Raw genomic sequence first — 70,975 nt, forward strand, 5'->3', positions numbered from 1 at the left:
AAAACGTTTCTTAGTATTCCTGGCCAGCTGAGCATCAAAGGACATCCAGCTGAGCCTGACTTGGGCCCACCCTCCATATTGTTTCCTCTGCACACTTAGGAACTGACCCAGAGCTGGGGCCGAGCAACTATGTCCAAACTGGACACTACCCATCATGTTCCCATCCCACAGGGCTCAGTTCATTACTAGAAAACTGACATCCCAATCCATGCCAACATGCTAAGGACAAATCAAGTCGTATTTCAGTTCCCAGATTAAGTTCTAGTTTTGAAAAGTACTTTCTTGAGTTCTGTCCCATTAGAAAAGTTTTACACATGCTCACCAGGGGAAATTTCAAAATGGCCAACAGAGAGCCAAAGAAAAGGTACCCGTGTTCCTCTTACTCAGGGGTAATTGGTGGTGATATTTTGATGCATTTCCTTTTGTCCTGTTTCCAAACACATTGTGTATTGCTTGGTTTGTTTTTATAAGTTGGATATCATTCTGAGTTTATAATTCTGCGTTTGGCCTTTCTTGCTAAAAGTTAAAACATTAGCCTTCTCCCCCATGACTCCCAACTCTTTGGAAACATCTCATCTGGGAGTTCTGTGGGGTCCCATTCAGTGACACCTGTTTACTACGTGTTACCTGGTGGTGGGAGGTGTTTGATTTTTATATGGGGGTACATTGTGTGTCATGAACATCTCTGGGAATTTATTAGCTTTGTCTCTGCCTATCCAAGATCATGGATCAGACCTAGAGGCCCTCAAGATCAGACTTAGAAGTGGATTCCAGACTCAAAGAGTGTAAACAGAACCTCAAAAGCACAGTTCCTCATGGGGACTCTTTCTGCAGGACTATCACCAGACACTAATTCTGGTTTCCGGTCTAGTCACTTATTGAATCCTCACAACCCTCCCAGGAGTTTCTATTATTTGCCTCACTTCACAGATCTAGAACTCAAGGCACAGAGAGGTTACATGACTAGTGCAAGGTCACAAGCTGTGAGTGCCCAAGTGGAATTCGAACCCAGACCCTATTGCTCCAGGGCTCCTGTTCTTAACAACCCCAGGAGGATGGAGGCTATAGTTGGTCCTTGGAGAGGTGCACACCTGCTTTTGTGGAATCCTTCTTCTTGGTCTAAGGGGCCTCTTCCTTCTGCAGGTGAGGGGTCAGTGAGATGGAGGTACCAGCTATAGGGTTCCCAGGACAAACCTGAACCCCCCCTCATCTAGTTGTGTAGCTCTGGACAAATCCTTTTTTCTTCATCAATGAATTGGGCAAGGAGGTCGTGAAAGGCACATGGCTCTGTGGACTGGAGCCTAGGTGCTGGGTTTCCATAGATGGTCCATTTGTATGAGCTCTTGGGATTGGGGAGGAACGAGGCTCCCTCCCCACCCTGTTACTGCCCCTGCTGATCCAGATCCTAGCTCTTTCCACCTTTCCTTGACTGATTCTCCTGGATAGCTGGGCTATGATGGGCAAGGCTTCTGATGGCTCCACAAGAGGTACTCCCCAGTGGTCTCTGTGGCCCCCAGGCCTGGCACAGAACAGGTGCTGCAAGATGGCCATGGGGTTGAGTTTTTAATCACCTTCCAAGATCTCACTCAGGAAGGAACCATTGGTAGCAGAGCCAGCTGGGCTCATAAATTGTTGGGGGGAGGTGGGAAAGGGAAGAGGGTGGTCATCCTACACCCAGATGGCATTAATGGCCCTCATTTATGGATTGTGCTGTTTCCCAAGATTTCAGCCTATCACTGAGTCCCCACTGACCCGAGACATAAGAGCAAGTCAAAGGGTAGGTAGGAGAGTCGGGATTTGAACCCAACTTTGTGTGACCAAAGCCTGGACGCCTACCTGGCCCTATGCATCTGACAGCAGGACTGTAATAGCTACTGCCTGAATGTCACAGGCCCATTCAAATCCCGTGGGATCGCCACAACAACCCTGAAACCCTAACTTTTATGGCTATTTATAGAGGAGAACACTGAGTCCTGCCCAAGGCCCCCCATGGGTACGTGCTATAACCCCAGCTGACCCTGTGCTGTCCAAATCCTAGTACCAGGGCCCTAGTACCTAGGCCCTAGTACCAGGGCCCCTCAGCCACATAGCACAGAAACTTCCCCTCCAGCTGGGCCATGAGGAAGCATAGGACTTCTGGGCACAAGCCACACCTCAGCAAGGAGTCTCCAGCATGGGCTGGGGTGACTCCTTGAACCCCTAAATAAGTAAGGGTGCACTCCTGTGGTGCAGCAGGCAGACAGAGGTCCCAGTCTTTCTCCTGCTGGGTGGTAATGCTGGGTACCAGAGAGGAAGGGCCTACTCTGCCAGTTTCCACACCAGACCCTGGAGCAACAGAAGGGACACACTTGACCTCACTCTTCCCAGTAACCACTCTTCCTACCACCCTGCTCATTCTTCAGAGGAGGAGCCTGAGCTCAGGGAGCTGCTCACCAGAGGCTACGTAACCAAGGAGGGTGGCTGAGGGAGGGCAAAGAGGTGGTTTGGACCCAGGCCAACATGACCCCAGGGTCTGAACCTGCTGTACCTGCTGTGGTCACTCAGTTACAACCTTCCACATCCCAACTCGTCCCACCCACTCTGCCTCTGTTCTCCCGCCTTTACCAGCCTCGCTGGGCTCCTGGCAATGCCTCAAGAAATGTAGCCAGGGCCTCCCCAGTGGCACAGCGGTTGAGCGCTGGGTTGCGAAGCTGCCCGCAGCCTCTGCAGCTCCGGTTCGATCCCCGGCTGCTCCCCGGCCACCGGGGGAGGGTCCCACATGGCGCGCAGACCTCTCCTGCCGCCCGCTGCTCCCCTCAGCAGTGTACTTCATCAGTCTGCCTGCTCTGCTCCCCGCTCTGGCTCTGGTGAATTCTCTCACCCTCCCGCGCTTCTGACTGTACCCAGTGCTTGTGTGAATAAATAAATAAATCTTTAAAAAAAAAAGAAAAAAGAAAAAAGAAATGTAGCCAAATCTTCCTTTATCCCACAGATGTGTTTTGGTGAAAAGGTGTGCTCTAAACATACAGTCATTCTAACCTCAGGCAGTCTGGGCTGAACCTCCCTTCCTCACCCACTCCTTTCCAGGCTGTTCTGCACTTCTTTCCCCCACCAAGTGTTACTGTCCCCATTCTACAGGTGAGGAGCCCAGGCAGGCAAATGGCATGTTCAAGTTCCCCCAGCTAGGCAGTAGTAGGCTGGATGACCACCCAGGCTAGGGTCTTAGAGCTGGGCTCTCCCCAGCAGCATCTCTCGCCAGAGCTGAAGGAAGCCCTGTGTCTGTTCCCTACCCTGGAGCGTAACTGACCCCGTCAATGGTAAGCTGGCCTGGCTCCTGGACCAATAAGGCTTAGCATGTTGAGGTGGGTGACCCAAGCCCCAGCTCCCTGGGACCCCAGTCTGCCTCAAAATTACTTGCCAATCTGGGATCCCCCACTCAGGTTCCTGTTGCAACCACTTGGGCCTGACACCCCTATGACTCTCTTAAAACTCTGGGTAGCTGTTGTCCCAGCTGAGGGCAGCTGAGACTGCCTGGAAGTCCAGTTTGGAAAAGGAACATTATTCACTGAATATACCCTCAATCCATGTGACCACAGATTGATTGATTTCCCTTCAGCCCTGAAGCTTTCATGGGCTGTAGAGTGTCTTAGCTCCTTCCCTTTGTTGGAAGAAAGATGAATGCCCATGACCCCAACCTGTGGCAGGGCTCTCTCTGTTGTATTTCAGGGAAATGTCAGCCCTTGGCCTTTCAGATGTCCCGCATGGGACCCATCCATCTGGCCATGGTTGATGTATCTCTGGGCAAACTCAAGAGGAGAGTCTGCCAATTGAGACTTTCTGGGCATTGTTGATGAGCTCCTTTGGAATGGGCTGCAGCATCAAGTGTGTGTCTGCAAGGGAACAGGACAAGGAAAGCTTGTGCCTGGGCTGCTTTCTTTTTTTGCTTTGGCTGCCAGGTAAAGACAGTCAGATTCAGCACCTCACGAAGGGCTGCATGGTTGAGTGCAGGTACAGAAATCAGAGAAACTCAAGATGCCTGACTGCTCTGCTCACCTCTATGACACCTTGGGCCAGCGGCCTCATAGTGGTGAGCCTGCTTTCCTCTCTAGAAAAGGAGAGACTCAGAACACTCTGAGTTCCACCTCCATCTGACCGTGTGAGCTGGCATTCTTCTCTCTCTCTGCACGTCAGCTTTTTCTCCTGCAAAAAAAAGGGGGGGAATTATGCTAATAAGCATGCTGCCAGATTGTGATGAGGATTGCTCAAAGGGCATGATCCGGTGCCTGCTATGTATTTGGCCCTTCGTAACCAAGAACTGAAAAATACTGTGTTTGTGGGTGAAGACCAACTAGATTTGGAAATCCAGGGTTTCACAGGCAGGGTGTGCTAAAAAGCAGAGGCATACTGTAGCAATTTTAAAACCAAGCTTTGTGGTTTGATTGCAGCTTGGCTTCTCCACTCTGGAGTTGAAGGGAGGAGTCTGGCAAACACCCTTGCATTCCCTGGAGGAAGGGGTCATTTCACCCAGGTGTCCACAGTGGGCATAAACCCACTCCCAGCTCAGTGTGTGCCCTTTTTACAAGGTGCACCTGACTGCCTGCTATGGCACAAGGCAGGGCGTGCTGGGGCATGCCTCAAGGGATCAATGCCAGGAAGCCTGGCCAGGGCCCGCCCTCTACCCACTGCTCTGGGAGGCTATGCCAGCACTACACAATCAAGAGTGGCAGCCCCACCCAGGGGCCCCTGCAGGCCAAGCACTGATCCTGGTGCCCGGGAAGGTGGCATAGTCTGTGCGATTTTGGATGTGGATGAGGGTGGGGGTGCATAGGTGTAAAAGGCAGAAGAGATTTTGACTAGAGGTCCCTGCCTAGCAACAAGGACTCCCTCACCTCCCATCCCTTGCTTCTGTTTACACACCTCCTGGAATAAGATCCCATGTCTTCCAAACCACCTGCCTAAGTTTGTGGAGTAGCTTTGCCTTGCTTCTCAAATGTCGTACCCAGAATCAAAGCAACTTCTCCCAGAATGATCTAATCAGTTCCACGAAGACATTAAGCCCTCTGCCTTTTTCCTAAAGACCCATATTTCTGTTAATCCATCCTTATTTTGTTTCTCTCAAAGCCATACCACTAGTGATTATATCAGAGTCTACGGTTACTATAACTAAAACTCATTCCTTCACAATTCTTTTCTATCCCATCCTTCCCGGCTTCTTTCCATTCTTCTCCCAGTTCAGAGCAATGCATCTCTGCAGTCAATTTATTGAAGTATGCAGCGAGCGCCTGTGTATGCTAGCCCCGTGCTGGCCATTGGGGATCCATAAATGAATAGCAGGTGGGTCCTTCCCACAGAAGGTTTCCCATCAACCAATAGCGAGGATGAAAACTATCGCTTCTACCTTGAGAGTATAATCGAGGCACAGGGCAAAACGCAGAGGGACCTCAGAAGAGTGAGCAACTACCATATATACCCTGATATTAAGCAACCCAAATAAAGGGTAAGGGCAATCCCCATTATCCCAATGAGACAGTTCACAATGAAGCTGAATAATATGAGTTTTAAGGGACGAAGAGGAAATCGTCATAAATTATTAATTTTACTTCTTAATGTGGCAGGTGGCCACTGGACTCTGTGTCCCCTCTGCAGGTGCCACCCACAAAACTTTGGGACACTTGGGACTTCATTTGTTGCTGGTGTGCATTTGGGATTTACACAACACAGTGACCTACCCGAGCACTCGGAACCTGATCTTAAAAAGGTCTGCTTACAACAGTCCTGTAGTCACCCTCTAGCAGTCACAAAGTCCCATTTGCACTGTGCTGCTCTATTTGAGCAAAATTTCCTCCACGCCTTTTATATTAACATTGACCTCTGTATGAGTCCCAAACTCACAAGGATCCAAGGTGTATTGCTCTATACAGGGCCCACTACAGCCTTGGCATATATGTGCCCAATAAATATTTTAATGCTTTCCCTTCTTCCAACCTTTAGACACTACCTAGGTCTCGCCTACTTGTGGACACGTGATCCCACCCTCACCCGGGTCACCCCGTCTGGATAGCCTTCAAGCCCTTTACATACAGGTGACCTTCCGCCTGTGTCCCCACCCACCTGACCCGATATCCGTGCTCAGCCCAGGCTAGTGTATGGCCCGCGGTGGCAAGGGGGACTGGCACATAGTAGGCCTTCTGGAAGTGCTGGGATAAATGAAAGACAGGCCAGCAAGTGATGAGCCCTGCACCCCGAGGGCACCAGCTGCCCCGCGCGCCTTCCTGCCCCGGGAGCCCGAGGCTCCGCGTTCCCCTCCTGCAGCCTGCAGCAAAGTTTCAAAAGATGCGGCGGCTGCGTCCCCGCCCCTCCGTGCGCGGTTGGAGGCAGCGGGAGGCGGGGGCGGAGCCGGCGGGCCCGGCCGGTGGCTCCGCCTCCTCCTCCTGCCGCCGCCTCCCTCGCGGCACCCGCCCCAGCTGCCGCCCGCCGGCTCGCCCGTGCAGCCGCGATGCCCGGGAGCCCGACCCCGGCCCGGGTCCCGGGCCCACCCGGTAATTAGCTTCCGTGCGCTCCGAGCGCGCCGCCGCCAACGCCACTGCCCGACGCAGCGATGGGCAACACCGTGCACAGGACCCTGCCAGGTACGCCGGGGAGCCCTGCCCGGAGGCAGACGCTGGGGTTCCCCTCTCCCCGAGGGACCCGCTGGGTGACTTCCGGAGAGCCGCCCCAACCCCCCCTTGGAGCCCTCGGCGCGCAGCAGGCTGGGGTCTCCGGTGTCTGTGGGACCCCGACTCCGCGAGCACTGGGCTTTGCGCTTCGGGAGGGCGGGTACCGCGTCTCGGTTACCTTGGGGACCCCTGTCCTCGTTCTCCTGCTTTGGCTAGATGCGCGAAGGGGTCGCTGGGGCGATGCCGTGCGCCCCCTCGCCTTTGTTCCAGTCCTAGGGCTCTGATGAGTGAGCCTAGGAACCCCGGGGGTTGACTGGAGCCGGGCTCCCTAGGGCTTCCGACGGCCAGAAGCGGCCGGTTTTGCTGGAACTGCAGCTGTTGAGAGTCGGGGTGCTCACAGGGGTTCCCCAGTTTCCAGTCGCCCAGCGCCCCCACGTACGTGCTGCCTGGTCTTGGCCACGTTCCCACGCGCACCCCGGCTGCGCCCCCCTCTGGTATCCGCTCAACTGGGGTCTCTCTAGCCCCTGGGAGTTGCCATAGCAGAGTGCATCGCCCCCTAGTTAACGCCACCCCAGAATTTCAGGAGCTAGAGTAAGGGGATGCACGTGGGGGATGGGGGACTGGGGAAATATGGGCCCTGCTAGAAAATAACCTGGTGTTTGTGGGACCAGAACAGCTTGCAGCAGTATGCTAAAGAAGCTTCGCTGTTCGCTGTGAAGATGTGTATTAGGATTTTACAAAGGAAAAAAATCGAAGCGCAGAGGAGAAATGACTCACCCAAGGTCACACCGCTAGTGGGGAGAGTCTGGATTGGAAACCATCCGTTTGCAGGCCCACATTTCCCCACCGCCAAGTCTTCAGAGGAGCCTATTTTGGCTTAAGGCAGGGCATTTGTAGCATCCTTTAAACAGAAGGTGAAAGATGTATGTGTTTTTAAAGTTCAGAGGCCCAGCTAAGTGGGAAAGCCAGTCAAGTGTGGGACAAATTTTGCTGAGATTTTTAGGAGAAAGGGACACATCAGCACGTCTCTGCTATAACACTCCAGGTTTTATATCAAAAAATTAGAGTTTCTTCCCCTGGAGGGGATTGAAGTGGAGGATACTGTGCTCTGGATTCCCAAGGCTGGTTTGTGGAAGAGGAGCCAATTCCATCTATTTTGTAAGCTTCTGGGCAGTTTTAGTTCCACTGCACTCCAACCTCCACATTTTCACAGAGGTGAAGTCAGCAGCAGAGGAGCACCAGCTAGTCTCTGGCAGAGGTGGTATTTGAACCCAGCTCTGCTTCCTGGAGGGTGGCTTCTACCTCCTATGAACAGGGCTGTTGCTAAGATGGGGGAGAATCCACCCACTCAATCAGAAGTCCAGGGTTGTACTCCCAAGCACACAGACTCCAGCTGAGGCCTGGGCTCCTTTGTAGGATTCTGTAATTAAGAAATGTTTATTTCCTCTACTAAAAAGCCATTTTGCCACCTGTGGGTCATCCTTGGGGGGGGGCGGGCAAGAGACAGAGAGGCCCTGAGGCCAGGTGAGCTAAATATAGATGGAGATTTATGTTACCTCCATCCTACTGGGAGCTCGCTTTGTGGACTGGGCCACTCTGAACTCGGAGCCTGGGGTTAAGATTGGTTACCTGCTACTGTAGCTAAGTATAGAAAATTCAACTCTCCACTGGGGCTGCAGGTTGCCTTAATTTTGAGGATGGAGACAGAACTGGAATCCCTGTTTGCTGATCCCCAGAATACGAAGGGCCATTTAATGTTTGTGACGTTAGTTTCTGCACATACACTGGGCTGTTTATTATATCTCTGTGCTCGTATATGCACACACACACACCTGGAATATGCTTTGTTGTCTAGTCTGGCTTTCAAAAGTCACCTCAGCTGTCACCTCCTCCAAGAAGCCTTCCCTGACCAACCATGTCAAATCCCATCTTTCACTCTTCTATATGGACACTTTCTAAAGTGTCTGCTTGTTCATCTAACCACATTACATTGTTGTCACCCAATTCTAGGACTCACTCCGGGGCTGCCTGAGGACAGGGCTCCAAGATGTCTTGATCATCTTGTATCTGTGGTTGCCCAGCCCTGAGCCTGGTGCCTGGCAAGTGCTCAAAAACCTGTGGTGGAGCTCACATGTTGTCTGAATCTTAGACTGAAAGAACACTTGGCTCAGCCTTGCCCTGTAGAAATCCTTGTGCTGTCGTTCTCAGGAAAAGGACACATGCGTGGGGTTCCTTCTACGGGACTGGAAATAGAGAGCTGGCATTTGCCGAGCACCTGGATTCTGTGCCAGGCTTCCTGCATATGTGACTTCATTTACATGCCAAGCACGCTTCTCCTTACGGCTCCTGCACTTGCCGATCCCTCTGCCTGGAATATTCTTCCACCAGCCCTCCACCTGACTTCCCCCTTGCTTCCTTCAGGCCTCTGCCCCAGTGTGGATCCCACCTTGGCCCCTGCCCCTGCCACTCCCTGCTGTGTGTTTCTCCTCAGCAGGCATCACTGTGCCTCGAGCTGCACGTGTCATTAACTGTTTATTATCTCTCCCCCCAGGGAGGGTTTTCTCTGCTTTATTCACTACTGCACTGGGAGCAGTGGCTGGGACGTAGTAGATGTTCAGCAAATATCTGTTGAATGAACAAATAGACGTAATTCTCTAAACAGCCCTGCAAGGTAGAGAGGATCATCTCCATTCTCCAGATGAGAAAACCAAGGCTCAGAGAGATGTGATGACTGGTCCCAGCTCCCAGCTCATCAGTTAGCAGAATTAGCATTGAAATCCGGGTTTATTTAGCTCCAAAGCCCTATATTCTTCCTCTGACCTGCAGAAGCCCAATCTGTGCTTCCCATAATATTTATTGCATGCCCCAGGGTACACATGGCATGTTATTGCATACAATAAGGAAAAGTCAAAGAAAGGGCAGGTGCTTTATCACTGATTTCTGGGAAACCTTGTGGCTGCCCTGGCAAAGGGCATCCTCGAATTCAGAGGGTAAACGTAAGTGGGCAGTTGTCCCTAGAGAACATTAGTTAAGCTCCTACTGTGTGTTGACCCATTCTCTTTCTAATTGAATTTCAATCCTGCCATTTCATAGGTGAGAAGAGTGAGGGACAGAGAGATCAAATACTTGCCCAGACACAGTTAGGCTGTGGCAAAGTTGGGTTTAGAAGACCCACCTCTGTCTCATTTCTAATACCACCTGGTCCTTCTGTTGAACTTCATCAGCCTGGGGTTCTGGATCTGCACTTTGAAAGGGGGAGAAAGGTGTGTAAACAGATGGGGGTAGGGGAGGGCAGAATTCCGGGGTGGAGGGGGTGCACGCATGGAGGATTGGGGAGAAGGAGTTCTCTCCAGTTCTTTCCCTCAGCGCGCCTCTGGGGCTCACCCGTAGATGTGGTTGGAGAGGACACTCAGTTCAAACCACGCGATGGGTTTAATCATTAAGTTGGTGCACACTTGACCCAGTCATCAGCCCTTTTCAGTGTGAGTTCAGTCATCGGGCATTTGGAGTGAGGGAAGTGTGTTGGCCCTGCTTGGTGCCAAGCCCCCAGTCTGAACTTTACCCACATCATTTATTTTCAATCCTTATACCAATCCTATGGAGGGGCTGTATATCTCCCCATTTTACAGGGAGACAAGTGCACCTCAGAGAGATGAAGGACTTGGGGTGAGGGGGAAAGCCAGGCTTTCTAAATTTCTAACCTAGATGGGCAGTCTGCTTCTACTCTCCCTGCCCAGGGGGTCTGGGGGTGTCGGGCCCACTGGGTCAGATCTGCTACCCTCTGGCTGGTGATGCTCCTGAGCCTAGCAGTCACGCTTTCCCCCATCCTGGACTTTCTCAGCCCTTGGGAGACAGTGCCCTTTCTCACTCTCCTTACAGCCATTGCCATGTCTGCATGGCTGACCACAGTGACATTCCTCAACTTTTGCACCTTCTTCCTCCTTTCCCCAACCACAGTGTAAAGTCAGGCTGGGCTTTATCTCACCCTATCTGCCTCCCTCCCACCAGGTCATTAAGAACCACTTTTATAGCCTCAGGATTGAGCAAGCCTCTCACAGTGATAGTCCTTTCCTCTGGCAGCCCTGAAACTCCCCAGGCTGTCAACACCAGGTCTGGCCTGGCCAGTCAGGGCTCCATGGTGACTCCTGTAAGGATGCTTGGGGGCTGCGTGGGGTGGGAGGGGTGGCATGGTCTTATCCATCCAGGGAAGTGAGGCAGAGGGGATGGGTTTGTCCAGTGTGGAGGAGAAAAGTACAGAAGGTACCTGTGGAGAATCTGGTGCCAGAAAAAACTCAGACCTTCCTCTGTGTTCATCCTTTATCCTCTTCCTGCTCCCACCCCTCTGCCCCCTTTCTTGTTTTCTCCTCCCCACCCCACCACCCCCCAAAAATGAAAGAAAGTAGCTCTGGGGCTATGGGAGAAAGAGGAGGCTTCCTGGAGGAGGAGGCAGCATCTGAAGGGAAGTCAAACTGAATGTCTGCCTCCCACCACGTGTCGTCTTCCTGCCTTTAGGGTCTTCTGTAGCTGTCATCCCAAGACCACCCTGGACTTAGCTTAAGTGCTATGCACCAGGCTGGAGTGACCCTGGGACATCTCTGTCCTTTTTTGCCTGCGTGTGTATCTTCATTGGGCACCTGTTATGTTCCAGGCCCAGGGGCCCAGCCATGAATGAGGTAAATCACCACTGGAGGCCCTTGAGGAGCTTACCTCTAGTGGAAGAGGAATAGAAATTTCTAGTAGAGGGGGCCTCCCTGGTGGCGCAAGGGGTTAAGTCTCAGCACTATGATGCTGTCCACAGCCACTGCTACTCGAGTTTGATCCCCAGCCAGGAAGATACCCACATGGCACAGCAGACCTCTCCTGTCTCGCCCACTGCTCCCCTCAGCAGTGTATTTCAGTCAATCCACCTGTTCTGCTCCCCACTCTGTCTCTAGTGAATCCTCTCACCTCCCGCACCTCTGTCCTTTACCCCAGTTCTTGTATGTATAAATAAATAAATCTTTTTTTAAAAAAAGAAAGAAATTTCTAGTAGAATGGGATGAGTAATGGGTCATATCTCTGATAGGCACAGAATGCTGTTGCCCTGGTTGTTAGAGAGGGAGAGATCGGGGCCCAGAGGCCTGGTACCAATCAAGTGGGCTATCTGCTGTGGGTTGTGTGTGGCCAGCTTTAAAAAACATTAATGACATAGAATAGAGTGAAAAAATATCGAATATGTTTGTTCATGTAATAAGAATTTACATTTTTGTGTCAGTTGTGTGCATACACATGTGTGTGTGGGGGCTGGAGGTGGTGATGTGATGGGTGTTGCTCTCCAATGGGCTCGGTGATTAGGAGTTGTGATGAGACCGCTGGCTGGTTGTCAGCAGCAGAAGGCCTGGTGTCTAAGTCTAGAACATGCATTCTGGGTTCAAATCTCAGTGTGGCCATATTTCAGTGGAATACCCTTGGACAAGTTACTTCCCTCCCTGTGCCTCGGGGTGGTTCCCTCACTGTTGGCATGTTGGTGATGGTGAATGCCAAGTTGAATTCAGCTGAGTCTTTAGCACAATGTCCAGGGCGTTTAGTCTCGTGGTCACTGTTGCCTCCACCCAGGAGAGGCCTCAGGCCTGCCCCTGGGGTCTCTGGACATGGCTGGCAGGTACTTGTCACTTTCTGCCTTGAAAGCACTGCCCTAGGTTACTGGAAGCACTGGATTGGGAAGGATCCCTTTCATGTGCACAGACAGCAATCCCAAGTGTTCCTTGAGCTCCTGCCAGGCCACCTGATTTCTGATAAGAAGAATCTGCCATGCATGTTACAGTTTTCATTTGTTCTTCAAATCTCCAGGCCCAGCTCTGTGCTGGGCCTGAGGTCACAGCCCGGGTTTGAGAACTCAAGTTCTAGTGGTAGACACCAACAAGGCCAGGACAGTTACAGCAAATGGGGGAGGTGGAGTCCAGGGAACCTCAAAAGCCCAGAGGAGGAGGCAGGAAGGCTTCCTGGAGGAGGTGCTACCCACTGAGGCCAGAAAGCAGAGAAGTTAGCCAGGAGACAGGAATGAGACTGGCTTTTGAGGCAGAGGGTTAGAAGCACACAGGCCTGTGGGGAGGGACCACTGGGCATGTGTGGGGAGCTTTGGTGTTCTCGGGGCCCCAGTGCAATCGTGGTGGTATGTGAGGTTAGAGCAGTGGGCAGAGATGGGGTTAGAGGAAGAGGGGTTTCTTGCAGGCCAGCCAGCAGTCTGGAGGCTTTGATTTCTCAGTCACCAGGCTCCCGACCGGGATGATGCGCTACATGTGCCAGCAGGGAGGCAGCATTTTCGCTGGGCTGGGCCACTAGGATGGCTCAGAACAGGCCGTTTAATCTTCCCCACAGACAAGAAGAGTCAGCTTGGTCCTCTTTTGGACGAAAGGGCTCTCTGTACTTAGTGATGCTCTATGAGGGCTTAAAATAGAAGCCAGGCATGCGGTTAGAGCTTAAAACAGAGAAGAGGAGGCCAGGGTCAGCCCTGTAGGTACTGAGCACTCATCTGGGTGGTGTAGCTACAAAGTCAGAGCTTCGACATGCTTGTCCCATGCCACGCCCTTCATCTCATTTCAATCATCAAAGCCAGCCTTCCAGAAATAGTCTCCCATTTCACAGATAAGGGAACTGAGCTCAGAGGGGTAAGAAACCTGTCTTGGGCTAGGCAGCCAAGAAGTGGCAGAGCAGAATTGATCCCAGGCCTTCCTGGCTCCCAAGCTGCTTCTGGAACTCCAATACCAAGGGGCTGCTCCCAGGGCCTCTTGCAACTGCTGCCCCTCATCCTCATCCTGAGTTCCTGAACCCTGTACCCCATCCCTCATTCCTGCAGGTGACCCTCTTCCCTGCTTTGTCCTGGGAAGGCAAATTACTTCAGTCCACAGCAGCGAAATGAAGCTGCCCCTAGTAAAGGTCCATCCCCTACTCCTAACCCACCCCACTTCACCCCAAACCTGCAAACTCTGTAACTAAAACAGTGGACTCTTACCCTGGAGAAGGGATGAACTTGAACTCTGCATGTCATTCTCCTGCCCAGCTAGGGCTCAGGCTCCTGATGTGTGTGCCTGGTAAAAATTGGCCCACAGTTACCACCCTGACCCCACTGGAGGTACCACAGTGCACCCCACCCTTTCCCCTGAGCTCACCCAGAGCTCTAGGCAGCCCCCACCAGTCATCTGGAAAGGGCACAGAGAGGTGAGAGACCTTTGTGGTCCTGCACCCAGGCTTTCCTGCCCCTGCTGTGCCATTACAAGCAGAGCTGCTAACAGCTCCTGCTGGGGTCCTTCAGCCTTGGGTCTGATTCTTGGCTCTGCCCCTTGGCTCTGCCCCGGTAGGAGCGGGACAAACAAATTGACCTCTCTAAGCTTCGACTCCCTTTTGTGCAGAAAGCGGATAGTGATGTTACCTCTCAGGCATGCAAAGCGTCTGACAGATAGTAAATGCTCACACGAAGCACCTGTTATGATTATATATTCACTGAGCAGACAAGCCCCTGCTCAGTGCTGAACCCGGCGCCCCCAAGAGAGACAGACACAAAAGAATAATAATAACCACTAAGTTGTATCACGCAGCCCATCTGTGCCAGACACTGTTCTAAGCAGGTACCTGCATTTAACCCCCAGGACAAGCGCTCAGAGACAGCTTCTATTATCACTCCCACGTAATTGTTGAGAGGCCAGAGAGAGGCACAGAGAGGGAAAGGGACTTGCCAAAGGTAAACAGCTCCGGCTAGAAGGAAGGGGTGTTGGTGTGGGATGGATGATTGCTGTGTCAGGGTGAGGGGCTCAAAAGGGTACATTTCACATTTACCCTTTGTTGTATTGAACAGAAATCTGTAAACATTCAGAAATCCCAGAAGATCTATTTTGCTCCCCCACTTCTTTAGTTTTGTCTCACCCCCTGCCTCTAGGCATGACAGAATAGGGTGGCCTGTGAGTTCACTGTGGGGCCCCAGCAAATACTCGCCAAGGTCTGATATGCAGCTCTTGGGACAGCTGATGTCCTGGGAGCTCTCTGGACAGTAAAGGAAAGGACATGTCATTCCAAGGGGAGCAAAGAGTCTCCAGCAGCACGACCTAGGGGCCCCTGGAGCCTAAGAGCTGCCTGCAGACCCGAGGCCAGGGAGCAGACTTGATGGGGAAGAGCATTATGGACAAATGCGGTCCTGATCAGTGTGTGGGCATCCTGAGAGGCAGATTTCACCTCAGTCTAAGGAAGAACTTTCTACCTGTGGGATTTGTCTAGAAGTGGAGTGAGACGCAGGGGAGGGCAGTGAGGAAATGTCTGCCTCTGCTGTTTAGCCAACTGGGACTTGACATGGACATTGTAGAGACAACCGGAGCATCAGATGGACTGGAGATGAATTGACCTTTAAGAAACTTTGTGATCCTGGAGTCTTGGGGGGAGTGTTCACCCCTATGTTCTGAACACTTGGAGGGCCCTTTATAATCTGTCACTTATGTGCCAGTTCTGCATGTTGGGAGCTTTTAGCCCTATTTTATAGTTGGGGAGACGGAGGCACAGAAAGGTGAAGCCACCTGCCATCTGAGGTCTGTTCCCTATCCCCTCCAACACCGCCCCCCCCCCAACCCCCAGCCTCAGCACTTTTTCAGACTCAGTGGCAGGTACTTCCGAGCTGGGTTTAGGACTGCTGTCCGTGGGTGACAGTCCCAGCTCACCATCACCCCTTCTTTCCCCTTCATTCTTCTTACTGGGGTCTGGGGCAGCTCAGAGCTGGCCTCTTGCCTCACTCTGGGCAATGGGGGAAAGTTCTGTAATGAATCAGCCATTTGGGGCAACAAGCGGGGTGGGATGTCTGGGGCAGGACTGGCTGGCACTCGGCAGAATGCCCACAGCTATTAACCAGCGTATTCTGTTTACATCTTCAACATTACACACTGTTTCTACCACGGTTATATTCCTCGGCACGTGTTTTCTTTTCTTTTCCCCCAAGGATGATAGATTTATGAGCTGGGTGGGCGCACGCATGCCCCACGTCTCTAAAGGCCTACTTGGTAACTTTCCACTGCACAAGAGCAGATAGCCACTCCCCAGAAGGACTTCCCAGCTCTCCACGGTTCTGAGTGATTCAAGGGCAAGAGATCGGAGGATGGAATGTCCATGTCTCTGGGACGGCGCAGAACCCCATCCCTGAGACAGGTCACCCAGAGGCCCTGTTCCCAGGACCCAAGAATGCTCTGATCCTCACACCCCACCTCCCATTTGGCAGATGGGGACGCTGAGAACCAGAGCCTTGTGCAGGGTCACACCCTGACTGTAGATGGGGTCTTCGGCTGGAATCCCAAGAAAAGGTGGAAAGAGCAATGGCTCTGGAGTTCAAAGCTCAGCTCTACTCTAAGCCGCCTGGCCCTGGTGGGTCACTTTCCCCCTCCAAATCTCCATTTCCTCATCCATGGGATGGGGATGGGAATGGTGCCTCCCTCATGGGGTTGTGATAAGGAATAAATTGGACAGTCCATGAGTATTCCGAGCCCAACACAAGGCAGGGATTTTGTAAGTGGCCATTGAGAGCAAGGAATCTGTATTCCTGGAGGGGTTGGGGGAAAAACAGTACCAGAGTCCTGTGTGGCGCCTACCACAGCTGTGAATCCTACCCAACTGTTTATTGGTCTTGGCCAGTCCTTCCTGTCTGGGCCTAATGTCCTCTGTGAAATGGGTACATAGGGTTATAGAGCGGCACCACTGAGCCAGTGACTCCAGATCATCAGAGCTTAATATATACGGTACGGAGAGTCTCATCAGGACCCCAGAGTTAGTCTTTCCAACACTTCTTCCCTCCGGGTTTGGGGGCAGAAGTCTGGGCAAACTTTCTTGAAGCAACCTCCGTCTGTCCGCACTCTCCTGCTCTTAGGAGCCCCTGGGCATTACGGGGAAGGCCAGCATGATGGATGAGAGAAAGAGAGAGAAGCAGAGTGGAAGAGGTTCCCTTCAGTGTCACTTCTCTGTGGGTCTCAGAGCCAAACACAACAGGGGAGAAAATGACATTAGTTGAGGACCAACTGTGTGCCAAGCACTGTGCTCTGCTCCTACCCTCCGGGGATGACCTACACTTTGCCCCAGGCAATTGTAGCACTTCACCTGAGTTTTGGGAGGCAGGCTGTTAAGGGTGCAAATGCCAACTCCACCACTTCCTGGCTGTGTGGCCGTGGGCAGCTCTCCCAGCCTCTTTGAGCTTCCCCTTCCTCACCAGCAGTGGGTCTGGCAGCAGTCACCTCTGCCAGTGCTATCAGGAGGATCACAGGAGGTCTGGTGGGTGGAGGGCCAGTTTCAGACTCTGCATTGCCCCAGGAGATCTGCCACTCCCACCATGCCCCACCCAATTCCTTTTTCAGACTTTGGGGACCTCAGGCACTGAGGCTCCATCCTTCCCGAGCCTCACTGCAGTCACCTGCTTTCTTTTTTTTAGATGCTGCTTTATTGTTCATCTCAAATTCCACCAAACTGTGGCTTTTGAGTGGCTCAGAATTTGCTGCATGACATCTATCCCCACCCCACCCTCCACCGCCCCCACCATGCCAGGGCACAGCTTACCACCTTTGCCAGAAGGTAGCTTAAGTTACTTACATGTAGTTTAGTTTTTCTGCAGGTTGAGGGCAGTTGAGAGACCTAGGGGAGGAGAAACGTGAAATAAGCAAGATGTAATTTTCAGAGTCAGGTGGGGCCAGATTTGAAACAGGCACTGTGCTTAGTCTGGGAGCCTGTGGCAAGGATGACTGTTTCTTTGGGCCTCAGTTTCCCCATATGGAAGCCACCTGGCAGGATGTGGCGATGAGGTGAGGCAGGGTGGGTGTAAATGACCAGCATCTGGCATATACTGGGGTGCCAAAGAGGAGAGTGCCCATTCTCTGTCCAGCAAATAAATGCCTGGCTGTTGGGCTTCCAAAGATGTCCTCAACTCCACAGAGCACAACAGTGTCATTCAAGGGGAGTTTCTCCTCCGTAGCTGCTGGAGGAGGACTGGTGGATCTGTTGTTCCGAAACACCTAGCCGGGGCCCCATGGGTGCCCACCTGGGGTGGAGGTTAGTGAGCAGCCGAGGCACCACCTGAATGGGGGGAGTGGCTGTCCTCAGGGCAAAAAGAAGGAGAAAGCTGGCAGACTTGGCCAGCTAATCAGTAGGCAGCTGTCAGGGGCTGCTTGGAAGAGAAGCAGGTGCCAAGGGGCAGGACCGTGACAGCCGTTGGAAGCAACGTTCAAAACCTGGACTGTTTTTCTCACTCCTGCTATGCCAGATCATTTTGATAGGCAGGGAAGAGAGGAAGGGACAGTTTCTGTGGAAAGACTTGGGACTTGAATCAAATTCTTCAGAGTGGTGGATCCTCAGGTGTTCCTTCCCTGCTCCAAATACTTCAGTGGCCCCCAGAACCTTCTTCTTTTTTTTTTTTTTTAAATAGAGGCATGTTTTTATTTATTTTATTATTTATTTATTTGTTTGTTTATACAAGCACTGGGTACAGTCAGAAGCGCGGGAGGGTGAGAGAATTCACCAGAGCCAGAGCAGGGAGCAGAGCAGGCAGACGACCGAAGTACACTGCTGAGGGGAGCAGCGGGCAGCAGGAGAGGTCTGCGAGCCATGTGGGACCCTCCTCCGGTGGCCGGGGAGCAGCCGGGGATTGAACCGGTGCTGCAGAGGCCGCGGGCAGCTTCGCAACCCAGCGCTCAACCGCTGCGCCACCGGGGAGGCTCCCCAGAACCTTCTTAAGGACCATAACCTCCTCTACACTGCCTTTAAGACCTTTTATGATGCAGCCCCTGCCTCCCTCTACACCCTCCCCTCTTCCTTCTGTCCTACATGTACTCCTTGCCACAACCCAGCTTGTTCTCACCTTCAGGCCTTTACTCTGTGCTGTTCTCTCTGCCTGAAACACATTTCCCCCATCCTTATTATCCTCTGAGCCATTTATTCCTCAATCTGCAGAGTGGCGCCTCTAAGAAGCATCTCTGTGGCCCCTAGCCCTTCCTGTCAACCACCTTGTGCAGTCATGGTGTCTATATGTATCCCCTGCTTGTCTCTCACTCAGCTCTAGGGGATAAGGATTGTGTGTGTGACTCTTGGGAACACATGTCCCAGCAGCCAGAGGGCCCTGGCATGGAGTGGATGTCAGATGAAAGAGGAAATGATGTACTTGAAAAGGAATGAGGGCACATCCCTCCCACCCCTCCACAGCAGTGGGATCCTAACCTTGGGAGCCGGCACCTCTGAGGTTGGCATCTCCTGGGTCCATTTATCAAGAGAAGACCTCCGTTGAGGGGCCTAGCAGAGGGTCAGAGTTTGGGAATCCCAGCTCTGCTTAGCATACTTTGAGGGGGCGTAGGGATGATCTCACCCCCTGGGAACTCAGTGCAGCCGAGCCACTGGAGCAAATAGGGCTGCCACTTAGGCCTGGCAGGAGGGGGCTTTTCTCCCAACCAGCGCTAAACATGGTCTTTCCGTGACCTCCAGCCTCCCTCCCCCGACTCTTTGCAGCTGTTGACAGGAGTGTGGGGCCTTCCTGGCTGCACTGAGGTGACCGGGTTTTATTTGCAAAGCAGAGGGGAAGGGAACAGGAGCATGGCTTCCAATGTGGATTGGCCCTTTTCCATCAAGGGTGCTGGCTGAGCAGGCCTGGGAGACAGAGAACAAAGTCCCAAGAAACTGGCATCTGTCCCTTGGTACATGTCACTGCCCCATTTGGCAGAGGTGAAGAAGGGTTGGTTCCTTTTTTTTTTTCCTCACTCACTTTCAAACCCACCAGTGGAAAAGCTGCCGCCAAAGTGGCCAGATAGCGTTGCCCTTCTTTGGGTGGTAGGAGGTCTTGCCAAATACCAGCCTTGCCTTGTCCTCTGTAAAGCATACAGCATGAGCACACACACACCCCGTGTTGTTTCCAACTGCCAACAGCGCAGGTTTGAATTGTGGACTTGAGCAAATGGTGTTTGACCCAGAGACTTCTCACATGACGTCCACAGTGTGATGCTGGATGTGGATCCAGGGGTGGGTGTGGGAGGCAGGCCCTGAACCAGGCCCTCGCCAGCCACTGCCCAGTTTTGTCGCCTGCCTTCACTATCTGGAAAAAGAAGGGGATAAATAACAGTCACCCTGAAAGTCAAACAGAGGCACAGGCTGGCATGTCACAGGGGCTCAGTAAAAGGCTGCTTGCACCCTCTGGTGAAAAGGAGGGTACAGAGTAGACGATTCTCTGGGTTGGCCATTCCCTTTCCCAGTGGAGCGGAACCTACTGGAAATTTCAGCCAGAATGCCATCTGCTGAATGCCAACACGCTGGAAGCTGTCATCTTGCGGCCAGAGAAGTGGGGCTGTTGCTTCCTGCCATCCTCCTGGCGCTGAATGCCATTTCCTTGGGCTCTTTTTAGATCAAAGGCAGGCAGGGCTGGGGCGATGCGTGAGCATCATTCAGGGGGTGGCCCGGTGCACATTTGCCAGGGCTGGGATAGCTTAAAAATAGGCTCTGTCCTTGGATGCCCAGGGAAAGTGACCCGGGCTTTTCAAGAGGCCTTTCCCTACCAAGGTCACCAGCCTTCCATGGGAGAAATGTATGTCCCTAGACCCAAAGTCCCTGATCATTTTTTTGTCAAGGAACCTTATTAAATAAGGTGGTGGAAGGGAGGAACCAAATGCTTCATGAGCACCTACTATGTGTCATGCACTGTGTCTGACCAGGTCACCTGGTTCGGCCTGGAAAGGATCCTGGAGGGAGGTGGCTCTTGTCTGGGTCTGGCTGGGGGAACCCAGAGAAGTTAAGCATGTACGTCAAGATCACCCAACTGAAAAATGACATAACCACAGCGTAAAGGCGGGTCCATCTGACTCTAAGCCCATGCTTAAGTCAGAACACTGAGATTTCTCTCCCACTGAGATTCAGAAAACCAGAAACACGGAGGGATGGAGATGAGGGGTTAACCCAGAGTCAGACAGCTCACATGGAGGAATGAACCAGAACAGCTACTGAGAGCCAGGCCTTCTATTGGGACCTGTTGCTCATCGCCCCCACACATCCAACAGGCAAGACGGGGGCCTGAGGTCACTCACCATGTACAGAAGTACTGCAGCATGGCCAGGTGACCCCGATTTGCCCCACGGCCCTTAGGCAAATTAACAGCAAAGCACAGTCTTGAAACCAGAGCCCAAGAGGGACTAAAGTACCTAGTATTTCCGAAAGGACTTATCTAAAGTATAGATGCAAATAAAGCACCATTCAGGCAGCAGCTCCAATGTCCACCTGTCTTCCTCAAGGGCTTGCCCAAAGCTGGGTTGTGGCGACATTTATTAAAAAAGCGTCCCCTTGTCCCTACCATCCACAGCCACTCTTCATCCAGCCCCCCAAATCTCTGCCCATATATTTTGAGCTGGGTACTGTTTCCTGGACTGGGGGCACACTCCCCTCTAGTCTTGATGGGGACTGGAGCAACAGGTCAACCATGGAGGCCGGGCCCCTCGCTTTTCACGCCACAGACAGCCCCTCCACCTGCCTTGTTCTTAGAGTCTCTGGTCCAGATTCCTGACCAGAGAGGAGGGTGCTCACTGACCAGACATAGCATCCCCATGAGGCCTGCGGGGATCTGTCTGGCTAGGAAGGAAAGGGTCATGAGTCCGATTCTGGTGTGGCGTGAGGGCTCTTCTGACAGAAGATTCCAGTGACTATGTAGTCATTTGACTCTTGTCCTGGTGCCAAGAAACTCTAGGCCCAATGTCTCAGCCACTTGGGAGCATAGCTAGAGTGATCCCCAGGAAGGGAGTAGTGGAGGACATTTTGGCCCTCGATGGAATATTCTACCCCATGCAACCTAAGTCCACTGAATGCTTGGGAGCCGTGTGGGGAAATGTTTTCTATGTAATTTTGAGTTAGAAAAGGCAGGAAGCATAACTGGGTATGTGTTCTGACTGCAGTGAAGTTAGAAAAGGTGCTAGTGCTACTTAGAACTTAGTACTTCCGTGATATTTCTGGAAGAAGGTGGGGCGGGGAGAAGGGCACCAGCTGGGGGGCTCACATCTCAGTGCTGCTCCCTGCAGCTGCAGGAAGTGTCTCCTGTCTGAAGTCTTGTTTTTCTCCTGAAAAAATGCAGACAATAATCTGCATTCATTTTGAGAATCAGCAGCAATTACATATCAAAAACACTGGGTACAAGTCATGGCCGCTCTGGTGTTCTTACCTGGATAAGGGTCGGGTGGGGACAGTGATCAAAGGGATCAGGTAAGTGGGGAGCAGGGGGGATTTTTCTCCTCTTTTCCAAACGTTCTATAATGTGGCATTTGTATTTATTGCAGTAATTTCAATGATCAAGTTTAGGTTTTCCACTGACATCTGCAAACCACAGCCTAGATCCTGGGATTCCCATTTTTCTATTTCTTGAGAATCCACTTTCCCTGAGCCAAGCTAAAAGCAGAGGTTAGTCTACCGTTTAGAGCTGGCTTATTGTTATTCTTTTAAGTGTTTTCAGTGGTGTAAACAACACATCCTCTTAGAACTTTGTCACTCTGGTATTATCTGACATAAGGAGTCTGGTCTCAGAAGGGGGGGGTTAGTGTTTATCCCTCATTCCCCAAAGGAAGTTGGATCATATAATCAAGATTAAACAAATATGTAAACTTTGGCTGCATTTTATCCTTACATACAGTTGGTTTTGCAAGCAACTTCCCTTTAGATGACTGCAGAGCAGGGTTTCTTCCCATCCCAGCACTCATTCAGTCTCCAGGCCACAGTGAAAGGACATCTGTTTAGGATTCCCCAGGCCGTGTTTTGTAAAGAAACTCTGATTGAGAGATAAGATTAGAAAAAAGCAACAGTGATAGAGGGGAAGATAAAAATAATCAAACAAGGGTGCTTGTGGTCTTTAGTACTTGAAGGACTTCTGATCTCTGGTCATATTTAATGTTTCCTGGGGAGTTTGCCAGCGGTGGGGACCTTGAGAGAATCCGGCCTGTGGGAGCCTAGAGGAAGCTGTAGGCCAGAGGCTGCAGCATGCGTGGGGAGAGTGGGTTCTTGCTTCTCCTGATGGTTTACACCAGGAGGTATTTCCTCCGCTTGTTTGATTTTTGTCCTGCTGAAATAGTTCTCCGGTGGGCTCTTGTCTTACCCTTGTAGTTCGAGATGGCCGCAGCTTAACTCTATGTCCACCTTCTTCGCTGCCCTGGAGGCCCCCCTAACAGGCAGTCCGGTGTGCTCAGCTAGAGGCCCCAACTGCCCCCCCCCCCACCCTGCATCATTCTGAGCCTCTCAGGCAGTAGCACCCTCACCCCTCAGTCCTGGGAGGCAGTGGCTGCACAACCTCAGACACTCTCCCACACCAGCTGTGTTATTTGCCCTCCTTACACAATGTCCAGCTCCCCCTCACTCCGCCCCGCACCCACTGCCCCTTGTGTTCCCTCAGCTCCCTGTCCTCCCTGAAGACCTGACCCTAAGACCTGTACCAGTGCTGGCACCTAAAGTGATCTGGATCATACTCTGTTGTCATTGCTTGTTCCCCTGTGTGGCTTCTCCAACCATGAAGAAACTTGGATCTGTATCAGGGCAGGGGTGTGTGATCACCTGAGCATCCTCAGAGCCCAACACTAGCAAATGCATCTGCAGAAAGGATGGATGGAGGGATGGATAGATGGATGGATATGGATGGGTGGGTGGGTAAGGAGATGGATGGATACATGGATGGATGGATGGGTAGATGGGTGGGTGGGTAGATGGGAGGGTGGGTGGATGGATGGATGGATGGATGGATGGATGGATGGATGGATGGTGAATGGATGAATAAAGGATGAGTAAGTGAAGTAAACATTTTGCCCCACAGCCTTTCTCCACCAGTCCAATGCCTAGCAAGCCTGTCCAGGAGTAAAAGGAGTCAATAAGCATCCTTTTATTTACCCCTCCTACATCAGGGGCTGCAGCTCAACCCTTCTGCCCATCCTGTGTCAGTTCCTAGAAACCTGTCAGTTCACTCAAACCTGGCTTCAATCGAAGCTATCCTTAGCTAAGCCAGCTGTATGACTCAGGGCAAGTAATTCAACCTCTCTGACACTACATTTCTTCATTTGCATGAAGGGAATAACAGTAGTCCTTACTCTGTGGGGTTATTATAAAGCTCAAAGGAAGAAACACTTGATAAACCACCAATCCATAGTTGGTGTCCCATACAGGTGACCGAATGCACTTTATCAATTGGGACAGTTTTGGCTGCAAATATCAACCTGTTGTATATGCAAAAGAGGGGTCCCGGAGTGAAAAGTTTGTGATGATCTGATTGGCCTGGATCTAGAATTGGGGTGAGGCCAATCTACTGGACCAAAAGCTGAATCTCCTAAGGAAAACTGGGGCTTAGTAACCAGAAAAGAGGAGTGGATGGTGGACAGGCAGAAACAGCCCATGCCCAGGACTAACTGCAGGAGTTACAGGAAACTGGAGTTACTTTCATGACAACACAGGGTCTGTGTGAGGTGATGCCCAGCCTACCCCAGGCTTCCCCTTGCCCTCCTTGGGTAAGGACAGCCTGACATTCCACCTCTCTGCATCACACATGGCCTGGCAGAAGAACCCAAGAAAGGGATTCCTGCTTGGAACCCAGTTAACCTTGGGCTTTGGGATGCCCCTCTTCCTCTGAGGGCCCTTCTCCCATCTGTAAAATGAGCTTATTGGAGAAAATTGATCCCTGAGGTCTGCTCTAGTTCTAACCATCACAAAGGTGGCAGCTGGCATTTACCAAGTGCCTGGTGTGTGCCAGGCCTTCTTTGCTGGGGGAATCAAGGATGAAACAAAAATGTTCTGTCCTGGTATCTCCCTGCCCCTTCCTTACCACATCTCTGCTACCCCTTTGAGTATCCCTTACAGAGCCTAAAGGGTTTGTTTTACTGATTATAAGTTAGACATCCACAGCAAGTTGAGCTGAGCCTTGGACAACACAGGTTTGAAATACACAGATTTTTTTCCTACTTGCAGGTTCTGCATTCACGGATTCATCCAATCTCAGGTTCAGTCAGCCATGGATATCAGTTGATTGAAGCCACAGATGCAGAACCCATTTACAGGGAGGCCAACTATAAATTATATATGGCTTTTCTACTTGGGGGTCAGGACCCCCCACCCCTGTGTTCTTCAAGGGTCAACTGTATATTGAATGATTTTTATTTCTCTCTTTAAAACTAAAACCTCCTAACTGCTAGCACTTTCAAAACATATCCAGAATCTCTCCCCTTCTCATCATCAATTGGTACTTGGAGCCACAATCATCTGTGCTCCAGAATAATCCAGTAGCCTTGTTCTAGCTACCACCCTCCTTGCACGCCCGCCCCCCCAACCCCCACCCCTTACCAACAGTCTACACTCTCCACTGCAGTTTGAGCAGTCCTGCCACATCTCTGATCTAAACCTCCAATAATGTCCCATCTCAGTTAAAGAAAAAACAAAACCACCCCACAGGGTCTCCCCTTACTCCCAAACTCCAGTTCTGTGTTCTTCCTTCTACCCCCCGACTTGCTCATTCCATCCCAGCTGCCTGGATTCCTTGCTATTTCTTAACCTCACCTGCACATTCCCACCCCAGGGCCTTTGCACATGCCTGGAATGCTTTTTCCTCCAGATACCTTCATGGCTTGTTCTCTCACCTCCTTTGGATTCTCTGTTCAAAAGTCACCCACTAAGAAGCCCTCAAAATCCCAAGATAGCACCTTTTTCAGTGCTCCTCACTTAGCTGCAGTTTTCTCTGCAATGCATCCCAATAGGCAGAATATGTTGTATTTATTGTCTCACTTTGCCCCTGGAATGTCAGCTCCATCAGAGTGGGAGCCTTATCTGTCTTGGAGATAGTTTTATTTCCAGTGCCTAACACGGTGCCTGGCCATTACTTGGTACTCCCTAAACATTTGGTAAATGGATGAACGGCTAAAGTCCCTTATGTTCTTTATTCTTATATGGGTCCTTCATTCCTTTTATTTTGTCTTCTGTGGCTCACTGGCTTCTGTTTGGAGAGGGGCCTCCCAGCTTGCCAGCATGGTTGCCTTCCTCCCTCGACCACAGGGCATAGTGTGCCAGGGTCTGCCTGTCTTTTCTGAGTATTTCCATGAGAACCATACTCAGCTGCTCAGTAATTACCCACCTTGCCACCTCCCAGGCTGCCTCAGCCTCCCGCCATCTGCCCCATTGGATTGAGGAGGAAAACTGGACAAAGTCCCTACCTCAATTCTTGGGGTCAGAGGACAAATCCTTTGAAAGGAGATCATCCCAAGATGCCCCAGGCTTTTGGGCACAATTCCCTTAGAATTGAATTCTGAAAAGTACATGCTGTCGAATAGCTGGCCTTGCTTATAAAGAGTGCCTTCATTTTCTGGGGGTAAAGGGAAGGAGAAGTTGCAGGATCTTCCTGGCCTGGGTTTTCCACTGCAACCTCAGTGTTATGATTATAATATTAGTTGCCTGTTAAGCACATACTTTATGCCAGGCAGTATTCTAGAAACCTAACTCACATAATCTTTTAGTAGCTGGGTGAATTAAGCAAGGTCCCCATTTTACAGGCAAGGGTACAGGCTAGAGAAATGGCAGCATCTACTGCCTATCACACAGCCAGGAAGTACCTAGGAGCCAGGATTCCAGCATTTTTTAGAATGCCTTTGACACTATTTTGAGGGGATCCCAGGACTGTGTCCTTTTCTGCCTTGTTTTTGAACAACACTTGTGTGAGAAAGGCAACTAAATACCCGCCACTACTCCCTAAGACTCTTTGGCGCCTGCTGCCTTGGAAGGATCTATAGCCCTGAAGTAGCCTCTGGATGTGGAGGGATTTGATAGGCATGGAAGTCAGATGACCCAGCCTGGCTGTTGTGACAATGTCTGGGAGTGGTCTGTCTGGGAGTGAAACAAGGCAGTGGTCTGTCTGAGCAGTTCCTCAGAACTCACCCACCCCCCACACACACACATGCGCACACACAGAGACACACACAGACACAGCCATGATTTGCTCATGATTTGTGAAGTCCAGTGTAGCCACTTTGCTGTGGCACCGTCTGGCAGTCCGGGGGTGGCTGGAACGTTCACCATTCCCAGTCTACTTAAGATGGCATTTAAAATGGAAAGGACCACTTAAAAAGAGATCGGGGCGGCAGAATTCCGAGGGAACCTAACTCTCCTACCTGTATCTTCCCACAGACTCAAGCCCACCCGCGCGCCTCCTGGCTACCCGGCCTTGCTGCGGCCCGGGTCCCGGTCCCGAGCGGCGGCCGGTCCTGGGCGAAGCGCCGCGCTTCCACGCACAGGCCAAGGGCAAGAACGTGCGGCTGGACGGCCACTCCCGCCGGGCCACGCGGCGCAACAGCTTCTGCAACGGTGTCACGTTCACGCAGCGGCCCATTCGGCTGTACGAGCAGGTGCGGCTGCGCCTGGTGGCCGTGCGCCCGGGCTGGAGCGGGGCGCTGCGCTTCGGCTTCACGGCCCACGACCCGTCGCTCATGAGTGCCCAGGACATCCCCAAGTACGCCTGCCCCGACCTCGTCACGCGGCCCGGCTACTGGGCCAAGGCGCTGCCCGAGAACCTGGCGCTGCGCGACACCGTGCTGGCCTACTGGGCAGACCGCCACGGCCGCGTCTTCTACAGCGTCAACGACGGCGAGCCGGTGCTCTTCCACTGCGGGGTCGCGGTGGGCGGCCCGCTCTGGGCGCTCATCGACGTCTACGGCATCACCGACGAAGTGCAGCTCCTCGGTAAGTCGCAGGCCCCGGCTGAAACTGGGTACCACCCCTGTGCGACCCGGTAGAGGTTCCCTGCGTGCAGAGATGTGTCTCTCATATTCGTAAACATTTCCAGAGGGCACACTTTGCCAGGTGATGTTCTAAGCAGTTTACACATTTATACTCATTTATTTCTGTAACAACCCTCCCACCCCGTTATATATGGATAGATGGGGAAACTGAGCACGGAGAGGTTAAATGACTCGCATTGCAAAGCCAGGAGTGCAATGCACACGGGTTGTGTCCACAGCCCACACTCTGGTCTAGGTTCATTCACTTATGCCTTCACTCTGTTCTTGCTCATTCACTCATTCATTCACTCTCCCATGCATGCATTTATTCATTGGCTCATTCACTCGCATATGCATTTATTTATTTGCTTATTCATTCATTCACTCACTCACAAGTCCGCTTTCTCACTCAGCAGTCAAACTTGCATCCTATTTCTTCACTATCTACAATGCCCAGGCAGTGAGCACTGATATGTATCAACCCACCTTAAAGGGGTTCATGGTCCACTAAAGGCAGACAAGTGTGGCCTGACTCTTAACAGAAGTGGCATCCCTTTATGCTGAACTCCCAGCAGTGAGAACTAGAGGGAGGAGAAGCTTGCTGCCCTTATCTTAAAACCTTCTTTCTTTATTTTTTTTACTTTTTTGTATTGAGGTAAAATTCCTATGACCTAAAAGTAACGATTTTAAAATGCACAAGTCATTGGTATCTAGTTGGTACCCATCACCTCTGTCTAGTTCCAAAGCATCTTCATCACCCCAAAGGTGATGTGGGTATCCTGTGATGCCCTCTTCTTCCTTCCCATCTGTCCCTGACAACACCCACCTACCTGTTGAAGTCACAGGTTGCCCCTGAACCAACCCAGCCTCAATTTCTGGGGGAGCGAGTGGACAGATTTCTAAGGGGACCTGGACGTAGCCCTCCATGAAGGCACAGATCTAAAGTGCATTCTGGGTCTTCCCCTCCCCAGAGGCAGCCAGTCTTCCTACTTGTCACCGTAGATTAGTTGTGCCTATTCTTGAATTTCATGTAAATGGCACCAAAGTTTATGTGCTTTTGTGTCTAGCTATCTCAGTATAGTATTTTTTAAAATGCATTTGTATTGCTGCTGTGTGTATAGGTAATTTGTTTCTTTTTATTGCTGGATAGTATTCCCTGATCTGGATGGACCACAGTTGATATAGATGAATGTTAGGGCTATTTCTGGCTTTTCAGTCCTGCATCTTGAGGAAAAACCTTGACTCAGGCTCCTCATGCCCAGTCCCCAAGCCCTCACTCATACCCACCCAGCAAGGGGGAATGATCCATGCATCCAGGCTGTACCCTTCTCCCTGCTGCCAGAGGAAGGAAGGTAGAACTACTGAGTGGTTAAGAGCAGGGGAATGACCTCTGCCCCACACCTAACTCATTTGTCAGCTGTGTGGCTTTCGCCGGGTGACTGAACCTCTCTGTACTTCAATCATGTCTTATGTAAAAAGGGCTGATAATAGCACCAGACTTCTGGGAGTGTTGGCAAGATTACACGAGAGGAGGTATGAGAGTCATGTAACACCGTGTCTGGCACATGGAAAGCACAAGAAATCACAACTAAGAAACAAGAATCTTTGGGGTTCGCATGTGGGCCAAAGCACCCGTCTGAATTCCAGGCTTAGGCAGACTAAATAATGAATAGCTACCCACCCTCCAAGCTGGGGCCTTACCTGGCATCTTAACCATCTCCCTCCTCCTCCCATACTCTTTTCCATGGAAGCCTTTGGTATTTCACCTCCAGGAAATGTCAGTTTCTAAAACCTCCTCCATCTCTTGTCACTCTTTTTTGGAGCTAGGAAACAATCACACCTCATTCACCTGCTCCCTCAGACAGCCATATCTCCAATTACAGCCAAGAAATCACTGCCACTTCCTAATCAGCGCAAGTGGATTAGGAGTCTTTAAAAATACAAATTGGAAGCAGCCTGTGATGACTTAATGAGGCTGAATAAGCCCACGAGCAGTCAGATTCTTCCCCCATTCGTTTGTTCATTTAATGAACCCCTCCAATATCCCAAACCTCCTGGAGGGGAGGGAGAGGCAGCATCTGCTGGGGAGTCTGTGTAAGTTGTGAGAGGTGAGCCTCAGTGTCCATACCTGCAAGCTATATGAACAGAAGGGCTAGTGCAGCACCTCAGGCCTATGCGCAAAACAGGGGAAAGGGGAAATGCGATTAGGAGGAATTTTCTCTCTGGGTTATGGGTGATTTTCACTTCCTTCTTCATATTTTTATCAGTTATCTCTTTAAAAGTATGTATGTAGGGCCACTCCTGGTGGAGCAGGTGGTTGAGCGCAGCGCTGTGAAGCTGTCCACAGCCTCTGCAGTGCCAATTTGATCCCCACCAGCCGGCGAGGGTCCCACATGGCGCGCAGACCTCTCCTGCCACGCCCGCTGCTCCCCTCAGCAGTGTATTTCATCAGTCTGCCTGTTCTGTTCCCCGCTCTGTCTCTGGTGAATCCTCTCACCCTCCCGCGAATCTGGCCTGAACCCTGGTTCTTGTATAAATAAATAAATCTTTTTTTTTTTTAAAAGTATATATGTAAAAAGCTTATGTTGCTTTTGTAATCAGAAATGGCAATATAGTTCGTTTCCTTTTTGAAGGTAATATGAGCTACCAGGGAAGTTTCTGGCAGGTGATCAAGACCCAGTTAATATCTATATCCTTTCCTGGGGTAGGACGAGTTGACATTAGTTACATAAAGAGATTACATGTGATATTTTTCCCCCCACGTTATCAACAGTGATTTATAATGAGGATAAAAAACTATCAGAGAAATAAGAAGTAAGCTAAGCAGTTCTGATTTTGTATAGTTCGAATGCAGGAAACAGGTATTCTGCTGAGGAACATGAGAACCACAAAGTACTCCCCCACCCTCCTGCCAAATGGGGTCCCACCTTCCCAATTCTGGGAGAACTTGGCTTCCCGAGGGTGGTGTCTAAGGTACCAAATGGATAAATAAAAGGTTCCGGTGTTTGGCTCTCCAGAGTTCTCTGGCTTCCTCTTCCTCACAAGGAAAGTGACATAGTTCCTTTAGAGATTCTCCTCTATGAAACCTCAGAATAGAAAAGTCCAGAATAGGGACCCCTCCCATCCACTTCCCTCATTAAAGTCAGATCCACTGGATAAAGCCAGAAAACCAGTAAGCAAAAGTGGCATCTGGGTCACGCTATCAAACGTAAAGAAAAATACAGGATGATTGTCTTTGCATATGAATTTCAGAAAAATAGCAATGTTTACTACAAGTATGTCTATACCATATTTGGGACATGCTTATAAAAGGATTTGTTATTTTTTTGAAATTCAGATGTAACTGGGCATCCTATATTTTATCTGGGCACCCTCTCTGGGTGGCATCTTCCCCTTCATCCCCATTGTATTTGCCCTAAAACTTGAGCCAAAGTTAATTCTCAGAAATGAAAAGGGGTTTGTCAGCTTAGTATATATTTTTTACCCAGTGGAATTGTGTTTGCAGCTCAGCATCTTCCTGCCAGAGAAGGCTATATTCATGTGACCAGATCTTGGAGTGCCTCTTCTCACCCCAAGACAGGGTGATGTAGTCCCTTTTAAAGAATTCGGGGCTCAGAGAAGCCAATTACCAAGCTGGAGAGTGGCAGAGCCAGGCTTAGCACCCAGGTGCATCTGTATTTCATTTCGTGGTCCCCAGCTCACATTGGGGTCACCTGGGGGCCCTTGAGAACCCCACTTTCCAGTCTGCATCCCAACCAATTAAATCAGAACCTCCCCAGGAAGTTAGAATTCTTAAGACCCCTCAGTGACTCCAGGGTGCGGCCAGAGCTGTGATCGCACCACCACCTTTTAAGAGTGCTCCTCCCTCCTCCCCACTGCAAGCCAAGCTACTTCTTCAGACCTCTGACTTGGGGCATGGCAGCATCACAACCCCCCTATCTTGTTTTCTTTGACCCTACTTCATCCCTAACCCTACCCCCAAACATGCTTCCCCTGGCTAGATAGCCCTGCTCTGATGTTTGCCGTAAGCCCTTGAGCATGTGTTTCTTTAAGAAATAGGTAGAGGCATCCCTGGTGGCCTAGAGGCGCTGGGACCATCTCACCCATGATGACCTGAGTTCATCAGGCCAGGGAGCTAAGCCTCATGGCACAGCAGACCTCGCCTGTCTGGCCCACTGCTCCCTCAGCAGTGTATTTCAGTAGATCCTCCTGTTCTGCTCCCCATTCTGTCTCCGGTAAATCCTCTTAACCCCACCTCTGGCCTACATCCAAGTTCTCCTATGCAAAAATAAATATAAATAAAATCTTTTTTTTAAAAAAAGAAATGAAATAGGAGCTCCCTGGTGGCACAACGGTTGAGTGCTGGCTTGCGAAGCTGCCTGCAGCCTCTGCAGCACCGGTTCGATCCCCGGCCGCCAGGCGAGGGACCCACATGGCGCGCGGACTTCTCCTGCTGCCCACTGCTCCCCTCAGCAGTGTACTTCGTCAGTCTGCTGTCCCCTCTGGCTCTCCCCTCTGCTCTCCCCTCTGGCTCTGGTGAATTCTTTCACCCTCCCGCGCTTCTGACTATACCCAGTGCTTGTATAAATAAATAAATAAATAGATAGATAGATAGATAGATAGATAAATAAATAAATAAATAAATAAATAAATAAATAAATAAATAAATATTTTTTTAGAAAAAAAAAGAAATAGGTAGAGTTAGTTACAGGTTTTCTATTCAAATGTGAATGGTATTGTGCTAAGGCTCTTGTTTTTCTTTTTTCACTCACCCCTCTGTAGGATTTAATCTGGAATTTTGTTCCCTAGAGGCCTCCCACTTGCACAGATTTGGCCTGCCTGCTACTAGCCTCTCTCCCAAGCACACCCAGCTGTCATGCCTCAGGGTCTTTGCACTTACTAGTCCCTCGCCTGGACTGCTCTTTCTTTAGATCTGAATGTTGGTTGAAGGAAATGCTGCCTGTACGTTGTGGTGCTTAGGAAAGCCTGAAACGTCTTCCAGACACAGCAACCTGTCAGCTGTCATGTGCCTAGTTAAATTAAAAGCTAATGCTAAAAGCCACAGACCTGCCACCCTAATTTTTATGCCCAGAAAAATACAGGAGGGAAGAAGGGCAGCTTGGGTTGCCCAACCACCCCAGCCAACTGCGCTGCCAGGCACATTCTCCCCCAGTCTGCCCTGGGGCCAATTGTTTACTATCATTTGGGGCGCAGATAGGGTGGGCTTACTGGGTCCCCAAGCAGTCCATGCCGAGAGCGTGAGATTTTTCTAGATGCCCCTTTGGGCCACAGAGAAGGGACTGAGCCCAAGCAAATTACCTTCTGCCAAATCTGGCAATTCTGGGCTCAGAGGAGGAAGGTTAACCAGGTCTTATACACCTTTCTCCCTTCTCTCACTGGCTCCTTCTTGTCCCTTTCCTGGAGGCTCGGGCCCACTGCTATCCTGGGCAGCCTTGTCCCTCTCCCAGGCAGCTCAGGAGAAGTCAATGTCATAGCTCCATTGTCCTTCCTCTGTCCTGTGGCAGAAGGCTCAACAAACAGCACCAGCCCAGGACCGCGACATTGCAGGCCATGTTGTCAGAAATCTTTGGTTACAAGTGACAGAAACCCATTCAATCTCATTTTCAAAACCAGCAAATTAAAACTGAAAATTCCACGCAACAGCTGCCTATAAGCCTGGCTTTCTGCCTGGGCCCAAGGAACAGTGCCTGGAAACCCAGCCTGCCTCTAATTCTTGCCCTGCTGGCATCTTTGTTGGTGTCATCCTCAGTAGGCTTTCCCTTTGGGGTAGGGGGAGGTCACCAGGAGCTCCAGTCTCATGTCCTGCCAGCTTGCCAAATCGAACAGAAGAACTGCTTTCCTCTCAGGTCTTGGTACCGGTCAAGGCGTCACTGAGCTCATGGTCAGGGGGATGGGATAGAGTGGCCAGCCAGATTAGTCCCCTCTTCAGGGTAACAAGTGAAAGTGGGAGGTGTGGGTGGGACAGTTACAAGACCTATGGAAGAGATGGAGGGGTGGGATGCCAGGCAGCTAGAAACATAGCTCTCTATCTTGTACCCATCTTGAAAGAATGGACCCCTTCACTCATTTAGTTACCAGCACCTACTCTGCACCAGATGCTACACTGAGAGCTGAACCTGGGTGGCATCTACTGCCTTCACATGAATGCTAGGAGGCAGGAAACAATGTCATCTCCTTTGCAGGCTGGGCATGGATCAATAAGTTGGCCAAGGTCACATAATGGTGGTTCTGTCATCGCTGTTTGTCCTTTAGTGTTATGAACAGAATGTTTGATAGAGATATGAGCTTTGGGATCTAAATACTGGGCCTCAAGGTCTGAGTATAGCTCCATTCTACAGGTGAGGAAACTGAGGCCCAGAGAGGTTTTACCCAAGGTCATCCAGCTAATGAATGGCCATGGTGGGGGAGTGGAGTTGCCTAAGACCCAGGGGGCACCTCGTGGGCCCTCTGAGCACCCCATATTAGTCAGGGAGGAAGGGTGACAGCTGGCTTCATTCAGTGCCTTAGCAGTTAATGTTTTCTTCCTAAACAGCCCAGATTAGCCCCCATCTCCCTGCCCCAAGAATAAGCATTTATTCTTGGCCTGAAGCTTGTCCTTTCCCACACCGGGGGGAGACTGCCACTTGGGGGTCATGGTTCTGTCCCCCTGGGGGCTTCTGAAGGCCTGCTCTCTGCCGGGCATGGTGCCAAGCACATTGTTATTCCATGGTTCTGCTGCTAATTCCCCCTTACCCCGGCCTGTGACACAGGATGAGGGTCCCCACAGTGCAGGAAGAACTGAGGGCACAGCCAAGATGAACCAAATGAGGTCTGTCTCCCCCGGCCCAGCACTCTTTGGTTGGCAGAAGGAAGCACAGGGAAAAGCCTGGACTCCATGGTCAACAGACCCAGGGTCCATATCTAGCATGTCCACACCCTTCTCAAACCTCAACACCCCCTGCCTGCCACCTGCCCTCTGTGGCCTTGGCTGGAAGAGCTCTGCTCCCCTCCCCACTTCCCCGTTCATGGACATGTTCCCATGAGTGGTCGCTCTCTCCTGCCTCACTTTCTCCCTTGCACAGAATCATCCCAGAAGCACACATAAGAGTTCCAGTGGCTTCCATCTTTTTTTTTAATGTCTTTGACAATCTTCGTCTACCATCCCATTTCTCTTCGCTCCTGCAGAGCAAAACTGTCTCAAAAATGCTGTCTATTCCCCGCTCTCCACTTCCCTCTTCAGCTCATGCCATCAGACTTTTGTTTGCATTTCAAAAGTTTGAATTTTTAAAATGGTCAGTGTGAAACTTAAAAGAAGTTATAAATGGAAAGAAGTCCACTTTCTCTAATGTTGCAAAGTAGGAGTTGAACCACATGTAAATTAAGCATTATCACATTTGTTCACAACACTCTCTAATTCTTCATCTTAACTTTACTATTCAAACAGTAGAAAGTGGGTGGCAGTTTAGGGATTGAGAAGGAATAAAGCCGAGAACACTTCTCTCCCATGTTTATTCTCCACCGTACAGGCTTCGGCTGCAGGTAAAGTCCAGCCAGCTGATGCATTGTCCCGCAGTCCAAACAGTGGTGAAGCCTCTCACTTGTCACATTTAGGGACTACCAATAAAGCTTTCTCTTGAAGTTGAACCCAAAACAACTTCATATGGAACCTTAGGCTTTGTGAATCTCTGGGAATATATGGACCCTGAGGGGAAGAGGCTCAAGATTTGTCCCCCACTGGTTACCAGTATCACCATCATTGACTTGGCTTTGCAGGTGTCCACCTTGGTGACCCAGTATCTCTGTCAGCAAACATTTTAGCCCTTCAGTTTCATTTTCTTCTGGTTTCAGTTCACCACTAGGAACAGTCGTCCCCGGTATCCTAGGGGGAACTGGTTCCCTGCAGACATCAAAATTCAAGTCCCTTGTATAAAATGTGGTATTTGCATATAACCTATGCTCACCTTCCCATTACTTTAAATCATCTCTAGATTATATATGATTCCTAGAACAATGCAAGTGCTATGGAAATCATTATTAAACTGTATTGTTTCAGGAATAATGACAAGAAAAAAGAGTTTATATATGCTCAGTACAGAGGCAATCATCCTAGGCTTAACTGCATGAATGAATGTTCAACCCGCGGTTGGTTGCATCTGTGCATGTGCCTCCCTTTACACTGAAATCTGGTTGCAACAGAGCTGCCCTCGCTGTTTCACTGGACTGGATGCAAGCTCACCCTTCAGCCTCACACCACCAAATCCAGAGCTCACATCTCAGTCCTCTCATCTGGCCTTTCACTTTTGGCATATGTGACCTCTCCCTGCCTCTCTGACCTGCTCCTCCTCAGCTTGCTTACTGTCCCTTGCCTGTGTACATAAGCTGAGACCACCAGGGTCCCGGCCTGGGCTCTCTTCCCTTTCCTTCTTACTGTTAAATCATGTAATACAACAGGCATATAGAAGTGTGTGAACAGGGCTGCCTGTTGGATCCCTCCTCTGAGGGGTCACAGTAGGCCTCTGGCCTGGTGCTGAGTGGGCAGAGTGTAACAGCCATTAAGGCAAAGCCATTTCTCCTTATCCACCCTGTTCCTCCAGATCATCTGAGCCTTGAATCCCATCTCTAAGCTGTTGGGTCCTAAATCTAGGTTCCCAGCCCTGCCTCTTCCTCTTAACTCCAGACTTCTCTCTGCCCATTCACATCTCCAGGCATCTGAGAGGCATCCCCCACCAAACACATTCAGCCATCCATCCCCATTGTCAGTGGATAACCACCCACCTGGTCAGTCCAGAACTCAGGAGTCATCCTGGATTCCTCTCTTCCTCGCCCCATGTCCCTTCTGTCAGCCTGTCCTGTCACTTCTGCCGCCAGTGCATGTCCAACTCAGTCTTTGGAGACAATGAAGTGACTGATAAATGACCGTCTCCAGTTCTTCCTGCTTTTGTTTTCATCTTCACAAAGATAGCTTCTCTTGGGACATAAGTTTTCCCTTATTTCCAGCCCCAGACATATTTGACCTGAGAATTAAGGAAGGAAAGGAAAGGGAAGACCCCAGACACAAAGGCGGGTCCTGGAGGTGGCCAAGGGTGAGTGGATGGTCAGGGAGCCCATTCCAACCAGCCCAGGGGACTGTTGCTGTGTGATGGTGCCCAGTGGGTGTCTGTGGGAGGGAGGGGCCGCCTGTTGGATCCCTCCTCTGAGGGGTCATAGTTGGCCTCTGGCCTGGGGCTGAGTGGGCATGCTGGGCGGCTCTAAGAACTGAACAAGGACAGTGCATTTTGGAGGCAGTATTGCTAGCTGTCAAGGGAACTAACTGGCTTTGGAGTTGTGACATCTGAAATGGAACCCCATTTCTGTCACCCTTGTCTGTGTGGTCTTGAATAAATCACCCACCTCTTAGAGCCCTGGTGTTCTCCCACTCTGAATTGTGCCTATTTCACAGGCCACATGCGTTCATGGTGAGGATGGATGGGGATAATAAGTGTGTGGAGTTGCATCTGGCAGGTGCTCAAGAAAACAGCTGAGTCCTTCATCATGTCCAGAGTGGGTGTGGAGGCAAGTCACATGTTGGCAGCAGAGAGTCTTTATGGCCCCTTGGTGACATTTCCATGTTAGGATTTCAGCCTATAGCTGGCTGGTTCTTTGCAAGACAGTCTTTGAGAAGTAGATTCTGAAGTATCTGGCCTAGGCCAAAGCCGTGCTGTCTTGAGCCTCTTACTCACCTGACCGGGACAAAGTTCCTTGTTTAAAAATAAAGTAAAAAGGGCCTCCCTGGTGGCGCAAGGTTAAGGCACAACCTATGAAGCTATCCGCAGCCACTGCAGCACGAATTTGATCCCTGGCCAGGGAGCTACCCACATGGCATAGCAGACCTCTCCTGACTCGCCCGCTGCTCCCCTCAGCAGTGTATTTCAGTCAGTCTGCCTGTTCTGTTCCCCACTCTGTCTCTGGTGACTCCTCTCACCCCCTACACCTCTGGCCTGTACCCCAGCTCTTGTATGCATAAATAATAAATAAATCTTTAAAATAAATAAAATAAAAAAATCCAATCTTGGGCCTCCCCGGTGGTGCAACGGTTGGGAGCTGGGTTGCGAGGCTGCCTGCGGCCTCTGCGGCGCCGGTTCGATCCCCGGCTGCTCCCCGGCCACCGGAGGAGGGTCCCACATGGTGCACAGACCTCTCCTGCCGCCCGCTGCTCCCCTCAGCAGTGTACTTCGGTCCTTCTGCCTGCTCTGCTCCCCGCTCTGGCTCTGGTGAATTCTCTCACCCTCCCGCGCTTCTGGCTATACCCAGTGCATGTACAAACAAACAAATAAATAAATAAAAATACATGCCTCTTTTAAAAAAAAAAAAATCCAATCTTTTCTAAGGGGCTTCTGTGTGCCAGGTACCAGGCCAAGTGCTTAGTGGCAAACACATCAAGCTTCACTGCCTCAGAAATACTGGCCCTTTGCACATGCTTTTCCCTCTGCCTGGGATGTTTTCTCACCCCTTCACAGCTCGCACTCCCTTGGCCTTCAGGTCTTAGCCCAAAGATCACTGTCAGAGAGGCCTGACCCGCACTCGGGCCCCACTCTGACCAAGTGCCCCTTTGACACATTCTCGGAGAATCCCAGCGTTGTCACTCCTTGGCTGTGTGACTTGGGATAACTCACGTCACCTTAGTCTCAGCGCTTCACCGAGATGTGCACATTTTATGGAACCTTATACTACGGTGGCTCCTGCTGGTGCTCATCAGGCTGTGCTCACACAGTTTGCTTTTGGATGCCTCATTCAAGTTTGTCCCCTTGGAACGGGAGCTCTATGGACACAGGGGCCCTCCCAGCTCACTCACCTCTTCACCAGGGCCTGGTACAGAGCTTGGCACATGGGGAGTGACTTTGCACAATCAGTGATGAAGGAATAATGATAAAAATAAAAGTTCTGAGCACTTAGTTTGTGCCATGCTCTGTAACACTTCTTATAAGTGTCTAATTTAATTTCCATAACAACCTAGGTGGGACGTGAGGAACATCACTGTTCCATTTAAGCTCAGGAAGCTGAGAGGCTGAGCGGTGAAATGACTTAATCATAGTCACAGAGCAGGAAGGACTGAAGTCAGGACTTGGCAGTGAGTCTACCCCTGTCCACATGACATGCTCTTAATTAGGATGCTACACCGAAGGGGAGGGGGAGCCTATGTGGAAAGGTTAGGGGCAAGGAGTGTTGGGGGTGAGGAAAAGGAGGCCAGGGCCAGCCAATGCTTTTAGGCTTGGTCTAGCTGAAGAGTGGGGGCAGGAGAGGGGGGTGGGGGGAGCCTGGGAAGTTTCATTACACCAGGAGACTCCCAGTAACATCATCTTGTCTCAAATGCTTTTTAGAAAAAGCACTTGTTTTACTCTACTTCTATACTTTTCTTCTGATTATAACATTAATCCATGTTCATTAGAGAAAAATGAGAAAATCTGAAAACTTTATTATAAAGACGTAACTACCCTCAACTTGGTGTATTTCCTCCTGCATTTTCCCCATGCATCCTGTAGATACCTTTCCCACAAGACTGGAAACAAATCATATATTCAGTTTTGTGTCATCTTTTATTCACTTAAAGTGATGTTATGGGTATTTTCCCACCCTGTTAAATATTCATTGAAAAACTTGATTTTTATAAAAGCAATTGGGGTTTTTCTCATAAAACCTTGTAGAAGAGATGGCTAACACACAACTATCTGAAAAGTTCCTCATCATCTCACCCCCCTGAGAGGTCATTATCCATTGTTTTCTTTACAGAACTTGAATTCCTATGCACATAAATGATACAGATACAGATGCATGCACACATCTATTCTTTTTTAAAGAACCAAATTCCCTCAGGTTATAGGGAAACATCTTCTAAGGCAAGACCTACATACACATTCAGATGCCTGCAGATCCCAAGCAAGTGACTGAGATGAAGAGGCGCCACCTCAGGCCATGGGGAAGGAGACATCAAACATGAACAAATACAAGAGCAAGTTTTAGCCCCTTGTTGCCATAGCAGAATTCAGGCCCACTGTTACCAGCCCTCGTGATTTTCTAAAAGAAGCTATAAATCCAGTTTAAGTGAAATAGTAAGTATTGGCCACTAATTCCAAAAAAAAATGTGAAAACAACATGGTGATTTATTATAACAAAAAATGTAGAGGGAGGAAGAGATGAAGAGGCAATCTAACTTGAAGAGACCAATGACAATGAGTGGACTTTATTTGCATCTTCATTTAGACAAACTGGAGGAAAGCATATTCTCATATATGTCTGAAGTCCTTAATTTTTAGAGCCATGCTGAAATTTTTTCAGAAGAAATAATATATCCAGGATTAATTCAAAAGAATATATGAGTTGGTAGGGGTATCAATGAAACAAGACTGACCATGAATTGATAATTGTTGGTTTAGGTAATCAGCATCCATACTATTTTTATGTCTAGTTTTCAAAAATAAACAGATTTTAAAAAGGAAAAAAACATCAGCAGGCCAAGCAACCAGCTCTAGTCAGAATCAGCTGGCTGAGCGCTTTGCAGACTCTGCCAGCATGAAGGGGGTGACAGTAGGGAGTAATGTAGCAGACTCTCATCAGGGGCTAGGGAGTGCTTTTTTAAATGTCTGTTCATTACCATAACTTAATTTCACATTTGGAAAAATCAAAGAGGAAGAAATTTTTTCCCATGATATAAAATACAGAAGTGATATAAATTTCATTTAACAAGATCTTGGCTAGAAAGGTCTGTTTTTTTTATAAGGCTGAGAAAATTTTTAACTTTCTCTTGTTTTACATATGGTTAAAAAGAGTATTTTTATCACTAAAAAGACTTCAAAACATTTTAATGACTTTTCCTGATTTATTATTCAAAGTGGCAACCGGTCTCTTTTAGAGACTTTACTCATTGATTCATCCAATAAACTACATAATAATGCAGGCTGCTTTTCAAGCACTCTGCTAAGCCCTGAGAATATGGTGGTAAACAGACTGGCATAAACCCTGCCCTCCAGGGACTCACTTTGGGATTGGCCAGACAGTCAAGAAGTAATCTACCAAAGTGTGAAGACCTGTATGGCTTCTTTACTTAACTGTAACACATGTATCAAGAACATTTTTCATGTCACTAAAAATAGATTTTTTCTGACTGTTACTCTAAAAGACAAAAAAACCCTTACGTTTCCTGCCCTATACAATGAGGCAATCTCTTATAGAAACCTTATACATTCAATGTTGGAGTGCTTACCAGGCCCACACCAGACTTTTTCAGAGGAAACATTTGTTGAAGAATCCAGACTCAGGAGCCAGACAGTCCAGGTCCAAGGCACAGCTTTGCCATTTAGTTGCTGTGTGATGTTGGTCATATTCCTTAACCCCTTTGTGCCTCAGCTCCTTACTTTGCTAAACAGTGGATAATAACAGTACAGGTTGTGTGGGAATTAAATGAGATAACACTGAAAGCCATTTTAAGGTAGCAGCTATCACACAAGTAAGGCAAATACAAGGGTTTGCTCTTTCTCTTGGAAGCATTTGTTCTAGTTGGGGAGGGAGACAATAAAGGATTTTCAAATGCCTTTTTTTTTTTTTTCATTTTCTTACATCAATGTTCTCCCTTCAGATGCAATCCCCATAGTGCTCCCACCACCATAGCACCCATGAACCATCACCATAGTCCTTCATGCTCTTCTCTCCCCTCCTCTGAACCCTCTCCCCACCCTTCCCCTGCTGTATGCCTCAGATCTATGGTCAGCTTGCAAGTTTTGTCTTTTTCCTAACCCTTTGTTTGCTTTTCCTATGTTCCACCTATAAGTGAAACCATTCAGGTTTTTTTTTCTTATTTCACTTAGCATAATCCCTCCCAGCTCCATTCCATAATGCTGCAAATGGCATGAGTTTATCCTTTTTGATTGCTGAGTAGTATTCCATCAAATGCCCTTTAAATCTTCAAAAGTATGAAAACTGAGGAGGGACGGGTGAAGGGAGAGAAAGGAAGAAAAAAATGAGGTGGGGAAGGAGGAAAAAGGGCCTTATCTACCCATACTTAAAAGTCCAGGAGTACCCCCTTATCCTGGATTGGGGATACATCCCAAGAGCCCCAGTGGCTGCCTGGAACCGGGGATCACACTGAACCCTATATCTGCACACCTATAATGAACTTCATAAACTAGGCACAGTGAGAGACCACCGACAACCAATAGTTAGGCGGATCAATTGTGACAGTATTCTGTAGTTATGTGAATGTGGCCTCTCGCGGTCAACACAATGTATGCAATGTCTTCTACCACCACAGGCCACGGATAAGGGGGTGCTAGTTATGTCAGTAAACCAGATCATGCTCCATCATTTCTGGGCACCTGCAGTTCTCGAAGAAGCTCGCTTAACCAAAATAAAAAATAAAAAAATCGGGGCGGGGCGGGGCAGATGGAGGCCTGCGGGTGGGCAGCCCCGACGGCCCTGGTCACGCCTCACCCGTGCCTTCTGTCCCCGCGCAGAGAGCGCCTTCGCCGACACGCTGACGCCCGCGCGCCTCAGCCAGGCCCGCTTCAGCGCCTGCCTGCCTCCCAGCAGCCACGACTCCGCCAACTTCGACAACAACGAGCTGGAGAACAACCAGGTGGTGGCCAAGCTGGGCCACCTGGCGCTGGGCCGCGCCCCGGGCCCGCCGCCCGCCGACGCCGGGGCCGCCGCCATCCCGTGCGGACCCCGCGAGCGCCCGCGGCCCGCGTCGTCGCCGGCGCTGCTCGAGGCCGACCTGCGCTTCCACGCCACGCGCGGGCCCGACGTGAGCCTGTCGGCCGACCGCAAAGTGGCCTGCGCGCCGCGGCCCGAGGGCGGCCGCACGCTCGTCTTCTCCGAGCGCCCGCTGCGGCCCGGCGAGAGCCTCTTCGTGGAGGTCGGCCGTCCCGGGCTGGCGGCGCCCGGCGTGCTGGCCTTCGGCATCACGTCGTGCGACCCGGGCGGGCTCCGGCCCGCGGAGCTGCCCGCCGACCCCGACGCGCTGCTCGACCGCAAGGAGTACTGGGTGGTGGCGCGCGCCGGGCCCGTGCCCAGCGGCGGGGACGCGCTCAGCTTCACGCTGCGGCCGGGCGGCGACGTGCTGCTGGGCGTCAACGGGCGCCCGCGCGGCCGCCTGCTGTGCGTCGACACCACGCAGGCGCTCTGGGCCTTCTTCGCCGTGCGCGGGGGCGCCGCCGGCCAGCTGCGCCTCCTCGGTGAGTTTCCCCACGCCGGACTGCGCGTGCGCGCCCTCTCCCCTCCCCTCACGCGCCCCTCCCCCTCCCCACCGGTTCTCAAACTCGAACCGCTGCAGACCCGCCCATTTTCCGTGTTCAATTTCCAGTGCGGTCTGGGTGGCCAGGCCCGGAGGACTCATTTTTTTAATTTGTAACCCCGGGGATACCAGGTTGCTTCACCCATAGCCACACTTTGTAAACCACCCACCTTAGTGCTTATCAGGGTCAGGACCAAGCAGGCTTTATGCATCAGTAAATGGTTGGGGCGGGGAGGGGGGTGAGGGTTTATTTCCTTTATGATTTACTATATTAGATTAAAAAATATGTAATGCATACCAAATGAAGGAGTAAAATAAACGCAGTTATACTTAAATGAGGAAATAAAAATAACACCGTCTACAGAAAATGGAATGGAGGTTTGATGCATCCTAGTTTGAGGCGATCGTTGCCTTCATGCCACAGATTCCAAGTGTCCACTAGTTGTGGGCCAGCCCGTGGATTCCAGGTTGGGACAGGTCACAGAACACTTGCTCACAGAGACATGAAAGCACAGCAATATGTATACAATAAACGGGGTTCTCTTCCATCTTGGTGGAGCCAGGGTGGTCTGGGAAGGCCTGGTTGAACCATGGCTCTTGGTTCAAATGACAATAACAATGAACATTTCATAAATTACCTCGCTTGGGTTTATTCTCCTGATGAAGCCAGTATCATTGCCCCCATCTACCAATAAGAAAAAGCACAGAGAGATTAAATGATTGCCCCAGAGGCATCCCTCTGGCCAGCCATGAAGATGCTGGGTAAATCACAGATCCTCCTTGAGCCCCAGCTTCCTTCTGCGTGGAAAGGCAGTGTTTCCCTCCATCATGGGGTTGTCTGAGGATGAAATGATGAGGTGTATGTACTTCCAGCAGGTGTCTGCTTACTAATACAACAGAAACAGCTGCTGTTTTGTTGAGGGCAGAGTGGTGGTAGTGGCAGTTTTCTTGGTTTAGGGGTTTTGTTTTTTCTTTTTTAGGGACAATCAGACATAGTTCTCTTTTCAGCTGGAGATGAGTTGCCCAAGTTCCCATCAGGGCTTTGTAAGAACTAAGCCTGGAGTCCTTCCCCCTCTTCCAGCACCTTCAGAAGAATCAGGCTGTGCCGTTGAGTGGTCAGGGAGAGAAGGCAGGAGGTAGAAAGGAGGCAACTGCTTTTTAAGGCCTGGGACTTGCCTCCTGACCCTACCTCACAGCAGCTCTGCTGCTGCATTCTCTATCCATCCATCCTCAAGTAGGGTAAGGGAAGGGACGTCTCTGTTATTATCTGAACTGGCAGTGAGTTTGGGGGGAAAAGACTCATCCATGTTGAACACCACTAGTCAGGAATCTTGTAGTTGCAGATGACGAAAGCCAGGGATTCAAAGTGCAATGGGCAAAGTAGGAAACTTATGGGTAAACATACTTCGAATGTCTGGGTGTATATTGGATGGATTCAGGAACAGCTGGATCTAGGTGTTGAGAGGCTGTCATCAGGCTCCCATCACAAAGCTGTGTTAACTTTACTCTTGGGAAGACTCTACAGTGTTCAACTTAACTCTCAATCGAATGAGCCCCTTCTTTTCCAACATTTTTAGTGAAAGTCACAGAATTAGGTCCCTTTCACCTTACTGGGGTTACACGCCTTTCCCTGAACTGCCATTGAAAACAAGGGGTGGAGGTTGTTAATGGTCTGCCTTGGATTATCTGAGTGACGGCTGAGTAGTGACCCCCCCCCAAACAAAACCCCAGTGCTGCTTCTGAAATAAAGTGGAATAGAGGCTGGGCAGACCCTAGATAACAGGTGTCCCCCAAACATGTCTAGTTCCATCAGTCTTCAGCAGATCCTATGAGGCAGCTCACATCCTCCCATTAGGCAGATGAGGATGCTGATATGCAAAGCAGTGGGGAGCCAAGCACTAGCAGGGTGGTGCCCAGCTTCCACTGCCCTTAATGGAGTCTTTTTGATCCCAGGCACCCTGCAGGCCAGCCCTGCCACCACGTCTCCATCAGGCTCCCTCAGCGGCTCCCAAGACGATAGTGATTCTGATATGGCCTTCAGTGTCAACCAGTCCTCCTCAGCATCTGAGTCATCCCTAGGTAAGGACATGTAAATCCCAAAGGTGATAGGGGTGGCAGCCAGCCTGGACCCTTTCACTCTGCCCTTGGCCTTCCCAGGTCCAAGCAGGGTGACCCACATCTTCCTCCTATCCAACTCCCGGCATCCTCTCCTTCCTCAGTTGCACATTCAGCTGGAGGGAAGAGAAACACCTAGATATGACACCCCTAAGGGCGATGATGGTGCTTGATGATTGGGAGTAGGAGGGAAGGGAAAAGGGCAAAACCCCAAATTGGTATCTCCTAAAATTGTTCCCCTACGGGCTGTGCCATAGAAGCTCTGGCTTCTTGGGGTTGCCCCAGCAGAACCCACCTGGGAACCACACTATTAAGTGCTGTCCTGTCCTCTCTTCCTGCAGTGACGGCCCCCAGCTCCCCGCTGAGCCCCCCAGTGTCCCCCGTGTTCTCCCCACCGGAGCCAACCGGCAGCAAGAACAGCGAGTGCACAGTGTGCTTTGACGGCGAAGTGGACACAGTCATCTACACGTGTGGACACATGTGCCTGTGCCACAGCTGCGGCCTGCGGCTCAAGAGGCAGGCCCGGGCCTGCTGCCCCATCTGCCGGCGGCCCCTCAAGGACGTCATCAAGATCTACAGGCCATAGCCCGGCCCCCTCTATGGGCCTTGGCGGGAGCAAGGTCATCTTTGTGAAGCCCCCCCTGGGCTGGGCAACCACCACGGCTGCTGGGGAGTCTGAGGGCAGCGGCCACCTGTCCCACCGTTCTCCAGCGGTAGACAAGGCGTGACAGTCGGAGGGGCAAAGGCCCTGGGGGCCTGAGCCCAGGTGAGGGTGGCTTCTGGCTCAAAAGGGCTTTGCTCCAAAAAAGCCATCCCAAAAGCAAGCTCAGGACCACCTGGCAGACCCGCCCCGGACCGGAGACCTCTCAGCTGGGAAACAGCATCCTCTGTCCTCTGTGCAATGCTTTTGGCTGGGGTTGGGTTGAGTATTCATGAGAGGGGAAGGGCAAGTAGGGAGACATAGAGAGAGTGAGAAAGAGGATGTGTGTGAGAGTGAGTGAGAGAATGCCTAGGTATTTATCCAGGGATCCTAACTCGGGGGGTTATTTAACACTAAGGAACGTGCAATCCAGGGCCCAGACATTACAAAACTAGAAATTGCTCACTTTCGGGGCTGTGACATCAGCTGGTTTTGAATGTATGAAGCCTGCACCTAAAGAGAGCTCCCTCAGATGGTATGGAAGAGGGACACTCAGATTTTCTAAGGGGAGGAAAAAATAGCTCATTGTTTACAGCTCCAAAGCAGCAACTCCTGGGGGGAAGGTGGGCGGAGAACATAAAAGAACAATTTGCTTTTTTCATTTCTAACTCGGTCTTGGAGAGGGGTTTTGATGGGTGCTGGGGCCCACAGTTCTGGGCAGCGTCATCCCCAGAAGCCTTTTCACCCCTGCTCCCCCACACAGCCTAACAAGCACATGGCACCGTGACTGGGTCTCTGGATGTTTTCAGTGCATATCATCCCATCCCTGGCTCCAAGGAGAAGCCAAGCACCAGCTTCACTTTTTCTGGGGGAGGAAAGGAATCCAGAGGCCAGTGACTCACCTGAAGTTGGAAAGAGTGCTCAGTGGCACAGACCAGTCTCCACATTTCCAGTTGTCCAGCTGTGGGCATAATCAGGGCAACCTGCTGGCAAGGGAGGAGGAGCAACCAGGCTTTGGAACTGGTCTTTGTTCTGGTTCTCAGCTTCCCTTCTCCTGCTGGTCACTAAGGTGGTAATTGATCATTAAGACGTTAACTAATAACTGAGACATTAATTGAAAATACTGACCTTGTGATTCTGCCCCCTGCCCAGGACTCTGCCAGGTGTTTCCTGGAGCCCTAACCCCCTGCCCCAGGCCCACCTCTGCAGACTCCCAGGCCATACCTGTCTGTTGGGTTAGCCCAGCCTACTGCTGCCTTCTTGCCCCAGTTCTGGGCCAGCCTTTGCCCTGTCCTGCCCTGCCCTGCGTTGTACCCTTAGGAAAGTGCCTGGGCTTGTTTCTCAGTTCCCAGTCTGTCCAGGAGGAAGCCCAGTGTCTGCTCACTCCAGAACGCTTGGGAGGAAGGGTGTGACGTTCTGAAAAGCCCCACACACTGGTGAAGAGCAGGCATCATTTTGATACAATTCCTTATCTCTTCATCGGCTGAGAGAAGCAGGGAGCGAGAGCTTTTGGAGAGCTCATGCATTCACATAACAAACATTCGCTGGGTCTCCAGAGGCCCAGAGCCCAGCTGGGAGGGGCCCTTGTTATAGCATGTCCCCCTAAGACCAGTCAGTCTGTGCCCTGTGATGTTCCAGGTTCTTGGATGAACTGCTACTTCTCAGCCTGGAAGTGTGTTCTGGTCTGATCTCAACTTCAGAAACCCCATTCTTGCCCCTGCAGGAACCCCTCATTGTTTTTCTTAGTGAGTTTGGGAAACAAGTCCATGTTTTAATTTTGCAGCAGAGTAGCTGGGGGATATACTGGAACCCCAGCCACACCCATGGTAAGAGTTTGGTGCTTGGCTGAACTTGGTCAACTGGAGAATTCCATCCCATTCCCACCCCTGCCTCTTGTGCTGGGTGTGGGCAGAGCCTCCCTCAGATCCCCTTTGACAGACCCCCAGACTGTGGTTCTCCAGGACAGTCTCCTGACTGGATCGAGCCCCAGTCATAAGCCTGGGTGGTCTCAGCAGCCTGGGTAGTCAGCCCTTCTCTCCTGCTCTTGCTGGCTCACCCGAGGCTTGACAGCCACCACCAGGAAAGCAGTGACCGTGGTCCAGGCCCCACGGTGCTCCTGGTGACCTGTCACCGGGGAAGAAAGGCGCCGGTGGCCTGTTTAACTTGCTCTGCAGCTGCTATAAATAGCCTCCGTTTCCAAGAGGAATTAAGGGGGTGTTTATCTTCTAAAAACCAGACATTTCCTGATGCTCCAAGCTGATTTATTCAGTACAACAGAGGAGCCTCTCACATCACCCTCTATGTTCTGTCTGGAGAAAGGGAGCAGGAGAAGGAGGAAAGGGAAACGCTGTTTTTCATTTTGCACCGCGGCACTTCCCACATCCATCCCGCCAGGCAGGACCATTACCATCCTGAATGGTACCTAAGATACCATATAAAACACACATTTAGGTGCCACTAAGGGAAAAGGCACAGCCAAATTTAAAATGCCACAGCTGTACCATTCATTCTAATCAGAGATGTTGAGCTGTGCTACTTAGAATCCAGATAAGGTATTCTCCCCACATGGCAGGTCAGAGAACTGCCGAGTCCCCGAGAGCGAAGCAACTTAGGGTCACACAGTAGGATCCGGCAGAACTGGGGCTCAAAGTAGCTGTTGCCAAGTCCTACACACTCCATTGCTTGGTCCCGAGTCCCACAAAGCTTGAAAAAGCCTGAGTTTCTTTCTGGAACCTCATGTGGGCAACCCCTGGATCAAGAGGTTGGGTACCTGCACCTGTGTGAAGAGTTTCACCCCCCCAGGCTGAGGACCCTTCGCCACCCATTCCCTGGCAGGACAAGTGTCCTTTCTTTCAGGCTCAGGTGCCCACTGTCCACCTTCTCCTGGCAGACCTGAGCTATGTGAGAGCTTGGGTCCATCCCGAGATCCTCCTCTTAAACCAGGGTGCCCAGGTTTGCAACATGCAGGAGGAGCCAAAGACCTTGTCCCACTACCATCCTGGGCCTCATGACCACTACCCTCCCCAGGGGTAGAATCGGGGAGACCAGAGGGTACACTCTTTGTTGTGGTCTTGTGCCTGTTCATTTTAAACCACTGGAGAAGCTGGGCTGTTGCTAAGTTAAAACAAGCTCCTTTTTTCTAGTCCATTCCCAGAACTGGGAGTCTTCTGGGATTTAACTGATGAGAGCTGCTGCTCCCCTAACTGTAGCAACAATTTTTCAGTCATTCAACACCCACCAATCAACATGATGTGTTCTGGACACAGAACTGGGAACTGGGAAAAGCCCACGGGGAACTCATAGTTCAGGGAAGGAGATGGATAGATCTGTCAGCTTCTATTTGACCCTCCAGTGCTAACTGTGCTAGCACATAGTAGGTGCTCATTAAAGGCTTACTGAATAAATCAGAAGTCAGATTAAGATTGTGCAGACATTTAGCAAAACAGCACCGTGTGTATATACACAGCAAAGTCATTCAACAAATGTTTGCCACTAGATGGGGTTTGGGAGGACGGACCTGAGATGACAGCACCCCACTTCTGACATCAGAGGTAAGGTGATGTTTAGAGGACAGTGAGGCATTTGGGGCAGATGCCCACAGGCCAAGAAGGCCCATTTGGTTGCCTCAGGAGTCTTGCCTGTGTGCCCAAAGCCTGCTTTTCTGACCAGAGCCCCCGCTTGCTTCCAGCAGCCTCCTCTGCAATAGAAATGCCAGGCATCTTGCAGTCAGTGAATTGCTGCCACGGGGCCTTGGGCAGCACCTCCACCTCTCCCCCTTTAGATCACCCTCAGGTCCTGCCAGGAAGATGTGGTGTAATGGCTACCTGCCACTTTCAGGCCTTGGGACTGGCTGTTGAAAGTCAATCCCCAAGTCCCCAGAGAACCCCCAGTCAGTTCCAGTTGGAAACTGGAGTGTGCAAAGTCTTGGAGGAGGAGAGGCAGTAACCTGCTGCTTGATCCTGCGTCTGCCCTCACTCTGCCAGAGGGATACCGGCTCAGGAACACGGCCTCCTGGCATTCTCGGGAGTTCATTGTCTCACTGTCTTTTCCAAGTCCCTAATGCGATGATTTGTACAACAATCTGTCTGTGCCTTATGAAAGTGTCTGTGCACTTTTTTATCCTTTTTAAAAACAACTTTTAAAAAAAGTGGGCAGGGGACTAGCATACAAGGTAGTATTCTAGAAATCCTTGATAATCACTGAGACCCTTTTGCATTATGTTTTTAATGTTGGAGTGAAGTGTATGCCCCTCCCCCCACTACCTGTGTACAGACCTTTTAAAAAATGTCTCTTCTTTTTATTTTTCTGATTCAATACTGTGACCTCTCCAATACAGTCTAATCTTTGGGGCTCTGTATAGTGGTTTTAAAACTTGGGGGAAGTGGGATGGGAAGGGTTTGCACTGGTCTTGTGTGTTGTGCTTTTTGTGTGTGGTGTTTTGATTTTTGTCTGTTTGTATCTGTTTTATAGAAACATCATTTTCCTGTTTAAAAAAAAATACAACTTTGGCTTGTTAAAAAAGAAAATCTCTTCAGAACTCAATTTTAAACATTATGGGTGGGGGGGGAGCGGTGAAGGTGAGGGACACAAATCATTGCCAGCTTTGAGGAAACCATTTGCAAAATTTCTGTAGAGCCCTGCCAAGGTCTGATCTTTTTGTCAAGTAACTCCTGTAAAAATATCACAAGTACTTTCAATCAAGGTAAGCTCTGGATGTGAAGGTGTTCATTGTGGCGTCGTAGATTATGGTGAAATGCTAGAGGGAACCCAGAAGTCCAACAACCAGGGTGTACTTGCCAGAAGGCTCGGTTACAAGAGATGCAAACCCAATGCCAACTGGCTGTCAGGAGACGAAGAAGTTCAGGTAATTGAGAAATCCAGAAACAACCTAAAAATCCCCTTCAGGTGCAGTGGGTTCCAGAGTGGGAGATGGTCTCTCCCCATCTGGGTCTGCCTCTATTCCAGCCCCACTCCCAGCAGGTCCAGGCGCCAGCCCAGGCTGCATCCCGCTTTCCAGCCATCTCTCCGCGGGCCAACCTGGGCTACGTGCCCCTTCCTGAGCCACTCATGGAGGCCAGGGAGACGGGCTGATTGGCCAGATCCAGAAGGTGTGCTGGCCTCCACCCACTAGCTGCCAGGGTGGGAAGAGCGGGAATTGTCCCCACTGGGAGGAAGTTGGTCCAATGAAGAAGGAATACTGGGCGGGCGGAATACCAGCCCTCTCTCTAAGAAAGGTTGAATATACCATGATGCAAATACGGACCTGGTTAATTGCGTGGTCTGTGCAACCAGACAGCCTGGGCTTCCCCAAGACATGGTATGAGACACTTAGCCTCTTTGTGCCTCAGTTTCCTCATCTGCAGAGCAAGAATAATACGAGCTCTTGATTTCAGGATGAGTGTGAGCATTATTACCATCCTGCTGGTGATATGCTAGGCACAGCGTCTGGTACTCAGCAATAAGAGAAGAGTTTATAACACGGCAACATGTTTATGTTAAACTATGGTGGAAAAATCAAGATATAAAGCCACATATACATGCTGAGCTCAGTCAACAGCCCCCCAACCAAACAGACATTGGGATGACTGGCAGGAAAGATGCAAAATGTCCTTAGGGGCTTTATGACAGCTGGTGCCTACCCCACCACCCAGGTGTTTTACAAATTTTCTAGCATGACCAATTTTTGCTTTTAGTTTAATATTTATTTAGAAAAAGTATCGCCCTACTCCATTAAAAAAAAAAAAATGACAAGAATAGCTGGCCCTCGCTGGAATTCCTGAGGAATTCCCAGGCTGATTGTCTGGTTTAAGATCTAAATTTAGTCCTGGTGGAGATAAGTTTTTAAGGGAGGTAGGGCCAGGTTGACCAGTTTGGTGCAGCTTTCTCCAGGCAGGCCTTTAGGATGCAGATTTCTGGGGTGGAGCTTTGCAGTGGTATGGGGAGTGAGGGAGTAGGATGAATGCCAAGAAGCAGCCCTGCTCGCCCTGGCTGGCTGCAACAGCCTCACAAGGCGACAATGAGCTTTAGGAGCAAGAGAAATAAACCAGCCATTAATGAGTAGAAGAAACCAGGATTTTCACACAGTCTTTCAGTGAATCTTCACAACAATATTTGTTTCCTCATTTTATAGGTGAGGGATCCAGGGTCCCTCCAAGGTAGAGGCAGGATTGGCGCCCAGGTGTACCTACTCCAAAGTGAAGGTGGTGTTGTTAGGGGCTGCCCTGTAACAGTGCTTTTGGCTGGGTCTCAGGGATAGAGTTTGCCCAGAACCTAGGCTCCTTTCTCCCTTCCTTGGTATCATCCACTTCTAGGCAGGAGTTATTCTCATGGATGCCATCTGATAATCAAGACTTCTGTTTAAACAAATTGGGGGGTGGGGGGAACCCATATTTATCTAGGCTCTTTTGGTTCCAAGAGACTGAAATCCAACCCAAGGAAGACCTAATTTAAGAAACAACTCACACAACAAAGCAGGTCTGTTCTGGCTTCAGAACTGGCTGGTTTCTGTGGCCCCACATGACTTCCAGTGTACAGGTGTTCACACGAAGTAGTGGGCATCTCCCTCCATCTCTCAGCTCTGCTTTCCTTGGCATTGCCATCACCCTCAGCAGGCTCTCCCTTGCACTCACCAACACCAAATCTGGAGGCTCTTAAAGCAGTGCATGCCAGCTTAGTGATGATTACAAAGTTTCAGGAAAAGTCCCAGAGCTCTCTTTCCTTTGGCCCCTGCATCAGAAGTTCAATCCTGAACCATTCTTTGTCACATTCCCACACTTGACACACAATCAGGTGTGACATGGCCCTTGCCCCACCAGAACCAAGCAGTTTGGAGGGAAAGGCACGCCCAAGAACAGGCATGCTGAGACCAGCATAGTTCTGAGGGTGCTGGGATAGACTGAATTCAAGGCATAAAGGCTTTGGATCATTTAGTGATTTAAGTTAGGAATTCTTTGGGCTGTTTGGGCTCTTAGGAATGCCTGGGCCATGCTCCCTGGCACATAATGTTTGCCACCTAATGCTTCAGTATACAACCTGTGTCCTGTCCCTCACCACCCCACCCCCATTATCCCTGAACCCCCCCCCCACTTGCCGCCTGAAGCACAGCTGGCCTCAGAAGAGTTTTGCCGTGTTATATGTATAGAGACTTCTCTCCCTCATTTCCTGGGTTCCTTCAGGACAAACAATCCTCCACAAAGATAATAACAACAGAATCTTAATGAGCACTTACTATGTGCAAGGACATTCGCTACACCACTGAATCCTCATCACAGCTCTTGAGATCGCTCCTACATTACTTCCAGTTTACAGGAGAGAGAACCAAGATTCAGAGAAATAAAGTATCTTTGTCCCACTCTGTATGGTCTCTCGAAAGATTTTTCTGGTAATTTTTTTTTGTAATTATTTCTCAATGGTTTTTGAGGGCAAGTGAGGCTAAAATATATGAACTTGTGATTTATTTGACCCCACAATCCATTGGGTTATTGACAGGCAAGTCAAGAGAGGCTTAAAGAGGATAGCAACCTGCCCCAAATCACATGACTTTGGAGCTATGGAGCCTGGATTTGAACCAGGTTTGACTTTCCACAGCACCAAAGCTGTGAATAAATTGTCAGACAAAGGAGGAGGAAGAGGAGGGCATAGAAAGAAGGAAGAAGAGGGAAAAAGAAACTATGGGGGGAGAGGAAAGGAGGAAGGGAACCAGAGTTAGCCAGAAGGGTGAGGAGAAAAAAGTCCTCAAAGTGGATTCTTGACTTATTCAAGGTCTATTTGTTCAGTTCTTGGGATGGGACTCTATGCCTCTCTCTCCAGGCTCAACTACCCTGACTCTTGGAAGATGGTTTTGGCTCCCTGACAAGGATGTGGAAAACATGAATATTCCAGGCATCTGGCTATGGGAACAGAACCCTGACCTTGGCTGTTACATGCACCCATGGGGAAGCTTCCAGAAGATTGGGAGCAGTAGTATCAACATGGAGTGCCTCAGGCACTCTGGTCCCCCTTCCTCAGCCTACTTTCCTCCAGGCTATTGCCTGCCCAGGTTTAAACCTTTCTCTCCAAATGAAGAGGCTCAGACTCACCTCTCTTACCTCTCCCCAGCTGACAGGTAAGGGCTATCCTCAAGGAGTCCAAAGGGCAAACTTAGGAATCAGCTCTGCCCAAGTGGCCTGAGTTACCTTCACACCCTGCTCCCCAACTAGCAGGGACCCCCTGGTCAACCAAAAATTTGCATTTATGTCCCCTGGAGTTGTGTGATGACTCTCACTTCACTTTCCTGCCTCTGGGGGGCGCCTATAGCACTATTCCCTGGATCCCTGAGGAGGCTGCATTCCGGCCTCAGCTCAGCTGGGATCAGGAGTTTCCAAAAGTGTGAGAGAGTCTAGCACCCACTGGTGAAATGAGAGCCCAGGCTCTGGAGACACACAAGCCTGGGGTGCCAGGACTGCCTCTTCTGTGGGATCTTAAGCAAGTTATTTAGCCTCTCTGAGCTTGAGTTTCTGGATCTTTGAGGTCAGAGGGGTGTCAGGTCCCTTGTGATAGTGTCAGGATGAACCGTGTCGGGAAGTAGCTGGCACTTAGTCAGTAAGGGTGGTCATTGATTTTATCTGTATTATAAGCCCTGCTCCTCCACTTTTCCTCCCTCATTTTACTCTCCACCCCAGCTGAGCCAGGGGCTCGCCAGGCCTCTGAGTTTGCCCAGGCCCCTCGCCCCTTGCTTGTGTTGGCTCCCTGTCAAGAATGCTGGCTTGGGCCTGGGAGGCTGACTGACCTCCGACTCCAAAGGGAACGTCGCACTTTTGCTCAACTCCCAGGAGCAGCCTCGCATTCCATGCGGGGCGTGGGAAGGGCCAGGCCTTCCCCAACTGAGCTGAGTGGGAGCTGCCTGCTGCCTGGCCGTCCCTCACCCACAGCCTCTGTGCAGACCAGTTTCCACCTCAGTGTCCCCCCAGGGAGATGCACTCACCACAGAGGCATGGAGATGGGGTCTGGGAGAAGAGTGTCATTGCCACCATAGAATGAAAATACCAGGAAATTTCCAGTGATAGCTCTCTGGCCTTCCCCAGCCAGCCCAGTCTCCTAGCCAATTGCCTCTCCCAACTTCCACAAAAAATGAATTTTCTTCATTATTCTTTGAAAACCTTTATGACAGGTAGTCTAGGACCACCTAGACCCCACTCCAGGACTAGGCCTCCTGACACAGACCTGTTGACTTCCACTGTGGGGTTGAGTTGGGGTTGTTCTTAGCAGAGGCCCTGGCACTAGGGAAGGCATCCAGGAGTGGGGCCTGTGCAGTGGCCAACAGAGGAGGTGGTCTCAGCACGTGCTGCTCAGTGGAGCTGAGGCCGGGGGCCAGAGGCCGGAGGGCAGCCTGTGAGAAAAGCTGCCCAGGGCGGGGGCAAATGTCCCATTAGACACTTTCTTTCAACTACCACCAGCCTCTCTACCTCCAAGAAGCTCACTGGCTCTGCTGAATGGTGGTTCCTGGGCAGGCTTCCCTCAGCAGACTGGGAACCCCTAACTCTGCAATGAATAGATTGGCAAAAGGCAGTGGAGTAGCCCAGGCAGGAGACTGGGAGACAGGATGGCCTTGGGGCAGGGACCCCATCCCTCTCGAGGCTGGATTTTCCTATTATTATCAAAAGCCAGTGAACCTGAAGTCCTAAGGTCCAGGAGAGGGAGCTTTCTGGGCACCTGCCTGGAGGAATCAGGGGTTTTGTTGTGGGTTTTGGGGTTTTTTGGTGGTTTTTTGTTTTTTTTTTTTTTTTTTCGGTTTTTATATTAAGAAGATGGTACCCTCTAGTGGCCATAGTGAGAAGCACAAAGACCTGAGCCAGGGAAATTAGCACAGGGGCTGGAATGGTGCAGAGACTGGACCTCAACCAACTCCCAGCACGGCCTGGACATGTCACCAGATGACCTGGTCGGATGACTCGGGGACTGGGCTCAAATTCCACCTGAGTCTGGGGTTGGTTGGAGCTGAGGCAGTGGTGGCCTGGGCCTGGGACCAGAACCAGTTCCTTCCCCAGACTCTGCCACACATCCGGATTGGTACGTGATCCCTAACTCTGGCCCCCACCTTCAGCCACTGGTCTGACCAACCGAGCTTAACTCACACATTCAACCCAGTTGCATTTCATGTGAAGAACATGAAAATAAAACAAATAGTAAAAAAAAAAAAAAAATGCAACATAAAGGAATCCTCCAGGCTTTTGCTAAGTGGAAAAAGCCAACCATGGAAAGAAAATTACTATATGATTCTGCGAACCACAGGGACAGAAGGTAGAATAGGGATTGCAAGCAGGTGGGGGTAGGAGGGGGAATTAGTGTTTAATGGGGGCAGAGTTTCAGTTTGGGAAGATGAAGGGTTCTAGAGGTGAATGGTGGGAGTGTTTAAACACCAGGGTGAACGGACGCAATGCCCCGGAACGGGACACTTAGAAATGGTTAGGTAGAAACTTTTATATTATGTGCATTTTACCACAATTTTTAAAATTGTAAAGAAAAAGAAACCTTCATACACAGATGAGGAACGGCAATGATGCTAAAACTGCCCTGGTCTGTTGGGGGTGCCATGCCGAATATCACAAGCTAGATAGCTTAAACAGCAGAGATTAACTTTCTCAGTCCTGGAAGTCAGAAGTTCAAGATCAGGATGCCGTTAGGGATGGGGTCTCAGGACCTCTCGTCCCCAATTCTCCGTGTTCCCTGCCAGGACCCTTCCTGTGAGCGTGAGCAGAACTCAGCTCTGGTGTCTCTTCCTCTTGTTATGAGGACACCCGTGTAATCCAACCAGAGACCCACCCTTATGACCTCATTTAATTCATCAACTAATCAACTCTCCAAATACAATCATATTGGGGGTTAGAGCTTCAACAGATGATCTATGTTACCATCAGATGTATGTTGCCAAAACCCCAATAACGCTCCACCGCAGTCCACTAGACCCTGCTCTCTTTGCCCCCACCTTCCCCACAGTGCACACCCATCTACCCGGGAGCCTCAATTCTGCAGTCAGATCACTAAGGTTTGTTTTGGTTTACTTTTGTCTGTTCCTTTATAGTCCAAATTTGAGTGAAATCATCCAAATAACATTAAAATTTACATAACTAATTGACAGAAAAAAAAAGCCGGAAGGAAATTACCAAAACGTTAAAGGTGATTATCTTGATGGAGAGGTGGTGACAATGGAACATTTTTATTTTCTTCTCTGGAGGACCAAACATTTTAGAAGGAACATATTTTGCTGTTATCAAAAGAAAAATATGATGATGATGATTGCTTAATGTAAGAAGGTTCTGGACCATGAGCAGGAACATAAAAAGAAGCAGATTTTATAGCAGAGAAGGTCAGTGTTATGGCTAGGGTAAGCCCAGGAGGAAGGTGGGAGGCCTGACCGGGATGAGGGGTTGAGGAGAAGATTCCAGGTGGAGGGAGCCCTTAAAGAGAATCTTGAAGGGAGAATAAATTGTCTCCAGGTGGAGAACAGGAAGAGGGTTGGCCAGGCAGATAGAACAATAGGTGTAAAGGCCCTGAGGTAGCTTCAGTCCAAGCTGGTGACTTATCAGGCCAAGAACAAAATGGGGGGGGGGGAGGAAGCAACACAAAAAACACCCTCAGAAACAAAGATATAAGAAGGAGCTGGTTGGAGAGAAATGTATACTCTCTAATTGGAGGTGAGTTGTTGAATATTACTCCTTTATCTAAAAGGGATTACTTTAGGTCCCTTTTTTCCTTCACATAAAAAAAGAAAACACTTAAGTTCTGATTCACCTTCTAAACTTTTCCCCAGAGCTGTGGTTTTCCTGATAAGTTGCAAAATTGCCCAGCTAATGCTAAGAAGTTAAGTCAGATTAAATCAGAATGAGTGTGTGTGCAAGGGCTATTTATCAGTTCCTACCTGTGTGCCAGGAGTCATGCCCTACGGTCGGGCGAAATATGGATTCTGTTAGCTCTGTCACCCCCAAAAAGTCATTGGCACTTGTTACCTGTGTTTCTCCAGTAACAGAATAGGTGCAGAGTGGCCTAGAATTACCCAGTAGGCCTCTCCCACAGGAAGGAGTAAAATGGTGAGACCCCAGGTAGCCTTAAAGAGCCCACCACCTCTGCTGGAGTGACACCTGTCAGCCTCAGTTACCCCTTCTTCATGGATGAAAGAGGTAGTGGGGGTACACCCAATCATGCTCCCCTCTCGCTCCCCATCAGTTTCCCCCAGCACCACCACCTTGCCCCTCGCAGTGGGCTAACCAGAGTTCACGGCCTACATAAAGCGGAGGGCTCCTGCTCTCAGATACTCACTGATTGCCCTCCCTTCCCCATCTCTTCCTCCCATACTCAGAGGAGAGATGCCACGGGGGAGAATGCAGGCAAGTGGAAGAGCTGACACAAAATTTATGCTCTAGCATCAGTTGGGGTTCCCTGATGGAATAAGGGAACTGAGATATGGCTCCTGGATCCTGCGCCTTCTCCCCAACATCTTGGCATTATAGCCCAGGAATGTGGCCGTGTCCTTGGGGGAAGGAAACCCACTGGAGTGGGATTCCAAAAGGGAAATGGAGTTGTGGGGGAAATACCCTCACGTCAGGGGTGCCTGGGTTTACCGGTTCAGCTTCATACCTGTGGCACATGTGTGTCCCTCTCTGTCTGGAACATTCCCCCAGCCACAGTCCAAGCAGATGCACATGCACGCACATGTGCGTGCACACACACACCCAGGCACACACTCAGTTTGCCCAGATCATTCCCTCACCTACTCTCCATTCCCTCACCTACTCTCCATTTCATTTGAGCTGTTCCAGAAATCTCTCTGGGGCAGACCCCACCTTTACCCTGCACTGCTTGACTGGGCTAATCTGTAATAATTTTCTCCTTTAGTTCCTCAAGGGCAGGGATACTGCAGATAGTTCGTTCCTGTATCCCTGATGCTCTGAACAGTGCCTCTCTTAGTAGATGCCCCACAAATATTCACTTAAATGACTATGATGTGGGTGAGGCAGACAGACCTGGAGGAGCTGTCCACTGAGCGAGTGATTGCTGACAGTTGCAGAAATTGGCTTCCAGCCGTCCCTGGGAACAGTTATTCCAGAATGAGCATTTTCTGAGCCTCTCTGGCCTCTGACTTGCTGACTCTTCCAAGTCTCCCCTCTCCATTATATGGGACAATTTGCAGAAGAAAGGCAGAAGTGGAAAGGCATGAGGGACTGTGGAATTTGGAAGAAAGGGCGGTGGACAAGCAGAGGATGGAAAAGGTAGACTTCAGACTTCCGTGTTGACTGAAATACACTTGGAGGAGTTGTGCTTGGTTGACTTTGCATTTTTGTTGGTTTTACTGTTGCCTTGATTCCACAGGGCCTTTCTCCTGTTGGACCACTGCTTCATCAGCCTTACGTCCTCCCTCCACCACCATAGAGAGTTCCTGCCTCTTCTTTCATTCTTCCTGAATCAGCAAGAAGAAAGTGATTCCTGCAGCCCTCTGTGCTTTATACCTATGTTAGCTCTTCTTTCAGTAAACTTTGCTTGACCCCCACCCCACGTCCCAGGTGTAGATTGTATTTTCTCATGCCCTTGTGAACATACTGTGAACGTTCTGGCAGCCACCATTCAAGCAGACTGGAAAGCTAAGCCATCTGCATAGACCTGAAGTCAGAACTGGCTTCCTTTTCCAGTGTGGTGAAGCAGCCTTGCAGGAATCTACTGCCTGCGGGTAAACGGGGCTTTCAACCCCCACTAATGCCATGGAGTCAGATAAAGAAGTTTTAAGAATGGGTGCCCAGCCTTTGCATCCCCACAGTGCATTCTTCAGAAAGGAGGAGACACAATTCACCATTGCCTTCCCCTGTGCAATAGCATCAACCAACACATCTTTAGAACCAGAAGTCGCCCTGTTCAGAAAAATCACACGTTCATGTCAATAACTCACTGTTCCTACTTGCATAAACGAAATTCAAACTTGTGATTGTTGGAACAGTTGTCACAGAGTAAACTCTGTTGACTGCTTCCCAGGTTGAATCCTTGCTTTGAGTATCTAATAAGCTCGAATAACTGTTGTTAAGATTTTATTTCCAGTTAACACCGTCCCCGCCATAATATTCCCTTTGATACATCTTACCTCAGTCCCGAAGTGGACAGCTATTACTTCCCTCCCCCTCTTCATTCTCCTTCTTTTGGAAACAGCACCTCTATTTTCCTCAGGGGAGCCACCCAGCCCACCCTACCCCACCCCAGCCCCTCCTAGTCCTGTGGATCATGCTGGCTGATCTCATTCTCTTGGCAAGAGTTGAGTTCCTTGGCCAATGGAGCCCTTTTCCACTCCCACTTGACCTCACTCCACCCTGATCCATTGTCCACACAGCAGCTGGAGAGATTCTCTTGAAACACAAACCAGATTGTACACTTGCTCTACTTTAACTCCTTCAAAGATTCTCCTGCCTGGGCCAAACCTCTTTTCTGAGACCTGCAAGTTCACATGAAAATTTCTGCTTAAGTGTCACTTACCCCGAAATACCCTTGGTGACCATGCTGTGCAGACGCTTGCTTGTTCCAGCGTCCTTTTTATTTTCATCACCACATGTTGCTGGTTGGCTTTCTCCCTCATGCCAGGGGAGGGAGTGAAGCGAGGCAGGTCTCTCGCATGCACCTTTGTCCCCAGTGCCTGACACCGACACATGCTCGGGGTTCAGTCAATCTTTGAGGAAGGCTGGGGAGGACGCCTGGGGCAGGGAAGAGACTGAGGAGAGAGCTGCCGGTTTGCTGCTAGGGTCTGGGCGGAGATGGAGCTGGTCTGCACTTGTAGGGCACAGGGCCTGCAGGCTACAGTGGAAAGGAAGGAGATGTGTTTGGGGGTGAAAGATACACAATGTGTCGATGGATTGGAATGTGGCAGGAGGATAAAGAATCAAGAGGCCCCCTATGCTTCCAACTTGAGCAGTTGTGTGGGTGGTTGTGCCAGAAGGTTTGAGGGGGTCACATAGAAGGGGAAAGCCTCCATTGATGTTTGGGATCTATTCATCTTGTGACGTCTGTGAAACACCCAAGAGGAAGCATCACATGGGTAGCCAGTGGGATCTGGAGCTGGTACTGAATGCATCTCGGTGAAGGAGGCCGAGCATCGAGTGCATGGATGGGTGCCATGTTCCCCACCCCCACTTACATACCTTGGCATGCAACTCCCAGCAGACTGCGAACCAGATTTCCTGAACTGGGGGACAGCTGGGAAGGAGCAAGGTGGATATATATAAATTAAGGTGGAATGAAGGGATAAAAAGATATTTGGAGGAAAGACTCTGGGGAGACACCTGGGTGAGAGACCCGTGGGTGAGAGACACGCGGAGAAGCTGCTCCTGGGACTTTAGCATTTTAGTAGAGACAATGGCAGCAGTTATCGAGAACGCCTGATGGATTATATGGTACATTTTAAGTTTTAGGTCTCTCCTTCTGTCCCAGCTTTCTGAGAACCGCCTGACCCCTTTCTTAGGGTTCCCTCAGGCAGGTACCTTAGACTTGTGGCAAGCTACCCCTTCTCAGCCACACTGCTTTAGGTAGAGCCTTTTTGGCTGGGTATTTGCCCATGAGGGAATGGGTTATTTGTATTTTGCTTGCCTCCCCCCACCCCACCCCAAGGACGGGGAATTTTGGGAGATTTATTTGGGAATCTGTTTTTTGCAATTCTCTCTCTCTCTCTCTCTCTCTCTCTCTCTCTCTCTCTCTCTCTCTCCACCAATTAAAGATTTTTCACATTAAGAATCTGCTTTATTTGCCTTAGAGAGCCCCAATAGTTTAGCCCTTTTAAAAACATACCCCTTAGGGCCTCCCTGGTGGCATGAGTTAGATTCCTGGCCCACCAGGGCAACCCACATGTTGCAGCAGACCTCTCCTCTCTCGCCTGCTGTTCCCCCCAGCAGTGTGTTTCAGTACCTCTGCCTGTTCTGCTCCCCGCTCTCTCTCTGGTGAATCCTCTCACCCCACCCCTGCAACTCTGGCCTGTACCCCACTTCTTTAAAAAAATACCCCTTAATAGTTTGGGATCCCTGGGTAACCCCTGGTTTCAAAGCCAGGGGGAATGGTGTAGATTTAGATATAAATATGGGGGTCAGCAGCACATAGAAAGCATTTAAAATCACAAGATTGTATGAGATCAGCTGTAGAGGGGATATAGAGAGAAAAAGGGAGCTCAGGACCACACCCAAGGATCCCCATGACAGAAGCCTGGAGCTCAGGAATTTGCTGGGCAACAGAGGAGCAGAACAGAGAAAGACATTTAAGGGAGGGGGGGAGGCCCCAAAATGCCAGCTCAGGAGGGGGATAGAGAGGGAGGAAAAGATGAGAACAAAGTTAGAGGGGAATGAGGGTGAGTTGGGAGGCAGGAGTTGGGTATTTGAACTTTGAGGTGTCAAGGACAAGATTTCTGGAGATGACAGAGTCCCTAGGATGATGCTTGAAGGCCTGCAATCTAGATGGGTCACTCACTCCCATGGGCAGCAAAGTCCACCCAAATCAGAGCAAGTCTTTTGTGAAGGAATGAGGGTGTTAGTGTTAATGTTGGGGTGGACCCATGGGGGGCTAGAGGATGGCAGCCATCAGTGGGAAGGGAGGGCACCATTGTCAGATGGTAGAATCTCAAAGAAGGAGCCAGATATCTGCATATCTATCCTGGGCCCTAGGGCACCCCAAGTGAAGGTTGAGACATGTCCCCCTCAGATTCCTAGAGGCCAGGTCCTTTGGACAGCAGATTCACAGGGCAGGCAGGAGTGGACAAGACAGGCAGCAGCCAGTGGGGACAAAGGCAGGCTTGCTAGTCTCAGAGAGAGAACAGACAGCATGGGGGGTGGGAGGTGAGTGTCTGTGTGTGTGTGTATGTGTGAGAAAGAGAGACACAGAGAGACAGAGAGAGAGAAGGGAGGAAGAGCAAGAGGAGAGGGAAGGTGGAAAGGAATTGTCAGTTCAGGGGTGGGAGGGAAGCACAGGGCTGCAGGCTAAGTGGAAGGTGCCAGAAGCCTCAGAGCTGGGAGGCCTGAAGGGTTATGCTGAGGGGCCCTCAGGGAAGGTGGGCTCTTACCCTTTTGTGGCACTAAGGGGTCTTTAGCTAAGTGGCACCTTCCAGGGCCACTGCTCCCCAGGACTCCTTACCAGGTCTGAGAGTTTTCTGATTTGCTATGTATGTTTTTTCATCATTAAGAAATGCACAGTAGGGCCTCCCCGGTGGCGCAGCAATTGAGTGCTGGTTTGCGAAGCTGCCCCGCAGCCTTTGCAGCGCCGGTTCAATCCCCGGCTGCCAGGTGAGGGTCCCACATGGCACAGCAGACCTCTCCTGCTGCCCGCTGCTCCCCTTAGCAGTGTATTTTGTCAGTCTGCCTGTTCTGCTCTCCCCTCTGACTCTGGTGAATTCTCTCACCCTCCCGCGCTTCTGACTGTACCCAGTGCTTGCATAAATAAATCTTTAAAAAAAAAAATGCACAGTAATCCCTTGATTGGATGCTCCCCGATTTCATCATTCATCTACTAATTAGCATGTTGATTGTATGCAAAACTTTTCAATTATTCACAGCAGTATCATGAAGAACCTTAAAACCCTCTTTGCTCATCTCATAATTGCTCCATAAGATAAAATCCTTGTAAAGGAATGCTCAGGTTAAAAAAATATGCAAAGATCTAAGACTTTAAATCTCTGCTGCCAAAATCCTCTTCCAAAAGACTGAAACCATCTACAAGTTCAACTAACCCACTTTGTCATAGCCTCACCAACTGAGGGCGTTACTTATTTTTCAACCTTGTTTAATTAGAGGCTTTCAATACATGAGGTTTCATTGATATTGCAACTTGTTAATTCACGATGGGAAAGAATTATAATTTCTTTTTTGCATAAGCATTATCTTCTAATGGAGTTTTTATCTTTTGGTGGTTATTTTGTGAAATAGTATTGGTGTAGAAGAGTGCTAGTAAAAACAACACACTTGGGCTTCTTTGGTGGCACAGGGGTTACATTCTCTGCGCTGTCAAGTTATCACCAGCCACACTGTGGCTTGAGTTCAATTCCTGGCCAGGGAGCAGCAGACCTTTCCTGTCTCACCTGCTGCTCCCCTCAGCAGTGGATTTCAGTAGATCCACCTGTTCTTCTCCCCACTGTTTCTGGTGAATTCTCTCACCTTCTCCCCACCCCGCACTCTGGCCCAGACCCCAGTTCTTGTATGCATAAGTAAATAAAATAAATCTTTAAACAACCACCACCAAAAAAAAAAAAAAAAACCCAGCAAATTTCTTGGCTACCTGTGTTGAAAATATTTCTCTCAGTTTATTATTTGACATTCAAGTTTGTTTAGATATTGCCTAAGGGACGAAAAAGGAAAAGGTCACAGTTATCCATCTTTTTCTTTCTTTCTTTTTTTCTGCCATGGGTGTGAAACTTTATTATTTTTTATTTTTTAACAGATTTATTTATTTATGCATATAAGAACTGGGGCACAGGCCAGAGGTGTAGGGGGGTGAGAGGAGTCACCAGAGACAGAGTGGGGAACAGAACAGGCAGACTGGCTGAAATACACTGCTGAGGGGAGCAGCGGGGGAGACAGGAGAGTTCTGCCGCGCCATGTGGGCAGCTCCCTGTCCGGGGATCAAACTCTTGTTGCAGTGGCTGTGGATAGTTCCCAGAGCGCTGCATCTTAACCCCTTGCATCACCGGGGAGGCCCTACATGGGTGTGAAACTAAAATAACATTTCAACCTATAGGTTATATAAATAGTCACTGATAATATCTTCTACACTGGTATTATCTACGCTGACATGATTTTAACAAATATTTAATTGAATCAGCTAGACTTTCTTTCGCTGTAACTCTTGAAGCACAGACCCCACTTTACCTCTCAAAATAATTGAATGGCTGTCCCTCCATTTATTGACTAAGCACAGTCTTAGTCAATTTTTAGAGAAGTTTTAGGTTTACAACAAAATTGGGAGGGAGATTTCCCAAGTACACACTGCTCCCACCCTTTCTAGCCTTCCCCATATCAACATCATTGACAGATGTTGTACATTTTTACCAAGTGTAACAGGGTGGTCCCCAGGGAAAGGGGAGGTTCTGGGTTCCCTGCCCACCCAAGGAAGAGTGGAGCCGAGCAGAGAGGGAGAGAAGGTGGAGAGGAGACTGGAGGAAGCACATGGAGCAGAGAGACAAGTGAAGAAGCTGTGCTAGCTTCTCGACCTTGGACTAGTACCAGGGACTTGGGGGCTGTGGAAAGAGACATTTAAAACAGACATGGGTGACAGACCCATGGGGAGGTTAACATGGCAGCGTTTATCTTGATTTTGATTTTGCTCTTTTCAGTCCAGACTTGCCTGGTCCCTTCTCCTTTCCTATGGGTCCCCCAAAAGGTGCCTTAGATGTGTGGCAAGCTTTTGGGCCTCAGCAGTCCTGCTTTGGGCCAACCCTGTTTGGCTGGGCATTTACCCACAAGGGGATGGGTGACTTTGGTTGCTTGATTTAGAAACTATTTTATCTATTCTTTCCCTTCTCTTGTCTTTATTGCACACTAATTATATTAAAGTTCCTTTCCATTAAAGGTCTTATGCACTAAAGTATGTTTTGTCTTGATGTGTCAGATGGCAGAACCTATTTAGAACAGATTTGGGGGCTCTGGGGTACCCCTCTCCCTGCCCTGTAACACAAGGACACAGTAACATTATCACATCTTAGTCTCCCACAGTCCACAGTTAACCTTAAGGTCCCCCTTGCTGCTGTGCATCGTATGGGTTTGGACAAATTATAATGATATATATCCATGGTTATAATATCATACAGAGTAATCTCACTGCCCTAAACATGCTCTGTGCTCTGCCTGTTTGTCTCTCACCCTTACTCCACCCTGGCAACCATTGATCTTTTCATTGCCTCCATACTTTTGCCTTTTCCAGAATGCCATATAATTGGGATGATGGGTAGATTTCTCCGATTGGCTTCTTTCACTTAGTCACGTGCATCTAGGATTCCCCAGGTTGTTTATGGCTTGATACTTCATTTCTTTTTAATGCTGAATAAAAGTCCATTGGCCATTCAGATGGGGCCAGACCAACTGCCACCTGTGCCATTACACTTGGGGCACCACCAGCTGCACCAGCATCAGATTTCCTCCCAACCCAGGACCTTTGCACCTCCTCTGTTCTCTGCCCAGACTGAGACCCACCCCTACGCCAGCCACATAGAATTAGCACCTGACCAAGCCTCTCATTGCAGGGGCTTTGGCTGACTCCGCCATAGGTCAGTGTCTCTTGTACTCAATTCCATGCACTCTGAATTTTTCTTCCTCGCATTTCCAGTTCAAGCTGTATTTTCATCTCTGCGTGAGTCCCTGAATAACTTCTGACCTCTCATGTAAGACTGTAAATATGGCCAGAGCGGCCACTGTCTTCTTGGTCCCCACGTGTCCCCAGTGCCTCTCCCAGTGGCAAACACTCACTAGGCAATCCAGAAATCGATGTGGATGGACGGATGAATAAACGAATAAATAAATGAATAAATCCCTGGCAGAGGAGGGCCATAAAGTTCTGGAACCAGGACTTGTGCCTTCCCGGCCTGTGCACGCTGGCCAGCAGAGGGCGCCAGAACCTGCGAAATCGCCCTGCGGACCCAGGTGGGCCTCAAGTACCTGCAGGGATTCCCATGTGAGGGCCAGAGCCTGAAGCCTGTCGGGTCTCCTCCTTCCGCAGGATGGGGAGCTCCCTGGGAAGCACTGCGAGTAGTTAGAGAATGAGATCTAGTTTGCCTTCCTCCCCTGCCGCTTCCCAGCTAGTGGGCATTGACATTCACCTCTCCCATCTGTCCAATGGTGTGGGTGGAGCCAGCGCCTGCCCTCCTCCGCAGCCCACAGAACTCAGGGTAATGGCAAAAATCCTCTCTGCCCCTGTGGGAACCTGAGTCCAGGAGCCCTGGGGGAGAACCGGGTGTATTTGCTCAGGAAACATTTGTAGCAGGAATGGCCTGGGAAAGAAAAGCAAACACCAGTCCCTGCTCTCCCGTGCCATTCAAACCTCACTGCAACTCAGAGGAAGGCCTTGTTGCTCTCAGGTTTGATAGATAAGGAAATCCAGACCCTCTGCAGAGACAGGAGCCTGGTAACTCCTGCTGGTCACACACACACACACACACACACAGAGAGAGAGAGAGAGAGAGAGAGAGAGAGAGAGCATCCTCAGCTTCTGGCCCCCTCCAAACCAGCAGCAGCCTCCAAACCAGCAGCAGCATCGCTGTCATCTATTAGAAATGTGCCTCTGGGGCCTCCCTGGTGGCCTGGGGGTTGTCTCAGCACCATCACCATAATGGCCTGAGTTTAATCCCCTGCCAGGGAGCTACCCACATGGCACAGCAGACCTCTCCTGTCTCGCCCACTGCTCCCCTCAGCAGTGTATTTCTGCCTGTTCTTCTTCCCACTCTCTCTGGTGAATCCTCTCACCCCCCGTACCTCTGGCCTGCACCCCAGTTCTTCTATGCAAAAATAAATAAATCTTAAAAAAAAGAAAGAAAGAAAGAAATGCAGCTCTGGGGTTCCTTAGAGTTCTGAATCAGAGAAGGGGGTGGGCAGGCCGTCTGTGTCTGAAAGCGTTCCAGGGCCCTCTAAGAAACAATCAAGTGTGAGCGCCAACCTCTGCTCCTCACATGCCCCCCCCCCCACTTGCGTGTGGGAGACACACCTGCCTCTGGAGCAGCGAAGAGGGAGGCACAGAGTGGCTGCCGCAGACCCAAGGAGGAGGAGCTGGTCACTCTGCTCAGGGGAAAGGCAGTCGCTGGCAGACAGACGCGGGGGTGGGGGTGGGGGCACGGGGGGCGCGGGACGGGGGGACGGAACAGGGCCCTCTGGGAGAAGCCCACACAGGGGTGGGGGTCTTATTCCTGGAACAACCAGGAGACCGTTGGACAGCTCTAAGGAATGCAGAGATCGGAGGGGAGGAGCTCAGACCATTCAGGGAGCTCAGTGATGATGCAGATTCCCAGGCCCTTCCCTGCATCTCCCTGGTTGGGCCCAGGAAGCTGCCTTCTGAACAGTACCCCTGCCTTTCCTCCGCACCCTAATATTTGGGAACTGCAGGCGTGGAAGGTTTGGGAATCCCCAGGCCCAAGTATGAATTCTGATTCTGTCCCTCACTGGTTCTGTAACCTAACACACTTCTGCCTCCTCTTCCACCTTTGCTTTGCTCCTGCCTAAAAAGTAATGAAAACATGGGGGTTCAGGAACCAGAAATGTCCGGGAAAGCTGACTGGGAGGTGGCAGCGACAGGGGAGGAAGGGCAGAGGATGCCAGCTCCCAGCTTGAGTTCAGTTCCTTGCACAGGTTGAGTTCAGTTCCTTTGCCCTCTGGGGCAAAGCAGAGTCACAGAAAGGGTTTGCCCAGGAGAGACATCATCAGATTTGCATTTTGCAACATTGCAGCAGGAGGGATGGTGCCCAGTGGGGTTCTGGGGGCCTTCCAGTGGGGTTCCACAGGTTTCTCCGGGCCAGAAATTCCAGGTCCAAATCTCTGCCCTGCCTATTCCCCACAGCTGTGGCACTCAATCTGCCAGTGCCTTGGCTTTCTTATCTGTCAAAGGGAGAGAGGACGATTAAATGAGAGACCCATGGACAGCACGGGCTGGAGTGTTCGACCCCTAATAGCCATGACAGTCCATCAGATTACTCATAATCAGGGCAAGTGCAATGGCTCATGGAGATCAGAAGGGAGGAAATCACTCTTTGGAGTGGCCTGTGGAACCATGTGGCCCAGGGGACACATGATAACAGGACCCCCTGGCCCTTCCTGGTGCCTGGGGCCAGGTAGGAGTCGGTGGGAACTGACCCCTGGATAGGATGTCTAACCCCTCCTCCCGATGCCCTGGCCACCCGCCCACGTGACCTGGCTTCCTGTTTATGCTGCCAGTGCTGATGGGAGGAAGCCAGTGCCCCCGCCCGAGGCTGGAGGGCAGGAATGTGAACGTGTTGACGTCAAAGCTGTGTCCTAGTTCTGGGGAAGTTGAGATGGGAAGGGCTTCCTGCAGCGCTGCTTTTGATCCTGGGCTGTGCTGGGGGCATACCAGCCTCAAGGGAGGCCAGCCACCCAGAACTTGCTGTGATGGACGCCAACAGGGCAAATCAGGATCCTACCCTAACATGACTGTGGAACCCTGGGCACATACCTCCCCCTTTCTGGCCTCAGCTCCCTCATCTGTCAAGTGGGGATAAAATTATACATCTGAGAGTATCATTCATTCATTCATCAGATACATGTTAAGGGATGGAGCCAGGCCTGGCTGCAGTAGACTCCTTGGGGGAAGCACCCCCTGACTGGTAGAGCAGCAAGGGGGAAGAGGCACGAAGCAATTCTGGAGGAGGTTGTAGGGAGGTTTCCTTTCCCAGCACTGGGCCTGTGACTCAAACTGAAGCCTGGGCCTAGGCACTTCCTGTCCTGGTGACAGCAAAGCGCCTTGAAGAGGCATTGCACGTGGCTGGTATGAGTGCATGGGTCCTTCCAAAACCGCTTATCTACTACTTACTGGGCACTCAGGGATTCGCCTTTGTGTTTTCACCTGATTCCCAACTAAATCCTAAAAGAGGTCCCATTTTACAGGGGGGTAAACTGAGCCTCAACGAGCTGAAGCTCACAGAGCTAGAAAGTGGCAGAGGCAGGAAAGGAGCACTGGTCTCTCTGGTATCAGCAGTATGTCCTCCATTGGCCCTCCTAACAGTGCAAAACAAGGCAAGCCATCACTGAGGAGCACACACCTGGGAATCTACCTGGTAGAGGCTCTGTCTGCTTTACCTCAGAGCTGGAACTCAAAGAGATGGGCAGAGACCTTGGGAACCTGTGCACAGGTAGCTCTGCTCCCAGAGCACCAGACTCAGGGCTTGAATCAGCCTCACCTCTGCCCCACGTGGTCTAGGTTCTCCACCCTGCAGTGCCTCAATTTCCCCAGCTGTGCTGTTGGGTGAGGGACTGTATGCCCAGGGTCACAGGGAGGGTGTCTGGGGCAGGGTTAGGGCAAGGCTTTGGGATAGCTGAGGCGCCCCGAGAGGGAGTCATTATTGGTGGGCACCAGTAGTTTCCAGAGACTTCAGTTGCCCTCCACTCTGTTATCCTGCCTTTCCTACCCACTCCCTCTCTGCCTTTCTCTAGGATACAGCTCAGTCCCACTTGGGGCCCAGACTATTGGAGTCTAGACTTGACCATCAAGAGCTATGTGACCTCTTTCTGTTTCCTCATCTGTCTTTAAAAACACCTAAGAATCACACCAGTTGCATTACAAAGTTGTTGGAGATGAAGATATGGTGTCTTTAAAGTCCCTGGCACAATGTCTGACAAAGTAATTTAATAATAATAGCTGGTAGCTGTTGTTACTGATAGCTGTTGTTACTGCTGCCCTTGATTTTTATTAGGACGGTCAGCGCCCTTTCACCAGATGCCCAGTAGGTGGCGGCAGAGACCCCCGTTGGGGCCAATTTGTAGGCTGGTTCAATGATTATTCACATCACAGGGGAGAAACCACTTACAAATTAGGCGCCCCCTAGAGTTTGAGCTTTCTTCCTTCAGCAAAGGCTTCCTGAGCACCCCAACTAAGTACCCGGCCTGGGGCAGTGAAGTGGAGGAAGAGCAGTGACCACTGGTTTCTATTCTTTTGGATAAATACTCAAAAGCGGAGTAAGTAGGCCCTATGGCATTTCCATTTTTAATTTCTTTTTTTTAAATGATTTTATTTATTCATTTTTGCATAGAAATACTGGCATGTAGGCCAGACATGTGCGGGCGGGGTGTTTGTGAGAGGATCCACCAGCGACAGAGTGGGGCGCAGAACAGGCAGATCTCCTGAAATACACTGCTGAGAGGAGCAGTGGGCAAGAAAGAAAAAGATTTGCTGCACCATATGGATTAGCTCCCTGGTCAGGGATTGAACTCAGGCAGTTTTGGTGGCCTGTGGATGTGGTAACCCTGAAACGTAGCCCCTAGGCCACCAAGGAGGCCTCCATTTTTAATTCCTTGAGGGACTATCAAGGTGTTTTCCAACAGCAGCCACACAGCATTTTGCATTCCCACCAACAGTGCACGAGGGTCCAATTTCCCTTACCCTCCACAACTCTCCTTGTCTTTTTTGATAATAGTCAGAATAACAGGTATTTCCCTGAAACAGATTTTTATTTCCCTGAAAGTTAGTGATAGTCAATTACCTGTTGGCCATTTGTGTATCCTTTTTGGAGAAACATTTATTCAAGTTCTTTGCCCATTTTAAAGTCAGGTTATTCGTTTTCTCGCATTCCTTATATATTTTGGAGCTATAGATAGCCCTTATCAGATACATGTTTGCAGTAATTTTCTTCTATCCCATAGGTTGCCTTTTCATGCAGTTATTTGCTTCCTTTGCTGTGCAAAAATTTTTTAGTTTGATGTTCACTGCGGCATATTCCCAATAGCCAATATGTGGAAGCAACCTAAATGTCTGTTGAAAGATACATGAGTAAAGAAAATGTGGTGTACAGACATGTATCACTTAATGATACCTTGGTCAGTGACAGACCACATGTCCCACAGGGTCCTGATGGACTCCACCACACAGCCTAGGTGTGGAATCGGCAAGACATATA

General features: G+C 50.2%; 1 protein-coding gene across 2 annotated transcripts; it reads left to right on the forward strand.

Annotated features, from left to right (window-relative positions):
* Positions 1 to 6,436: 6,436 nt before the first annotated feature.
* NEURL1B (neuralized E3 ubiquitin protein ligase 1B) lies at positions 6,437 to 51,065 on the forward strand. Of its 2 annotated transcripts, XM_037501302.2 has the most exons (5): positions 6,437 to 6,608; positions 26,784 to 27,335; positions 41,857 to 42,576; positions 44,589 to 44,714; positions 45,092 to 51,065. In XM_037501302.2, exons 1-5 carry the CDS (start codon positions 6,578 to 6,580, stop codon positions 45,334 to 45,336), a joined length of 1,674 nt encoding a protein of 557 aa, XP_037357199.1. In that variant the 5' UTR covers positions 6,437 to 6,577; the 3' UTR covers positions 45,337 to 51,065. The 2 variants fall into 2 exon arrangements, with proteins under 2 accessions (XP_037357199.1, XP_037357200.1); XM_037501303.2 differs by lacking the exon at positions 26,784 to 27,335 and having other exon boundaries at positions 45,092 to 51,062.
* The last annotated feature ends 19,910 nt before the right edge of the window (positions 51,066 to 70,975 follow it).

The sequence above is a fragment of the Talpa occidentalis genome, unplaced genomic scaffold (genome assembly GCF_014898055.3).
Source record: "Talpa occidentalis isolate TD23 unplaced genomic scaffold, MPIMG_talOcc4v2.1 talOcc4.9, whole genome shotgun sequence".
In the NCBI taxonomy this organism is placed as follows: Eukaryota; Metazoa; Chordata; class Mammalia; order Eulipotyphla; family Talpidae; genus Talpa; species Talpa occidentalis.

Bases quoted from the DNA above. Each gene is read 5' to 3' on its own strand.
- NEURL1B (XM_037501302.2), top strand. From the start codon at position 6,578: ATGGGCAACACCGTGCACAGGACCCTGCCAG. The intron at 27,336-41,856 runs GTAAGTCGCAGG...GTCCCCGCGCAG, and splicing joins CGACGAAGTGCAGCTCCTCG to AGAGCGCCTTCGCCGACACG. The intron at 44,715-45,091 runs GTAAGGACATGT...CTCTTCCTGCAG, and splicing joins AGCATCTGAGTCATCCCTAG to TGACGGCCCCCAGCTCCCCG.